The 71,366-nt window shown below is 43.4% G+C and overlaps 4 protein-coding genes across 9 annotated transcripts; 1 reads left to right on the forward strand and 3 right to left on the reverse strand.

Moving 5' to 3' along the window:
* Positions 1-1,608: 1,608 nt before the first annotated feature.
* cbsa (cystathionine beta-synthase a) lies at positions 1,609-12,709 on the reverse strand. 2 transcript variants are annotated; one of them, XM_041884347.2, is made up of 15 exons: positions 12,607-12,709; positions 8,994-9,299; positions 8,190-8,296; positions 7,192-7,326; positions 7,022-7,101; positions 6,654-6,858; positions 5,948-6,039; positions 5,505-5,630; positions 5,333-5,417; positions 4,924-5,029; positions 4,595-4,672; positions 3,732-3,866; positions 3,100-3,208; positions 2,773-2,857; positions 1,609-2,456 (listed from the first exon to the last, which is right to left on the reverse strand). In XM_041884347.2, exons 2-15 carry the CDS (start codon positions 9,290-9,292, stop codon positions 2,329-2,331), a joined length of 1,770 nt encoding a protein of 589 aa, XP_041740281.2. In that variant the 5' UTR covers positions 9,293-9,299; positions 12,607-12,709; the 3' UTR covers positions 1,609-2,328. The 2 variants fall into 2 exon arrangements, with proteins under 2 accessions (XP_041740281.2, XP_041740282.2); XM_041884348.2 differs by lacking the exons at positions 8,994-9,299; positions 12,607-12,709 and adding an exon at positions 8,665-8,668.
* A 1,885-nt stretch (positions 12,710-14,594) lies between these two features.
* Positions 14,595-25,677, reverse strand: LOC121572305 (splicing factor U2AF 35 kDa subunit). 2 transcript variants are annotated; one of them, XM_041884349.2, is made up of 8 exons: positions 25,571-25,677; positions 24,859-24,946; positions 20,046-20,112; positions 18,822-18,871; positions 16,869-16,967; positions 16,543-16,676; positions 15,751-15,843; positions 14,595-14,950 (listed from the first exon to the last, which is right to left on the reverse strand). In XM_041884349.2, the coding sequence occupies exons 1-8, from the start codon at positions 25,612-25,614 to the stop codon at positions 14,785-14,787; spliced, it is 741 nt and encodes a 246-aa protein (XP_041740283.1). In that variant the 5' UTR covers positions 25,615-25,677; the 3' UTR covers positions 14,595-14,784. The 2 variants fall into 2 exon arrangements, with proteins under 2 accessions (XP_041740283.1, XP_041740285.1); XM_041884351.2 differs by lacking the exons at positions 24,859-24,946; positions 25,571-25,677 and adding an exon at positions 21,262-21,285.
* A 1,606-nt stretch (positions 25,678-27,283) lies between these two features.
* On the forward strand, positions 27,284-34,895 carry LOC121573038. Its single transcript, XM_041885075.2, has 6 exons — positions 27,284-27,511; positions 30,756-31,076; positions 31,174-31,221; positions 32,101-32,217; positions 34,054-34,103; positions 34,319-34,895. The coding sequence occupies exons 1-6, from the start codon at positions 27,430-27,432 to the stop codon at positions 34,736-34,738; spliced, it is 1,038 nt and encodes a 345-aa protein (XP_041741009.2). The 5' UTR covers positions 27,284-27,429; the 3' UTR covers positions 34,739-34,895.
* A 19,924-nt stretch (positions 34,896-54,819) lies between these two features.
* On the reverse strand, positions 54,820-71,293 carry LOC121572303 (OX-2 membrane glycoprotein). Of its 4 annotated transcripts, none has more exons than XM_041884346.2 (8): positions 71,102-71,293; positions 68,381-68,462; positions 68,148-68,276; positions 67,612-67,938; positions 65,470-65,739; positions 62,916-63,191; positions 61,956-62,057; positions 54,820-56,029 (listed from the first exon to the last, which is right to left on the reverse strand). In XM_041884346.2, the coding sequence occupies exons 3-8, from the start codon at positions 68,221-68,223 to the stop codon at positions 56,025-56,027; spliced, it is 1,056 nt and encodes a 351-aa protein (XP_041740280.1). In that variant the 5' UTR covers positions 68,224-68,276; positions 68,381-68,462; positions 71,102-71,293; the 3' UTR covers positions 54,820-56,024. The 4 variants fall into 4 exon arrangements, with proteins under 4 accessions (XP_041740280.1, XP_041740279.1, XP_041740277.1 ...); XM_041884345.2 differs by having other exon boundaries at positions 65,410-65,739; positions 68,381-68,456; positions 71,102-71,291; XM_041884343.2 differs by having other exon boundaries at positions 65,410-65,739; positions 71,102-71,291.
* Between the last annotated feature and the right edge of the window lie 73 nt (positions 71,294-71,366).

Genomic DNA, 71,366 nt, shown 5'->3' on the forward strand with positions numbered 1-71,366 from the left:
TCGCTGCCAAAGGTGCTTCAACAAAGTACTGAGTAAAGGGTCTGAATTCTTATGTAACTGTGATATTTCAGTTGTAAAAAATGTAAATTTGCATACATTTCTAAAAACCTGTTTTTGCTTTGCCATTATGGGGTATTGTGTAGATTGATGAGGAAAAATACAATTGAATACATTTTAGAATAAGGCTGTAACATAACAAAATGTGGAAAAAGTCAAGGGGTCTGAATACTTTCCGAATGCATATCAATCATACTATTTCATTTCATATGATCTTGTCAAAAAGGCTATTTTGGTAGCTATTAGCTAAACATATTTGACCATTCCAGAACAAAACCTCAAATTTTTCATTTAAGTATGACGTTGAAGAGTACGGTACAATGAATATGTGTATACGTAGTTTTAAATGGCCAACTCAGCGATTTAAAAAGCAGTTTGACATCAGCATTGCAGACATAGGAAGGTTGCACAGGGATAAAGCAACAAGATAACGTTTTAAGGCCCAATGCAGCTGTTTTTATATACATTTCAAATCATTTCTGGGTAACAATTAAGTACCATACCGTAATAGATTTCCATTAAAATTGACAAAAATAGCTTTTTAGCAAAAAACTTTCTCCGAAGAATTTTGCTAGGAGAGGGGAGGGGAAAACTGAAAACTAGCTGTTATTGGCAGAGAGGTTTGGAACTCTTTGCTATTGGTCTATTAACACATTTATCGCATGATGATGTCACCATGGAACGTCGAAACTCCCGCCCACGCAAACCTGCTGATTAGAAGGTCCTGTGTAGATTGCATTTTCAACCAGCAACTATCAGTAAATAACACTGATCAAATTTCTTCACACTTTTACAGTGTTAGTTTCATCAGCTGTTGTACAATATGATACAAAACACAGGAAATACTGAATTTGCAGAAAGTGTTTTTCATTTCATTTATATATATATATATATATATATATATACACACAATTTGTTTTTCACACTATAAGGTTGGAATAATACTGTGAAATTGCAGTCCCGTGTGGCTCAGTTGGTAGAGCATGGCGCCTGAAATGCCAGGGTTGTTGGTTTGATTCCCAAGGGGGACCAGTACAATAGCCTTAATGGCCATGTACTCTTATAATCTCCATCAGGCACAGCCAGAAGAGGCCTGGTACCTTCATAGATTCCAGCCTTTCTAGGGAATCTTTCCTAGACACCGTGCTTCTGCATTGCTTGCTCTTTGGGGTTTTTGTATAAGGACTTTGTGACATCTGCAAATGTAAAAAGGGCTTTATAAATACATTTGATTGATTGAAAAAGTATGCACTCTACTGTAAATTGCTCTGGATAAGAGCGTCTGCTAAATGACTAAAATGTAAATTGTGGAAATTATAATGCCCTTTTAGTTTAAGAGATGTTTGAAAAGAGCGCCTGAAATTCCAGCCTGTTTTGGTGGGATGTAGTTTTGGCCTGCCTGGTGACATCGTCAGGCGGTAAATTAGTTAACAGACCAAACCTCTCTTCCAATAACAGCTAGTTTGCAGTTTTCCCCTCCACACCCAGACCACTCCCAGTCAGTCCTAGCAACAGTCTTGTTTGAGAAACTGCTCTTTGCCAAGAAGCTACTTGTTTCTTATTGATCATGTTTTAATTGAAAACAAATCACAGTAAGATACTTAGTTGTTACCCAGAACATGAAATCATAAAAACAGCTGCATTGGACATTTAAATAAACATCTACACACACACAGGTCTGTTTCCCAAACCTTTGTAATTGTGCAGTGTTGCGTCATTATGCAATAATGTTGATTATGCATAGTGTTGAAATACGTTGATCGATGTTTTCACAATTACAACAGTTTTTTTTCAGTAAAGATTGGTTTCACAATTATTGTTTCAGTACATGGAAGGGGGTACAGTCTGATCATTTAAATTAACATTACAGAGCAACATGGCCATTTCCTCTGTAGGCAGTGTCAACATTTTACATTCTATGATCAAGCTAGCAAAAATGTAACTTTTATATGAATGCATGGAGCTTTCAACACTAGGGTTGTGGGTTCGATTCCCACGGGGGACCAGTACCGGGGGGGGGACTATGAAAATGTATGCACTCTCTACTGTAAGTGGCTCTGGATAAGAGAGTCTGCTAAATGACGTAAATGTAATGAGAAAGCAGCAACAACAGTTTGTCCACCAAACATGTTCATAAGACCTCATATTCTTTTGTATTGTCATTCATATCACCAAGTATGTTTGTGAGCTGTATGTGTAAATTAATGTGTTCTAATGTGTGTGTACACGAGGTGTGTGTGCGCGCATGACCCAGCCGTCACAGGGACACGGTCACAGGTCACTGCACTCAGAGAAGGACCTCTCCCTCTTCTCCCTGGCCGTGACGAAGTTGAGCAGGTCGATGGCTGTCACCACACCAAACACCATCTGCTTCATGCTGGGGGAGCCGTCCGTCAAGTCTGAGAGCAGAAGACAGGGAAGGGTAGAGTGTGGCATTAGCTCCCTCCTATAGCTATCATTGGACCAGGGGAGGGTGGGACTATGGTTGGTTGCAGGCCCAAATCAATGTTGGGACCTAATAACTGAGGACTTTGAGACTGGCACATATACCAGTCACATGCACAGAGCAGACATTAAACCAGGTTGGTTTAAAAATGGGTTCAGACCAGCCACCTTACCACCTTGTTACTGCCCTCAGAAAAGGACATGTCAATGAACCTTCACTCCTCTTATCGCAACATGTTCTCTACCATTATAGCAGGCAGAAAGACTTACATTGGATCTGTTCGTGTACCACCAGGGCAAAATGGTCCGTCTCCAGGATGCGAGAGAGCTTCCCCAGGTTATCAGTCAGACGGATCTGAGAATAGAATGAGACGTGACGGTTATCAGTCAGACGGATCTGAGAATAGGATGAGATGTGAAGGTTATCAGTCAGACGGATCTGAGAATAGGATGAGACGTGAGATAGAGAGGACTGTTTCATCATATAAACAAACATTGGTGGTTACAGTGTGTGTGTGTGTGTGTGTGTGCGCGAGAGCCCTATTTGCACTACTTACAGAAAAAGTGTATGCTTGCGAACACGTGTGTGTGACTGACCTGTTTGAACTGGTTGTAGATCACCTTGTTGACCGGGTCTGAGGGTTTGACCTTCCCAGCCAGCACTGAGGCCAGCATGTTCCCCAGAGTAACCATTCCTAGGATCAGCCTACACACACAGTTATTTTAGCAGCAGAACAACACTACCCATGGATTATGTCACCAGAACAGTTGACTTGAATCAGATGGTCATCAGTCTGCTTTCCAACAGACACCGCAAGACAAATATCACCTTTCAGCAGGTCAATAACCTAAAACACAAGGCCAGATCTACACTGGAGTTGCTTACCAAGACAACATTGAAAGTTCCTGAGTGGCCTAGTTACAGTTTTGAGTGTCCAGAAGTGAAACATGGGTTTACAACATTTAGAAATCAATAATAGTAAATGAATTGAATTCCAGGGTTATGTCAAAAGGAAGTTATCTTCAAATTCTCTACAATAATTGAATTTCTTCACCATGAACTGGTAAGCAGCACAAAGATAATGGACGCATCCCAAATGGAACCCTATTCCCTACACGGTCAACATTAGTGCACTATGAAGGGAATAGGGCTCCATTTTGGGATGCGACCACTGTGAATGAAAGAGGCAGGGAGATGAGACAGTGAAGGAGTGCAGGAGGACACCCACCCAGCCTCGTCCACTACAGGGGCCTGGTCAAAGCCTTTCTCCTTCAGGATCTTGATGGTCTTCTGACAGCTGACCGTGGGCAGGACGGTCAGAGGGGCAGAGAGGTTCAACCCCTGCAGCTTGAGGTTCCACCACCTGGGGGTGGGGGGCAGAGAGAGAGAGAGACAACCAATTATAGAAATAAAAACAAAATACAGGCACAATATGCAGAAATCGCCCCGCCATCGCCTGGTTGCTAAAACTCTACAATTTACGCCTGATATCAGTTTGTGACAAAACAAGCAATGTTGAAAATCATTGTACCATCTAAACCTCTGTGAAATCTATTTTCAATTAACAAAATATATTGTATTTTCAGCTGTAGTACAAAACCGAAAGTAAAAAAAACGCAAAACTGCACAGAAGGAAGCACAGAAATGGAGCACTTAGAACAGATCTACTGCTTCTTAGACTTGCTTCCAATTAGAATGACAGATCTATAACTCCCATTTCTATGTGAGTTTGGTCAGGTCGCCCACAGAGCTACATATTGCACCTTTAAGAGAAAACTACAAACAAATAGACAATGGATCACTAGATGAAGACATGTTCAGAGACACAGACCCACCAGGGGTTATTCAGACCCACAGACCCACCAGGGTTTATTCAGACCCACCAGGGTTTATTCAGACCCACCAGGGGTTATTCAGAGACCCAGACCCACCAGGGGTTATTCAGAGACCCAGACCCCCCAGGGTTTATTCAGACCCACAGACCAACCAGGGGTTATTCAGAGACCCAGACCCACCAGGGTTTGTTCAGAGACACAGACCCACCAGGGTTTATTCAGACCCACCAGGGTTTATTCAGACCCACAGACCCACCAGGGTTTGTTCACCATGATGTCTGACTCCTTCAGGAAGCCTTTCTGGAACATCCACTTGTCACTCAGGAACTTGGTCCTGAAAAAAAGAGAAGAGTTGTTGTTGGTTACTTCATCCACTGGGAACAGCTCTGTTAATGGTTCAGATTAAAGAGGGGATCATGAATCAGTGACGCCTGCATGAGGCAACAGCTGCAATATTCAGACATGGCCACAAGGGGTCAGGCTAAGCTAAACGCTGACAGATCATTAGATTCACTATAGAACTACAGTATATTATAGTCAAGTATAACAGTATATTTAATGATGGTCTAGACCCTGGTTCCTCACATGTAGTTGCGGATGGAGTCTGGCAGGATGACCACACACCGCTGGCCCTCCTTCAGGTCCTTGGCCACCCTCACCGCCGCTGCCATGGCCGTGCCCGAGCTGCCACCTGGCACAGGGGTCAAGAGACGGGCACACTGGTGAACACTGGGCACACGTTGGCATGATGACTCGTGGCCAGGTCAACCCACAAATCAAAACTATGACATAGGCAGCGTTCCAGGTGGTTTTATTGAAGTGGGAATGTGCAGATGATCAGATATCCCAGTGTCTGGATAAGTATTGAATGCCTCTTTAACCACATTCCTTTGATGTGGGTATGTGCAATAAGGATGACCTGCAACATGTCCATAGAGTCGACACTGGTGACAGTGAGATGAATGACAGAGAGACTAAAAGGTGACGAACGTACCACACAGCAAGCCCTCATCTCTGACCAGCATACGGGACATGTTGAAGGACTCCTCATCGTTAGACTTGTACCAGCTATCCACCACCTACAGGTTAACACACACTGGTGAGGTAGTGTATGTGAGTGTGTGTGTATGTATGTATACGAGTGTGTGTGTGTCCATCTGACTCACTGATCTGTCCAGTACAGTGGGGATGAAGTCGTATCCGATGCCCTCCACCTCGTACTGGGTCTTGTCGGTCTTGTTCAGCTCCTCTGGTTCAGCCAGGATGGAGCCTTCAGGGTCCACACCGATGATCTGACCACACAAACCAGACAGAACCACACCACACCAGACAGAACCACACCAGACCGAACCACACAGAACCACACCACACACACACAAGTTAACACGTTAACACCCAGTAAGGACTGCCATAGCCTCTGATCAGAACCAGAACCATTTCTATTCAGTCGTGTTGAAGTAGTGAATTTGAAGATCCAAGTTGAGACTGATTCTATTTGTATGGATCTTTCCATACTTGAATAGGAATTTCAATTGAAATGCTCCCAACCCTAGTCAGATGACACCTGGGGAGGGAAATGCTCCCAGGTGGACACCCAGAGCTCACTCACCTTGATGTCGGGGCACCTCTCCTTCAGTTTGCGGGCAATGCCAGTGATGGTGCCGCCTGTGCCCGCGCCTGCCACCAGCATGTCCACTTTACCTGCCAGGTCACAGATGAGGAGGGTGTCAGGTTAGCTCATAAAGATGGAGACAAATCATGTAAATTAACAGTGTATCAATGAGGGCTACAAGCCAACACAACTGCTCAGACAACGCGTTGCTATTGACCAAAACCATGAGTTAAACCTTATTCAGACAACGCATTGCTATTGACCAAAACCATGAGTTAAACCTTATTCAGACAACGCTTTGCTACTGACCAAAACCATGAGTTAAACCTTATTCAGACAACGCTTTGCTACTGACCAAAACCATGAGTTAAACCTTATTCAGACACACACACTTGTATGACAACGATTCTCAACTAGTGGGTGGCGACAAGGTTTTGAATGGGTCGTAGGTGTCGGAGTCAAATAAAAATGTGTCTAATATATTATTTATTTATTTTTTTGGAGAAAAAAACTACTCCATTCTGAACCTAAACCAGGTAGAAAGTGTGTAGAAATAATTTACTTACATTTCTAAATAGCTTAATCTCTGCACTATTTTTCTTCAATCACAGTATTTTTTAAGAGCGAGAGCGAGAGAGCCAGTAAGACTAGAGAGAAGGAAAGACAGAACAGAGGGAGGGATCTGACAGGAAGTCTGTCTCACCGTCACACTGCTCCAGTATCTCCTCTGCTGTGGTGTCATAGTGGGCCAGGGGGTTACTAGGGTTACGGTACTGGTCCAGGATGTGAGAGTTGGGGATCTCATTCTTCAGACGCCAGGCCACGCCCACGTGAGACTCTGGGGAATCGAAGCGAGCGCTGGTGGGCGTACGGACGATCTCTGCGCCCAGGGCTCTCAAAATGTCCACCTGGACGCACGCAAACACACAGACAGGCAGCGTTTTCATTATCATATGTGCAAACTTCACAATCAAATAGGTCCTGTGAAATTCCCAGAGAGGAGATTGATGAGGCAGGCATACAGAAGTCCTAAATGATCTTCAGTTCCATAATGTAAATGGAGGGGCTTACCTTCTCCATGCTCATCTTCTCAGGCATGACAATGATACAGCGGTAACCCTTCACAGCTGCAGCCAGGGCCAGACCGATACCTGTCTCACACACACATTATTCAGTGAATCTACTACTAGAGAGACACATCCCTAATCATTTACTGAGATGTAGCACACCCACACAGTTACCTGTATTCCCTGAGGTGGGCTCTATGATGGTGTCTCCTGGTTTCAGATGTCCTGCTCTCTCTGCATCCTCCACCATACGCAGACTGATCCTATCTTTCACACTGCCGCCCGCGTTGAAGTACTCACACTTGGCCACTGCACAGAGGCAAAACAGAATGATACACACTGGATTATCACACACAGATTCAAATGTTTTTAAATTCTGAATTAAAACGCCACCTTGTCTGAAAATATCTGATAATGTAACCAGACCTGGGTCAAACATGTTCATTTCATTTAGTTTAGAGTTTGCACTTTTGGAGCTACTCCATTGGTTCCATTGTACCAGGCAAACTAAATCAAACTCAGCTCACAGTATCTGGAAGAATTTTACTTTTACGTATGCATCTGACCCATTGTGTAATATACAGTATGCTCAGACATTTATTATAAGCTTACACTATAAAATGTATGAAGCACAAGTGGGGTCATTCATTGCTGTGCTAAAGTCCTAAGCCAACAATAGAATTAAACTGTTACATTGGATACAATATAACTGGCAACAAATCCCAAATGGGATTATGGAGTCAAGCATGAAGGATTCTACAAAGTAGTCAGCTGAAACCCCCCCCCCCAAAAAAGGTCCAGACGCCCCAAAGTAAATCCAATTCACATGACTTCTTAAGCCGACCAATCAAAAAGGGTTTGACTGCCTGTGTTATATGTATGTCTGAACAGAAAGAGACGTTGAGGGGGAAGAGCGCCGTGAAGGCCCCCTCTCCTGTTTCAACAGTATTCTCTGGACTATGTCTAATTGGCAGATAATGCAAAGTTCAAGGATAAATGGGTGAAGGATAGGTTTTATCATGGTGGCACGGATAAATGGGTAACTCTCCGTGAGAAAAGTGCCCACACGAGGCTGAAACATTGCGTGGGAAACATTTCCACCCATGTAGCAAGTTAAGGTTTCTCCATTCATCCCAAAAGGGTTCTGAGAAAAGACACCCTGATCAACTCACAGATTTCACACTTGAGGCCGAAGGTCTTGGGGATCTTGTTCATGCGCACCAGCGGGGTGTCACCGATCCTCTGGAGGATGTTGGTAAGGATTTTAGGGGCTTTGGTCCTGGAGGGAGGAGGGAGGGAGTTTAGCTGACTAACTCATTGAAGTTGATGAATGCTCAATGCTCATACAACATTGATGGAATCTGACTAAAAGATGGACAGGTGAACAAAGTGGAAATCAGTAGAGAAGGAGGAGGCAGGTGGAAGGAATAACAAAGGATTACCAGTCTTACTGTTGAGGGTTAGGGTTACCAGTCTTACTGTTGAGGGTTAGGGTTACCAGTCTTACTGTTGAGGGTTAGGATTACCAGTCTTACTGTTGAGGGTTAGGATTACCAGTCTTACTGTTGAGGGTTAGGGTTACCAGTCTTACTGTTGAGGGTTAGGGTTACCAGTCTTACTGTTGAGGGTTAGGATTACCAGTCTTACTGTTGAGGGTTAGGGTTACCAGTCTTACTGTTGAGGGTTAGGGTTACCAGTCTTACTGTTGAGGGTTAGGATTACCAGTCTTACTGTTGAGGGTTAGGGTTACCAGTCTTACTGTTGAGGTTAGGTTACCAGTCTTACTGTTGAGGTTTTACCAGTCTTACTGTTGAGGGTTAGGGTTACCAGTCTTACTGTTGAGGGTTAGGGTTACCAGTCTTACTGTTGAGGGTTAGGGTTACCAGTCTTACTGTTGAGGGTTAGGATTACCAGTCTTACTGTTGAGGGTTAGGATTACCAGTCTTACTGTTGAGGGTTAGGGTTACCAGTCTTACTGTTGAGGGTGGGTGTGAGGGGAGTCGGCATGGTTGCCCCCCAGTCTCCAGGTGCACCGGCTGGGCAGGTCGGGACGGATCCACTTCCTCTCCCCCACCGCCTGGATGGTTCCAGCCATGTCCTCCACCTCTAGCTTGTCTCTGACGCCCCCCTTGGTTGGGAGTTGTAAAGGCCCTTCCTGGATCTTGGCGGATCCGTTGGCATCCCCGTTGCTGAAGCGTAGCCTGGCAGCGTGTGGGCACACAGTGCCGATAGGGCCCAGGACGCTGCTGTCTTTAAGGGAGGGGACCGCAGGCATGTCTCACCTGGGAAGGTAAATGGCACATGGGCTAGTAAATGGCACATGGGCTCCGTCCTGCTCTTAAGCACAGATCTAGGATCAGATTCCCCTTACCCCAGTCCTAATTGTAACCGGTTAGTGGGAGGATAACTGATCTGACCCTGTATCTGTGGTTAGAGGGGAAGGAGCAGCAAAAGGCCAGTCTTCAGAATGTTTGTGGGATTCGAGGAGGTGCTGTCTGTCTGTCCGTCTCCTATTACACACTGCTGGACAGACTGACGACTTCTGACAAATTACAGTCAGGAAGACATTAAAGAATATTCCTGAAAAGAAATGTACACCAAAACAATTTTAAAAACGTTTGACCCCCAAGAGAGGTGCACACACACCTGACACCACCATGCATGGCATGCTGCATGTCCCTCTTAAGAGTGGTACTGCGAGCCCCACAGTTCAGTTACAAATTACTCAGGCAGACGCAGTACCTCAACACGTTTGACGTTTAAGTTAGTGAACTTCCTCAGGTCAATTAAAAAAAAACATTCACTTTGAATATGCGAAAGGCCAATTGCTAAATTGGCTCCTACACCTGAGTGGCTAGGCGTGAAGCGCTACAATGATTGAAAGAAATGTCCCTTGTCAAGAAAGGCTCATCATTAACGAGGTAATCGTGTGTGCCCAGCTAATTTGTATAACCTAAAGACCCAAGGTTATAGAAGACAACGTACTGTCCCTAACGTATTAACAAGACAACGTACTGTCCCTAACCTATTAACAAGACAACGTACTGTCCCTAAAGTATTAACAAGACAACGTACTGTCCCTAACGTATTAACAAGACAACGTACTGTTCCTAACCTATTAACAAGACAACGTACTGTCCCTAACGTATTAACAAGACAACGTACTGTCCCTAACGTATTAACAAGACAACGTACTGTCCCTAACGTATTAACAAGACAACGTACTGTCCCTAACGTATTAACAAGACAACGTACTGTCCCTAACGTATTAACAAGACAACGTACTGTCCCTAAAGTATTAACAAGACAACGTACTGTCCCTAAAGTATTAACAAGACAACGTACTGTCCCTAACGTATTAACAAGACAACGTACTGTCCCTAAAGTATTAACAAGACAACGTACTGTCCCTAAAGTATTAACAAGACAACATACTGTCCCTAACGTATTAACAAGACAACGTACTGTCCCTAACGTATTAACAAGACAACGTACTACCCTTAACGTATTAACAAGACAACGTACTGTCCCTAAAGTATTAACAAGACAACGTACTGTCCCTAACGTATTAACAAGACAACGTACTGTCCCTAACGTATTAACAAGACAACGTACTGTCCCTAACGTATTAACAAGACAACGTACTACCCTTAACGTATTAACAAGACAACATACTGTCCCTAACGTATTAACAAGACAACGTACTGTCCCTAACCTATTAAAATGGGACTAATTATTTGGATTCCCAGACAGAGAGTTCAGTCCATTTGGTTACCCCAGTCTAATACTAATATGCAGTGTACACTTCCAAGCAGCTGTTCAAATGGACCTCTTTCTGAACCGCGCTGAAGACACAAACCTCGCCTGAGTGGCTTGACACCAAATGACCAGCACACAATAAACCCACAGGAGAGCATTGTGTCCTTAGGAAAACAAGGTACGGTGGGAGACGGAGAGAGACCAAAGGAAACGTTCCTTTCTGAGCCAGTGCATTTCTTAATGGGACTACTACTACAGGTCTAGCTACTTCTGTTAAAGCGTAGGTCTACTACTGCTATGGCAGATATGGGAGCAGAGGGTTGAGTGTTCCTTGGGTGGGTTCATTTGCAATCTGATCCCCCTTGCAGACAGGTTCACTGAGTGGCAGTGAGGCTGAAATGGTCAGAGGTGTTGTGTTGCGTCACAGCTTGCCTAGGGTGTGTAACCAAACAAGTGGAGCAGACACCCTTCAGACCCAACAAACCGGTGGTAACAGTGTTATTACTACATGAGACAAACTGCCTTTGGAGATTTCTCTCAACAGATACTCTCAATACTTTTTAGCATCAGTTCGACAACAAACAGTGGTGCAACGCAAGAAGTATGATTAAAAAATTAAAAATTCTCCTTTCAGAACTCCCAAAAGTAGTGGAATTAAAAGATAGTGTGCAATGATGTATAATCAAACAGGACAGTATTTACAACCCTATAATAATAAATAAAACTGCCCTAAAAAGACAGTGCCCAATAATGCCTTTCATAACTATTCAGAGGCAAAGCCATCAAGCCCATAGCGGACTAAACTCCATGGCAAAGGACGTTTCTGATGACTCCACCAACGGAGCGGAGCAGAGACCAGACTTTGTGGAATCTAGCATCGACTACATTATTCACTGAAGGTCAGTACTTTAAAACATGGTAAACGCCTACCTTGTACCTATGTTTGTCCTTTGTAATTGCGTGCCTTTGTTTGTTTGCTTTAATCCATACTTTTTCAATAAAACTTTCATCAAATACAACCACAGACTTCACCTTAGGCGAATCAATGTAGTCGGAGCTAAATTCCACAAAGACTGGTCTTTGCTCCACTCTGGTGGAGACGTCAGAAACGTCCTTCCCATGGAGTTTAGCCTGCTATGGGCTTGATGGCTTTGCCTCTGAATAGTTCTGACAGGCATTATTGAGCACTGTCTTTTTAGGGCCATACTAGAAACATATGCTTGGTTTAGTCCACTATCAGGGCCATGGCACAAGAGTGCACTCAATCATGGCAAATTGTGGGGGGGGCAAAATGAACTGTATAGGTGCAGCTCAAATTCATTACCTGCAGCCCTCAGTCACCAGAACAGAAAGAGACAACAATAAATGTGCCATGTGATGAATGATTCACAGGTCAATTCATTCAATACTGTTTTTTCTACCGATAACATTTATTTCTCAACACAGAGCAATCATGTACTCAGTTCACATATAGTCCCATATGGTGGGTCAAAATAAGATTTTTGAAATGTACTCTACTTCTCCTACGAAAACTGAAATCTGACGTTAATTTGACAAACGTTGGATCCCTTCTAGCCATGTTCGGAGGTTTCTGGGCCCCGGAAATAAACCACGTGCTTGTTAAAAATACGAACTGTCATTGTAGTACCCACCTCATACTATTATTTTGATTGCCATGACTCAGTAGGTAGGAACACCATAATTATAAAAAAAATATATACAAGGAGACAGGACTATATTTCGATGAATGAAACAGGGCATCATAAAAGAAACGTGCTTCCAAAATAGCACTAACATCATCTTGCACGTGGTCGACCAGTTTCAACTTACCTATGTATCTGATGATCTGGGAATCTGGAGAGGTAAAGAATCGTCCACCGGCACCGGCGATAGAAAGAGACTTTTAGAACAGTGCGATATTAAAGAGCACTTCCAAGGCGAGGAGCTTGGCCAATCGTTGGGGAAGAATGCATGTTTAGGGCGCACTTTGATTGGCTGCAGCGAGGGAGTCTATTTCTGCCCCTCCTCCAATCAGAGATGCCGATTTGGGGAAACGTTGGGGAAAACAAGTTATTAGTACATTGGGAAACGGTTGGAAGTCTATCAGGGATCTATTCATATTAATTTCCAAAAAGTGGAGAACCTTTTCAAATGTTATTTTCAGAAACATCGGAGCCTATACGCAACTCGCGCATCACATGTGACATTCAATGCATTAATGTGCCTTTCACGTATGGTTTATGGTCGTAAATATGTTTTTTTGTAAATGTTACTATTCATTGTGAGGACTTTGTATTTTTCCAACTGGTGATCTGGGCATGTCATAGTTGCCCATGGTAATTTAAATGGAGTGTTCACCTGCGTAACCATTAGACATAATCCGGTTGGGTTCCTTTGGGGACATGGTCAGAACGCTTCCGTACTCGGAAAAATACTAGGTCAAATCATGACGTCGGTGATCGTCAGCTCAGAGATCTAGAAAGAGGCTCAAGTTCCCAGTCCGAGCTCGTTTTTTCCCCGAGTTCCCAGTTGTTTTGAACGCCTCTATACCAGGCGGTGTCAGAGGAAGGCCCTCAAAATTGTGAAAGCCTACAGCCACCCTAGTCATAGACTGTTCTCTCTGCTACTGCACGGCAAGCAGTACCGGAGCGCCAAGTCTAGGTCCAAAAGGCTTCTTAACAGTTTCTACCCCCAAGCCATAAGACTCCTGAACAGCTAATCATGGCTACCCGGACTATTTGCACTGCCCTCCCACCCCATCTTTTTACGCTGCTGCTACTCTTAATTATTTATGCATAGTCACTTTAACTCTACCCACATGTACATATTACTACAACCACCTCAACTAGCCGGTGCCCCCGCACATTGACTCTGCACCGGTACCCCTCTGTATATATAGCCTCCCTACTGTTATTTTATTTTACTTCTGCTCTTTTTTTTCTCAACACTTTTTTGCTGTCGTTTTATTTTACTTTTTTATTAAAAAATAAATGCACTGTTGGTTAAGGGCTGTAAGTACCGTAAGCATTTCACTGTAATGTCTGCACCTGTTGTGTTCGGCGCATGTGGCCAATACAATTTGATTTGAACTATACAACTCATGACGCACTGGTAACTATTGGTGCGTTCAAAATAACTGGGAACTTGGACATCTCCGACTTCAGTGCATTCAAAACAACTGGGAACTCAGAAAAAAACGATCATCCAACTCTGGAGATCGGCCCTTTTCTAGAGGTCCGAATGACGTTATGATTTGACTTCGTATTTTTCAGAGTTCAAATGCTGCGATCAAAACAACAGGGAACTCTGCAAAACTCTGTTGCACATTTTGGTTTTTGCCCTAGCTACACAGCTGATTCAAATAATCAAAGCTTGATGAGATGGTTATTTGAATCAGCTGTGTAGTGCTAGGGTAAAAACCAAAACATGCACCCAGAGGGGGCCCCAGGACCGACCTTCGGAAACCCTGCATACATTACATTCAAACGTGTTGTAAATACAGAGGGATTTCTTAAACTCATTGCCTATGCCAGGGCTCTCCAATCCAATCCAACCATGTTCCTGGAGACCTACTGTCTTGTAGGTTTTCACTCCAACCCTAATCTAGCACACCTGATTCTAATAATTAGCTGGTTGATAAGCTGTTAGTTACAACTGGAGTTGGAGCAAAAAACCTACAGGAGGGTATCGCTCCAGGAACAGGGTTGGAGAGCCCTGGCCTCCGCTGTAGTGTAAACCCTTTCACCCAGTCTTCTCCCTGCTAGATTGTAACTCCCAACACCGACAACTGCAGCAATGATAGAGGACACAGCAGAGAATCACTACAAAGTCTGTTTTATTGAGAAAGCAACGCAAGCTTGTATTTGTGTCTTTAAAAAAAGGGATAAAAGAAAAAAGAAATTAACGACGATTCCAACATGTCACATTTTTCATCACGGGGGGGGGGAGGTAGGATGAGGGGGGGGGGACAAGGGGTGGAAGAGGGGGATAATTAGGTCTTGGCTCATCTTAAAATCTTCCAGAACGTTCCCGGTCCCTGGACCTCCGTTTCTCGCGGTCCCGTCCGCCCCCTCTGCCGCCATCGCCACCACGGCCACGGTCCCGGGAGCGAGAACGCCTTTCCCGGGATCGCGAGCGAGAGCGGTGTCCTCCTCCTCCTCCTCCTCCCCCTTTGCTAGAAAGGGAGAAATAAAAAATGCTTGAACCACATAACGCCAGCACATGACTTAACCAGCCTAGAGAATATAAAAACAAAGGAGGCTTTTACATTAGTCAACTACCCAAATACCAGCGGTGGAAAAGTACCCAATCATCATACTTGAGTAAAAGTAAAGATACCGTAATAGAAAATGATTGAAGGTAGTCACCCAGTAAAATCCTACTTGAGTAAAAGTCAAAAAGTATTTGGTTTTAAATAAACGTAAGTATCAAAAGTAAATGTAATTGCTAAAATATAATTAAGTATCAAAAGTAAAAATCATTTAAAATTCCTTATATTAAGCAAACCAGACGGCACGATTTTCTTGTTTTTTTAAATTTACGAATAGCACACTGCAATACTCACACATAATTTACAAACAAAGCATGTATTTAGTTAGTCTGCCAGATCAGATGCAGTAGGGATGACCAGGGATTCTCTTTAAGTGCGTGAATTAGGCCATTTTCCTGTCCTGCTAAGCGTTTAAAATGTAACGAGTACTTTTGGGTGTCAGGGAAAATGTATGGAGTAAAAAGTACATACTTTTTTTTAGGAATGTAGTGAAGTAAAATTAGTCAAAAATATAAAAAGTAAAGTACAGATACCCCCCAAAAACTACTTAAGTAGTACTTTCAAGTATTTTTACTTAAGTACTTTACACCACTGCCAAGTATGGTCTTGGATGCTTCACCATTCAATCTCAAACAGTCAAAAGTTGACAGTGACACAGAACAAGGTCTTCCTGGAATACAAACATTCCCTAGAATGTGTCATACCCTTTTCTACGGCGTCCATACAGGTCCCGGCGGAGTTCCCTGGAGATGGGTTTCAGGTGCATGAAGTTACAGAAGCCTCCTCTGGTGCACTCTCTGTGGATGGAAGGCAATCAGGGGGTTAAAACTGTTTCTGTGTGTGTGTGTGTGAAAAGCTTTACCAATCACCACCTGTATCCACTGAGTAGCACGTTTACCACCCTGCACTCCAAAAGCAGAGGCCTAGCTAGCTACATGCATCTCTCCTGCTGGAGTTAGCCAAACAGTTCAACTGTAGCCTAAGCAAACGATGGGTAGTTCCAATGGAAAAACACTTGAGGTTACGTCCCAAATGGCACCCTATTCCCTACATAGTGCACTACTTTTGACCAGGGCCCATAGGGAATAGGGTGCCATTTCAGACAGCCTGAGTTATATGCTGCAGGGAAACGGGCCTACATTCTTCCTGTTGGATAAGAGGTGGAAACTTAAGCTTTGCCCAGGTGTGTATTCACTAGGAACCAGACGGAACTAAATGGAAGCAAACTGAAAGAAACAGGGAGGGATCTATCTGAATTTGTCCAATAGAAACTCTCGTTTTCGGTGTAAAACATTTTCCGTTTGGTGTAAATGGTTTACGTTGAAAAAAGTTTTAGGACTACTGATTACACCCCTGGTTTATAGTCTGGAGTAAGAATATGGTGGAATGCAGTGCTGAAACAAGGCAAACAGATCACTATGTTCCTGGTTATTGTTGTTGGTCGCAGACACAGTGGTGTATAGATATATCAATCAGAAAGAGAGATTGACACTGACCCCATCTCATACTGCCGACAGCAGGCTTCCCTAAAGTCAGTGACCGGGGAGAGCTCTGAGTGGACAGGCTGACCGTTGAACCAGCGGTTGTTCAGGTCCATCACCGCTTTCTCTGCATCCTCTTCCCGCCGGAACTACACACACACAGAGGGAGAGAAAGAGGCCATTTAGACAGATTCATGCTCTGATGAAGGTCGACTGACCATAAAGATCAGCTACTATAAAAAGGGGACGTTTTCCTGTTTCTCCAGACAGATTAACACAACACACTGAGGACGGATGCAGGGAGAATTTAACACGGCTGACATGGGATCTCTGACCCTCACCTTCACATAGACGTTGCCGACCAGATGGTCTCCGAGGTTGTCACACACGTTCATCTCCTCCACCTCTCCGTACTTCTCCTCCATCTCTGTGAAGACCTCCTGTAGGACCAGAAGATGGGGAAGGATCATAGGTGACAAAACTTTCACTGATTGATGAGTAAAGCAGCACCATGGAGACCCACTAGTCCAGACTTTATTTAAAGATCCACTAAAATCACTAGATCCACTAATAACTATACTGAACAAAAATATAAACGCAACATGCAACAATTTCAAAGACTTTACTGAGCTACAGTTCACATAAGGAAACCAGTCATTGAAATTAATTAGGCCCTAATCTATGGACTTCACAACTGGGAATACAGATATGTATCAGTTGGTAACAGATACCTTAAATAAAAAGGTAGGGGCGTGGATCAGAAAACCAGTCAGTATCTGGTGTGACCACCATTTGCCTCATGCAGCGCCACATCTCCTTCGCATAGGGTTGATCAGGTTGTTGATTGTGGCCTGAGGAATGTTGTTCCACTCCTCTTCAATGGCTGTGCGAAGTTGCTGGATATTGGCGGGAACTGGAACTTGCTGTCGTACACGTCGATCCAGAGCATCCCAAACATGCTCAAATGGGTGACATGTCTGGTGAGTTTGCAGGCCATGGAACAACTGGGACATTTTCAGCTTCCAGGAATTGTGTACAGATCCTTGCGACATGGGGCCGTGCATTATCATGTGGCGGATGAATGGCACGACAATGGATCTCGTCACGGTATCGCTGTGCATTCAAATTGCCATTGATAAAATGCAATTGTGTTTGTTGGCCGTAGCTTATGCCTGCCCACACCATGGGGCACTCTGTTGACATCAGCAAACCTCTCGCCCACACAACGCTATACACGTGGTCTGCGGTTGTGAGGCCGGTTGGATGTACTGCCAAATTCTCTAAAACGACATTGGAGGTGGCTTATGAGAGAAATTAACATTCAATTCTCTGGCAACAGTTCTGGTGGACATTCCTGCAGTCAGCATGCCAATTGCACGCTCCCTCAAAACTTGAGATATCTGTGGAATTGTGTTGTGTGACAAAACTGCACATTTTAAAAGTGGCCTTTTATTGTCCCTAGCACAAGGTGCACCTGTGTAATGATCATGCTGTTTAATCAGCTTCTTGATATCCCACACCTGTCAGGTGGATGGAATATATTGGCAAAGGAGAAATGCTCACTAACAGGGATATAAACAAATTTGACCACAAAATGAGATAAATAATATTTTTGTGCGCATGTAAAATTTCTGGGATCTATTATTTCAGCTCATGAAACATGGGACCAACACTACATGTTGCGTTTCTATTTTTGGTCAGTGTAGATCCACTAATCACTAGACTGTATCTAGAGACCCAGTAGTCTAGAACCTTCTTTAAAGGCATTCTAAGCAGCAGCAGTAAACAACCACCTGCCCCTGGAAACGACCCCAACATGATTCTATTAATACTATAGGAGGACAGGTCATCACCGCAGGTCAAACCAATGACATAATGCACTGACAAGAGGCCCTGTTCGAGAGCATCAAAACCATGATGTATCATGGGTAAATTGTGACCGACTAATCTACAAATAATATTGAGTAGTTATTTATGATACGAGGTGATTTGTAGATCAGTTAGTCTCGACTCGCCTTCAAAGTCAGCTGCAATGTCGAACATGCCCATGGTTTCTACACGGCTGACTTAGTCTCACTGAGGGTCTTTTCTATTACCCAACTACATATCCTCCGCTGTACAAACACTGCCCCTTTTACATCAGTGAACACTGAACAGGGCCAATATTGGCACAGCAAAATTGACCCTGTTTTGAAAGTAAATGGGAGAGAGGAGAAGTTGATACCGTGCAAAACAGGCAGGTTTAGCAGAGATAAGGTGAAACATCACAAGTCTCCCATGCCGAGGTCACTCACCTCAAAGAACTCGTCATAGTGCTCTTGCATCTCCACGTCGCTGACGGCACCTAAAACCATGAACAAATAACCAGTGAGAAAACAGCTATGTGGAGGCAGTGGCAGAGTCACTAAGCATTTGCATCAGTGCAATTTCAAATCCAACGATTTACGAGAATATAAAGACAAAACGTACAGGTTAACTTTGTTTCATATTTGTCCTATAGCCATCATTTTAACTTTATGTTCAATTACTTTATCCCCTTTGGAAATCACCAGATAAACATTACAATGGTGCAACAGCTGAGTAAATCTGGCCAGTAATCTATTAGAATTGTAATTTTTATTTTATCAATTAGTTATTATAAACATTAAGATGACGTTTTGGAACAACAACCTTAATGACATTGTCTCAGCACAAGCCAGCTCCAATGACGCCGTTTGAGAACACTGACAGTGAAGCTGGCTGGTGCTGAAACTGAGTGCCAACGAAGCTAGTATGAGCAAGAAATACATGCAAAACCAGAGTCTATTTAGGAAGTTGAAAGTCTAGCAAAATATAGAAACATTCAATGCATTTCAGAAGTCGTTTTTCCATAACATACAACCTGAAAGAAAGGACCGCTTCCCATCTCTACCTGCCTGTGGTCTTGGTATTAAACTGAACGCAAGCATGATACATTTACTCATACTAATCGACATAAGAACCCAGGCTAGGTAAATATATACCTGACATCTTGCCAGTCAGAGGGGGTCTATGGGAAAGGTATGCTTTTCAGAGCTATTGATCAAGGGACGTCTGACCTTCTCCATCACAAAAATACTACTTCATAATTTATATTTCGCATGAGCAATAGTTATTGTCATGGGGAAGGCTATACACACACAACTACACTGAGCCCATCACATCAGGTTCACAGTGAGGCCTCCAGGGAAAACGGTGTACATTTATGGGTTCAGCTAATAGGAATATAACAGCATATGGGTGTTGGGTGGGCAAATTCAATTCAGGTCTAGGCTACTAAAAACAAAACTAAATGTTTTCCAGGAAAAATATCTAAGCTGTAGCTGTTTCCTGGCGAATGGAGGTGTTGTTGCAGCGTAGGTAGGAAGGTGTACACCAGAAATCTGTATAATATAATGGAGGTGTTGTTGCAGCGTAGGTAGGAAGGTGTCCACCAGATAACTGTATAGTATAATGAGCGGTCCATGCCGCAGGGCCCTGCAAACGTAGGGGGAACTTACAGCGTATACCATCGGCAGACTGGGCAGTGTTTTGAGGGTTACGGTAAATGTTCAAGAGGGCAATGGTCTGAAATACAAAACGGACATTTTTGTGATACAGGTCAAGCAGAAATTGGGGTTTTGGGGGGAAGAAAGTTAAATTAGATAAGGTATCATGCTCCTTACAACAGGCCCTGAAGAGAACACACTAGGGTCAGCTAAGACGTTCTCAATTTACACATTTGAAGCCATGACTAGCTTCATTAGTCCCCTCTATGGAACTCTGCTCTGAACCATAGAGTGCATGGTGTGATCTGAAATGCTGAAAGAGAAGGTAACTGTGTGTCTCCTGACCACAGACGTCTCTGCCAGGGTGTCACAGGAGGCTGCAATCACAAGGAACTCAGAACTAGTCATTGTAATGCCAGTTAAAGAGAGAGAGACATTACTGACAAGGGTTACTGGAGAGGTAGCAAGGACTTGTGTGTTAATGTGTTGATAATTCAATTCAATACATTTTCCCAAAGGAAATAGCTGTTTGTGAACAGGTTACAGTACAAAAGCCATCTAAGTAAAGCACATGTGAAGCCATCTCTGGAATAAGGAAGGAGGGAGGTGTTTGGCTAGTTCTGGGATCCTTGTTTGGAAAGTCAGTCATCAGAAGAGAACAGAACAGTGGCAGACAGACAGGACAGTGGGACAGACAGGATCCTGTGAGAGTCCACAGCCATACCTACCTACCTGTGTGAGAGGACAGGCATCAGCTCTGGTAAGACAGGGCTCAACACTGGGTACTGCTCACACAGTGGAGGGTTACAACTAGGTCTACACTCACCAAATGCTTAGAAGATGCATTACCCAATTATAGGACTTGTGCTCAAGGTAGTTTGGGATTTAAATTGGTCAACATAGCCTATAGAAGAATGGAATGTGGTTTTTTTGAGTGGCTGAGAGATTGCGTATGAGAGGGCAGAGACTGAGGCAACAGAAATATTTGACAATACAAAACAGATTGAGGAGCATCCTGTTTATTTATCTGGTAGTAATGGTTTGCTATTTAGGGTGGGGACTGGGAGGAGCAGTTACAGTAGCCGAAGTGTGAGAGAGGTACTGTAATGTTGGGTTCCCTGCTAACAGTGCTGAGGCAGTCCCTCACAGCTCGGCTGCTACGTGACCTACATATGGGGGGGAAGAGGAGGGATTTCTGAACCCGAGGCTAACAGATCTTTGGACTTACAGCGAGAGGCGTCGGCCGTCTGTGCACTGTTTTGGGGGTTACGGTAGATGTTTTGAATCAAGATGGTCTGCCGGGGATGACAAGAATAAAAGAGATAAATCATTAAATTGAATTCTTGTAGATTCCAAATGAGTCTAGTTCCCTGATTGACGTAAATACGCTATTGGGTTTACTGACGTAGGAGTCGAATCTCTCCTTAGAATCTATGGGCTGTATTTCAGAGAAGTTGGGGTAGAGGACATTATTATTATTAGGACAGAATATGTGAGCGGAGCGAACCCAATTTGACTGGAGCGTGCAGCGAGTTTCCCAAAGGCTGGAGCGTCGGCCTTCTGGCCCGCTCCAGTAGCACTCACTTCCCGAGCTCAGGGCATGCCCGTCCCAGCATGCATTTATAGTTTACCTGTGTGCCGTTATAGCCCCTTGCTTTAGCTACTGTCATCAAGTACGCTACATATTTCCATAAAGAAACTGATTTTTAAAAAAATCAAGGTGACTTACAAAGATGAAGAGGAACAAGAACAAGAGAGGGAGTGTGGTGATGTAGTGTCCACAACTAAAGAATCATTGTGGGGGGCCTCCCAGGTCTAAGGCACTGCATCGCAGTGTTGCGGCGTCACTACAGCCTGGGGTTTGATCCGTGACCGGGAGTCCCAAATGGCGGCGCACAATTGGCCCAGAGTCGTCCGGGTTAGGGGAGGGTTTGGCCGGAGGGGCTTTACTTGGCTCACCGCGCTCTTGCGACTCCTTGTGGCGGGCCGGGCGCCTGCAGGCTGACTTCGGTCATCAGTTGAACTGGGTTTCCTCCGACACATTTGGTGCGGCTGGCTTCCGGGTTAAGCGAGCGGGTGTTTGCGAAGTGTGGCGGGTCATGTTTCGGAGGACGCATGACTCGACCTTCGCCTTTACCGAGCCCGTTGGGGAGTTGCAGCGATGAGACAATATCGCCATCACGAAATCAGGGAGAGAAAAAAAGGGGGTGGGGTGGGGAAATAAAAATGAATGTGAAAAAATAGAATCATTGTGGAATCTGAAAAGACATATCCCGAAAGCATGATGGTGTACTTACTACGTGCACATGCTAACAGAAAGGAATGAGGTGGGTATCTAGCTAAACGTGTCATTGTAGCAAACTATTTATAAACAAAAAATCAGATCTCTTAAAAGTTAGGCCATAATTGATTTTGGTCCAATAGGCCTGGCATATTACCTCTTTCAAGTAGTTTTCCATTTTGATAGGGTTATTTGACCTAAAATCCTTTGGGCCTAACCCCCCCCCCCCAAAAAAAATGCATCCTGACAAGCCTGGCCTGAAGGGTGTTTAGCATCCCCATTGGCTCTGCAAGCGCGGAGAGAGTATTCTTCGCCATTGGCCTGCTCTCCGAGCACCATCACATGAGCCTAAAGCCACAGACTGGCCAAACTCCTGTTTCTAAAAATGTATTCAAAAGGCACTGAGCATTTTTCATTTAATTTGTGTTTAATTTGAAGTAAATCAGAGCCTATATGCGCAATTTATAGACTATACTGATTTAATACAACAAAATGTGTGTGTGTCGCACTCGCAAATGCCTCACAATGTATTTATTTGTACGCTATAGCCTTGAAATAATTGAAATTTAGCTTAAATTATTAATTTCCTTCTTAGGCTCCCTGTCTGGCTCCTGACCTATTTAGAGTGTTTATATGTTGTTTAATATGACATGTAGCCTATTTGAAATGATGAGCGCTTCTTACAGTTTTTTTCTCTCCTGTGCGCGTAGAGCGGTTTTTAGCGGAGCGGTTGGAAAGGACATGGAGCGCGGGAGTGCTGAGCAAGCACCAGTCCATGAACAGGATTTACAGAACGGCTCAACTCCGCCCACATGCTCTGGTAGAGGACGATCATCCAATCAGTCTTCTGATAGAAAGCTTTGTTTTGTTTCTCATGGTTCAGCATGGGGCCAAGCGCAACTATCCTGAGTTTGGAGACCTAGGGTTGAGTCAGATTAAGTCTTTTGATATGAACTGGCTGAGCTGTTCAATGAAGCACAATGACAGGGGAATTGAGCTGCCATCGTGTCTATTGAATGTCTACCAAAGAGCCAGAGCCAGGCAAGCAGTCACTATAAATGAGGGGGGCAGGTTGGCTGCATGTTCATGTGAATGTGTGTATAGTCAAAAGTACCAGGTTGGAGTAAAATATTTAACATTCAGGCTAACACTACTTCATTCCATTGAGGTTGTGCCGTCTGCCATTGCATCATGCATATCATAATCAGCATTAGCCCACCAGTGGCTAGGGTGACCACATGTCCCGGATTGTGCAGGACACTCACGCATTTTAACAAAATAAAAACACCACTAATTTACAAAAAAGGGTAGATTTGTCTATATTTAAGTCAGATTTCCTATTCATTTGATGAGAATTTACATTCCAATCTGTCTCTTTTGCAGTCCCGTTGCGCTTATGACAAGATATATATTATAAGGACGTGGTACTGGTGATGTTGAACACAATCGTTGAGGATCTCTGATATTCTGCACAGCACAATACGAGACAGGCCAATGTCATATAGTCAACCAATCACATGTCAAATCCTTTTGGGATTTGCAGCGGACAGTGAGTAAACTACTTACAAAAAGTGTGCTTCTGATGAAAAGCTACAAAAGTAAGTAAATAGCTGTTTTAGACTGACAGATAAGGTAATTTGTAAGGCTCTCCATACTCAGTTGCTCATTCAACGTAATTGCTGTTACTTCACTCAATCCCATTTTTAAAAAAAAGTCTTCCTTCCTAACCGTTTTAAATTCTCAGAACCAGAAATGGTTCCTTGGCCAAATATTCCCTGACTTTCATAAAAACAGCCACACATGCGGTCTCTCCTTTCTGCATCACCAAATTTTGTGCGAGCTCGGCAAAAGAGTAGGCTTGATGTGCTTCAATTAGCTCAGTGCAGCTGCAAAAAACATGTATTCATGTAGGTTACACTGTCCCACGAATGTCTCGCAAAATCATCCTGTTTTCCCGCATTTGGATATTTTCAATGTGGTCACCCAACCAACAGCAGTTGCTTCTCTTCTGATTATAAATATTGACTGAGAGGCATTGACATGCTGCCAACCCTATCCTCATAAATCATAATGCAGGTTCTCTGAAAGGCAACAGAACAATGTTATATACACACTTCTGTAGCTAAGCCCATCGTGGAATCTGAAATGTAAATGTACACAGGGTTAGTGGAAACAGCATCAAACATTTAGGCCTACTTTACATACATCTGCCCACATTATGTTATTGCAGTATGTGCGTAGGCCCATTGGAACATGGAAGCAACATTGCAAACATGAATGGAATTAGGGCTAATTGACAACACTGCAAAGTTTCAGTACTTCATTAATTATTATTTGATCCTACACAAGGTGAAGTCCATACGTATATCTCCACACAAACAAGTAAACAATCAAATGTGAGTATAATCAGTCATGCTAGCTAGCTAACAAAGAAACCTAAGAAAGTCCTGAAATTCTAGTGGGCTTATAACACAAACATTGGGCAATTGCTTACCATAAACCCCTAGCTAACTAATCATATTCAAGACATAGAAGCACGCTTACCTGGCTGAAAGTTGGCTTGTTGTGCAACCTAGAGCAGCGGTCCCCATGTCGGCATGCTCCAATTTTAAAGTAGAATGAACAATTGACCCTTGAATATGGACAAGAACATAAACAAATTAGATGTTGATAGCTGGCTATGTTAGTGTTTGCTTTGTATAGTTTTGTTGCTGCATCTAGCTAGCTACAATGGAAAACAAAAACATGATTCGTTGTGCTTGTGCAGTAGGCTACCAAGCCACTGGAGTCGTCTCTCGGGGCAATGCTAAAGAGGTGGAGTTAGTTAGCTACAGTAGCACGCTAGTTAGCTGCAGATTAGCTTAGCAAGCTAAACCGAGGTTATACAAACTAGCTAGCTAACTATTTAGCTACTAACTTGTAAAACATGTGATACTAGATTCACCAATAAAACAAAGACTGGTTTAGCTTAGTCTGGCCGATTTGGAGGGATACTGACGCGACGCAGCACATGCCACATTTTCAAACCAAGCCGCCTCCTCCATTCAAGCAAGTTAGCTAGCCTCCTACAGTATAGTCAGGAAGCTACGCTAGCTAGCTAGCCACACAAGTCTGAATGAAAAGCCACGGGTGCAGCAGCAGTCGTATTTGTAAGTAAACTGATAGCTTGTTGGGTTAAAACGTGCACGTTTTACCGAATATGCGTTTTATTAGCGTTATTATTTCAGCAGTTTCACAAAAAGACGAAATAACCTACTTGTCTTTCTCTGTTCCGAAAATGGAGGCCAGGTACTCCGCCATCTTCGGTTTGTCAACTAAACTGTGCTCTACGTCATGTATTCAACGCTTGCCGCTTTTTCGATAGAGACGAAAGTTGTGCTCTTCGTTTTTGTCGTTTGCATACGCTCTTGTCTTGTCTGTTTTTTTCTTCACAATATTCTCATGGGGGCGCAATTGCATCCATTTTAGTGTCATGATTAGGGCCAAAGATTATGATAACTAACCCTTTCATCTGTTTAGGGGTCTGTAGAAAATATATATTTATAGACTGGGTGGTTCGAGCCCTGAATGCCGATTGGCTGAAAGCCGTGGTATATCAGACCGTATACCATTGGTATGACTAAATATTTATTTTTACTGCTCTATTTATGTTGGTAACCAGTTTATAATAGCAATAAGGCACCTCATGGGTTTGTGATATATGGCCAATATACAACAGCTAAGGGCTGTGTCCTAGCACATAAGAGCAGCCCTTAGCCGTTGTATATTGGTCATATACCACACCCCCTTGGGGCTTATTGCTTAAGTATGCTATGCTGAATGAAGAAGAAGAAGAAGTTTCAAGTTTTAAGAAGAAGTAGAAGATTACTTTATTATCTAATGTCCATTCATAATGCAAATTAGTGGCAAGGGGTTTCAGACTTCCTAGTATCATTCAATGAGAGGACAGTAGAGGTGACAAAACAACTCCACCACACAATGTTGGCATGTGACTCAATATTACCCTCCAACCACACAGAAAAGCCACAGCAGGGTTATATTAGAGAATCTGTGTATGTTCACACAGAGAGATCTGACATATATTCTATGACTTAAGCTTACTGTAATGTGCATAATTTTAGCCTACTGTAATGTGTATAACTTTAGCCTACTGTAATGTGTATAACTAAAGCCTACTGTAATGTACATTTGTACTCTGTTCTTGCCCCAGCTGGAACATGAAAGTGACAACTTCTCCATTTTGTGACGCAGATAGAATATATCTGACCATCTCTGAACAACCAAGGTCATGTTTAATTTACAGCCAGTCTCGAATCCTGCATCTATCTATTTATGATCATAGCTGATTTATAGCAACAGGGCCACTGTTGAGACAGTCAAAAACGTCAAGTTCGTCGGCGTACACATCTCCAAGGTACTGAAAATGGTCAAACCACACTGACACCGTGGTGAAGGCGGCACGACAGCGACTCTTCAACCTCAGGAGGCTGAAGAAATCCTGCCTGTTCCCAAGGACCACTAGTCAACTACCTGCTACCCCTGTGTCCCCCCCAACTGATGTTAACCCTGCCCCCACCCCCAATGGATATTTAGAATAGTTACAGTTGTAAATATGTATATATTATTTATTATTTGTATTATTGTTTTATCTACTTCTCTTTGACCAGCCCTGTTGGAGCTCGGAGCTGAAGAATTTCACTGTACCCTGCTATTACATCTGTGACCCTGTGCATGTGACTCATACATCTAATCTCATCTAATCTATAGTGATCACCACAGTCAATTTTCGTAGATGAGAGCGGATGAAGCACATGGGGAGAGAGCAAAAGAGAGAGTAGGTAAAGGAAGTAAAACGGAAGAAATGTTACCACAAACACTTATGCAGTGACGGAGACACTATGATGCTGAGGTGTGTTAAGACTAATGTGAGAGACATTTAAAATTGAGAGAGAGTGCGGGAGAGAGAGAGAGGACAGACAGTGTATTTCACTCTCTCTCTCAGACACACACACAAACACACAGAGAGATGATCATCTACCGTTGCTGTGGCTGTCTTCCTAAACCACCTCTGCTGTAACCTGTTGATTATAGAAGGCCTGTGTGCTACAAGTCACCATGGGGCCCCATGACTGCTGGTCCTGGACCAGCCTACCTCTCACTATCCTGGTTGTGCTTCTCTTCACATGGGATGCCCATGGTAAGTTACCCAGGAAAAAACAACACTTTGTATGAGGTTAAACTACAGCGTATTGTGGTTGGTTCAGTCTCAACACACAGTAAGAGAAGTGTTGCTGGTAAATAGAAGAGCAGTTGTGGTTATCTTTGAGTGAACATTGAGGTAAATATTTGAAATGTCATCCTCACATTCAAGACTTTCAGTTTTTGTCATCCTCGCAAAAAACACTTTTTTATTTGTGTGAGAGAGCTCGATGACAGAAAATAGATATATCTTGTTGTAGTAAAGTAAAAAAGTAAAAATAAGAGATTAGCATGGTAGGAATATTTGTTCAAAGTCATCTTAATTTCCACCCCATTTTCCTCCCTAAAGATGAATAATTTATGTTGTTAATGTTCTCCTCTCTGTTTTCCAGTTGTTGTTGTTGTTCAAACAAATGGCTCTAACTTTTAGCTTCCATTTTGTTTCCACTGAAGAGCAAATACTCCACATTCCACACTGGCATTTTGAATCCATCAACAACATCAATATTTTTCAATTGACATTACAGAGATATTGTAACTTACTGATACCCAGCTGAAACATCTCAGTTATACTAATAGTAGTGTCATGTATTTTCATTTACATGATTTCAACAACAACAATCATGAGTTAATTTAAATTATACTTTTTTTGTCATCGGTTACTGGCCCAACTCTCTTAGCTGCTGTCCACTATTATATAAACTTAGTATAACTTGATCATTATGAAAATACAGGCCCTAATTTTCCTCAGTAGCTTATTTTTAACCACAATGAGTCATACTATATCTGTCTCGCTTGTTTTGTCACAAACTGAAATTAGGCAAACAATTAGAATTTTAGCAACCAGGAAATGGCGGAGCGATTTCTGCTTAGTGCATCTTTAATATACAGTGGGGAAGAAAATTATTTAGTCAGCCACCAATTGTGCAAGTTCTCCCACTTAAAAAGATGAGAGAGGCCTGTAATTTTCATCATAGGTACACGTCAACTATGACAGACAAATTGAGAAAATAAAATCCAGAAAATCACATTGTAGGATTTCTAATGAATTTATTTGCAAATTATGGTGGAAAATAAGTATTTGGTCACCTACAAACAAGCAAGATTTCTGGCTCTCACAGACCTGTAACTTCTTCTTTAAGAGGCTCCTCTGTCCTCCACACGTTACCTGTATTAATGGCACCTGTTTGAACTTGTTATCAGTATAAAAGACACCTGTCCACAACCTCAAACAGTCACACTCCAAACTCCACTATGGCCAAGACCAAAGAGCTGTCAAAGGACACCAGAAACAAAATTGTAGACCTGCACCAGGCTGGGAAGACTGAATCTGCAATAGGTAAGCATCTTGGTTGGAAGAAATCAACTGTGGGAGCAATTATTAGGAAATGGAAGACATACAAGGCCACTGATAATCTCCCTTGATCTGGGGCTCCACGCAAGATCTCACCTCGTGGGGGTCAAAATGATCACAAGAACGGTGAGCAAAAATCCCAGAACCACATGGGGGACCTAGTGAATGACCTGCAGAGAGCTGGGACCAAAGTAACAAAGCCTACCATCAGTAACACACTACGCCGCCAGGGACTCAAATCCTGCAGTGCCAGACGTGTCCCCCTGCTTAAGCCAGTACATGTCCAGGCCCGTCTGAAGTTTGCTAGAGTGCATTTGGATGATCCAGAAGAGGATTGGGAGAATGTCATATGGTCAGATGAAACCAAAATATAACTTTTTGGTAAAAACTCAACTCGTTGTGTTTGGAGGACAAAGAATGCTGAGTTGCATCCAAAGAACACCATACCTACTGTGAAGCATGGGGGTGGAAACATCATGCTTTGGGGCTGTTTTTCTGCAAAGGGACCAGGACGACTGATCCGTGTAAAGGAAAGAATGAATGGGGCCATGTATCGTGAGATTTTGAGTGAAAACCTCCTTCCATCAGCAAGGGCATTGAAGATGAAACGTGGCTGGGTCTTTCAGCATGACAATGATCCCAAACACACCGCCCGTGCAACGAAGGAGTGGCTTCGTAGAAGCATTTCAAGGTCCTGGAGTGGCCTAGCCAGTCTCCAGATCTCAACCCCATAGAAAATCTTTGGAGGGAGTTGAAAGTCTGTGTTGCCCAGCGACAGCCCCAAAACATCACTGCTCTAGAGGAGATCTGCATGGAGGAATGGGCCAAAATACCAGCAACAGTGTGTGAAAAGCTTGTGGACTTACAGAAAACGTTTGACCTGTGTCATTGCCAACAAAGGGTATATAACAAAGTATTGAGAAACTTTTGTTATTGACCAAATACTTATTTTCCACCATAATTTGCAAATACATTTATAAAAAAATCCTACAATGTGATTTTCTGGAGAAAAAAAAACCTCATTTTGTCTGTCATAGTTGACGTGTACCTATGATGAAAATTACAGGCCTCTCTCATCTTTTTAAGTGGGAGAACTTGCACAATTGGTGGCTGACTAAATACTTTTTTTTCCCCACTGTAACCCTACTGTGGCTTTCCTGTGTGGTCAGAGGGTATAATCGAGTTGTGTGCCATTGTGTGGTAGGCCTACAGCCAAGCTGTATATGATGTTATCGTTTTGTCTACTGTCCTTTCATTGATACTGGGAAGTCTGACACTCCTTGCCACTAATTGACATAACGAATGTCATTGATGGTCAGTTATACTGAGTTAAACTGATACCTTTTTGGATGTACTCAGCTCCTCAGCGACGATTATGAAGTCTGAAAGTCTTTAGGTTTGTAATAAGTTCCCCCATGGTATGATGAGGTGGTCCTATTTAGTCTGAGACAGGATGCAGCACTGAATAAGCGCAGGTGGGGTTGAATCTCAGTTCCCTAGAACCTGTAGTCCCACTGTCTTTTAACTCTTCAGGATGAGGAATGTCACTAAAATCTGTGTTTTTGTCCTTTAAAAGAAAAGATCTCTGTGTATTCCCCTTCTATTAGTCATGAACATGTCACTTTCACTGATACCAAGGGGAAATTCTGATGAAGGGGAAAATCTCCTTCACCTGTCTGCAATCTTTAATCACCTCTCATCTTAGTAAACAAAATATATATTTTCCACCACCTAGGATCCAGCTAAAGAAAGTTTAAGGCCTATCGTTGTAGCCATTATTACAATGTTCGTTTTTTTGTGTGTGGATGATTTGATATAGAGAGGATGGTTGATCTTATGGGGGACCTATTGGTCAGTTAGTGACATACTTCATTGAAATTCTTTGCAGGTCAAGATTCTGCTTGTTACTCAGAGATTAGAGTGGCACGGAACACCGTACGGAAGTCTTCACCTGGGAAACAACTGAAGATTAACTGTCCTGTTACTTTCTGTTCCAACTCACCACCATCATGGTGTAAGTTTGATGAATCAAACAAATGCAATACTGTAAATACAACAGCTCTCATTCAAACACAGTGGACCAATTTGACAAACAATACAGGGATCTCACTTCTGGTCTTCACCAGGATATCCATAGATGATACAGGTCTATACAGGTGTGAATTTAATGCAGCCTCTCTGAGTCATTCTATCAATGTTACTGTCTCAGGTAAGCAATTTCTTTAGTTTGAAATACACGTCAAACAATAACGATATAACATTAGCAATTGCCTCCCTGACCGGGTCCCAATTTGTATGTATTTCAGAGAGTGTTGAGGACACCACAGTTGTGTATCAGAAGAACGAAACAAGCAGTAAGCAAATATTTTTACTCTTCATAGCTTAGCATGCATTGCACACAGGACATAAAGGTGCTGCAGTATGAATGTACATCAAGGCACACCACAACACAATGCTATGTCACACCAAGCTCTGAAACACTGTGGTAACCAGTAACACCCTAACAGCCAGTTAAAACTAGCAACCTAGTATCCATGTTGAGTCAAACCTCCTCTTCAGGGGCGTAATTCTGATTTTGAAATGTGTGTGTGTGTAATTAGGCAGAATTATTTTGCCATTTTAAACTCATTTCCTGCATTTTTATATTTTTGGGCCTATAGCTTTTATGAATTCAAATGTGTGGTTGGGGGGGCATTTCCTCCCTGTTTCGTAGTGGAAATTAGGCCTCTTTCTCTTATAGACAGTACACTGCGTCTCTTTCTCTTATAGACAGTACACTGCGTCTCTTTCTCTTATAGACAGGACACTGCGTCTCTTTCTCCTATAGACAGTACACTGCGTCTCTTTCTCTTATAGACAGTACACTGCGTCTCTTTCTCTTATAGACAGTACACTGCGTCTCTTTCTCTTATAGACAGTACACTGCATCTCTTTCTCCTATAGACAGTACACTGCGTCTCTTTCTCTTATAGACAGTACACTGCGTCTCTTTCTCTTATAGACAGTACACTGCGTCTCTTTCTCTTATAGACAGTACACTGCGTCTCTTTCTCTTATAGACAGTACACTGCGTCTCTTTCTCTTATAGACAGTACACTGCGTCTCTTTCTCTTATAGACAGTACACTGCGTCTCTTTCTCTTATAGACAGTACACTGCGTCTCTTTCTCTTATAGACAGTACACTGCGTCTCTTTCTCTTATAGACAGTACACTGCGTCTCTTTCTCTTATAGACAGTACCTATAGTAGCCTGGAGTGGCTGTGGCCTTATGTTTACTCCTCGGCTGGGATTGTGGTGTTTGTCACCGTGGTGATAACCGTATCCACGCTCTCAATGCGTGGTTGTAAAGGTAAGATGCTCACGATTACCATAACACATTCATATGGACGAATGATGACCATGGTAACACATTAATACAGACTAATGATGACCATAGCACATTAATACAGACATTTACAGTGCCTTCGGAAAGTATTCAGACCCCTTGACTTTATCCACTTTTTGTTAGTTTACAGCATTATTCTAAAATTGATTAAATGTTGTTGTTTTTTCATCAATCTGCACATAATACCCCATAATTTATTAATTTATTAAAAAATAAAACTGATTTTACATTTACATAAGTATTCAGACCCTTTACTCAGTACTTTGTTGAAGCACCATTGGCAGCGATTACAGCCTTGAGTCTTCTTGGGTATGACGCTACAAGCTTGGCACACCTGTATTTAGGGGGTTTCTCCCATTCTTCTCTGCAGATCCTCTCAAGCTCTGTCAGGTTGGATGGGGAGTGTTGCTGCACAGCTATTTTCAGGTTTCTCCAGAGATGTTCGATCGGGTTCAAGTCCGGGCTCTGGCTGGGCCACTCAAGGACATTCAGAGACTTGTCCCGAAGCCACTCCTGCGTTGTCTCGGCTGTGTGCTTAGGGTCGTTGTAATAATATAATAATAATAATAATAAACTTTTATCCAAAGCGACTTACAGTGATGCGTGCATACATTTTTGTGAATGGGTGGTCCCGGGGATCGAACCCACTAACCTGGCGTTACAAGCGCTGTGCTCTACCAGGTGAGCTACATAGGACCACCTTCCTGTTGGAAGGTAAACCTTAGCCCCAGTCTGAGGTCCTGAGCGCTCTGGAGCAGGTTTTCATCAAGGATCTCTCTGTACTTTGCTCCGTTCATCTTTCCCTCGATCCTGACTAGTCTCCCAGTCCCTGCTGCTGAAAAACATCCCCACAGCATGATGCTGCCACCACCATGCTTCACCGTAGGGATGCTGCCAGGTTTCCTCCAGAATTGACGCTTGGCATTCAGGCCAAAGAGTTCAATCTTGGTTTCATCAGACCAGAGAATCTTGTTTCTCATGGTCTGAGAGTCTTTAGGTGCCTTTTGGCAAACTCCAAGCGGGCTGTCATGTGCCTTTTACTGAGGAGTGGCTTCCGCCACCATAAAGGCCTGATTGGGGGAGTGCTGCAGAGATGGTTGTCCTTCTGGAAGGTTCTCCCAACTCCACAGAGGAACTCTGGAACTCTGTCAGGGTCACCTCCCTGACCAATGCCCTTCTCCCCCGATTGCTCAGTTTGGCCGGGCGGCCAGTTTTAGGAAGAGTCTTGGTGGTTCCAAACTTCTTCCATTTAAGAATGATGGAGGCCACTGTGTTCTTGGGGACCTTCAATGCTGCAGACATTTTTTGGTACCCTTCCCCAGATCTGTGCCTCGACACAATCCTGTCTCGGAGCTCTACGGACAATTCCTTCGACCTCATGGCTTGGTTTTTGCTCTGATATGCACTGTCAACTGTGGGACCTTATATAGACAGGTGTGTGCCTTTCCAAATCATGTCCAATGAATTGAATTTACCACAGGTGGACTCCAATCAAGTTGTAGAAACATCTCAAGGATGATCAATGGAAGCAGGATGCACCTGAGCTCAATTTTGAGTCTCATAGCAAAGGGTCTGAATTCTGAATTCTTATGTAAATAAGGTATTTCTGTTTTTTATTTTTAATACATTTGCAAACATTCTAAAAACCTGATTTCACTTTGTCATTATTGGGTATTGTGGGTAGATTGCTGAGGATGTTCTATTTATTTAATCCATTTTAGAATAAGGCTGTAATGTAACAAAATGTGGAAAAAGTCAAGGGGTCTGAATGTTTTGTTCATGATTTCCTTGAAATTGCAGGTGCCTGTCCGGCCAGGCAGTCAAGGAAAGAGGAACAAACAGAGAACCAGGTCAAACAGATATACACTTTGCACATCTCCTTTTCATTTAGTCCTTTATTAGTACTCTACAGATTCTGAATGGTCTTTAATGTGTTTACAGTATGTAACATGGTGGAGTCTTTTGGTGCACTCCTTGTCTGTAAGGTCCCAGGTGTGGCCCATTATAATCAAGGTTGGGGTTTGCAAATACACAGAGTATAAAAGTTGCTTACTTGTTGTTACAGTACATGGCTATACCAATGACCCAGCTAGCATCCCCACGACCCAACCCCCAACCCCACCACAGAGGAAGCATCCGATCCCACCAAGCCCAGGACCGGCCCCAAGCCCAGGACCGGCCCCAAGCCAAGCCCCGGCCCCAAGCCCAGGCACAAGCCCAGCCCACCCCACTGCCGGACTGTATCTATGACAACGCACCTACCAGGGGCCCACGTCGCACTCATCCGGCACCAGTCCAAGCTGCAACCAATCAGGTAACTGTCCCGGTGGACAGGGACGATACCTATAGCAACGGGAAGGAGAAAGAGGAAGACAGCGATATCATGTACGCAGCGCTCAACCATCAGGTAAAGCCTCGAGCCGCGCCGTGCCCTGCACAGCCTCAGGAGGAGTGCTCAGAGTACGCAGCCATACGAGTGTCCTGAGCCCTGGAACCAGGAAGAAAACTCCTCTTCCCAGAGGGTCACAGTCCTACTGGTTTTTGTTTCTCCCTGATTACGAGAAGGGGGTCGCTGCATCCCAATATGGCGACTGGAGTATGGGTGAGTGGGTGTGTGGAAAGGGAAGTAGTGGGCGTGTGGAAAGGAGTGGGTGTGTCTAAAGGAAAGTAGTGGGCGTGTGGAAAGGAGTGGGTGTGTCTAAAGGGAAGTAGTGGGCGTGTGGAAAGGAGTGGGTGTGTCGAAAGGGAAGTAGTGGGCGTGTGGAAAGGAGTGGGTGTGTCAAAGCGCTCTGCTATAGGTTAGACGGTTTTGATTGAGCTGTAATTTTTCTCTTCCATTTCTTGCCACTCAATCAGACTGTGACACAACTACACTCTTAGAAAAAAAGGTGCTATCTAGAACCAAAAATGGTTACTTGGCTGTCCCCATAGGAGAACCCTTTGAAGAACCCCTTTTGGTTCCAGGTCGAACCCTTTTGGGTTCCATGAAGAACCCTTTCCACAGAGGGTTCTACATGGAATCCAAAAGGGTTCTACCTGGAACCAAAAAGGGTTCTCCTATGGGGACAGCCATAGAACCCTTTTGGAACCCTTTTTTCTACGAGTGTGCCTTACATTGAACTACCATACTGCGAGAGTTTGGACTTCTGTTTTTAAGCCAGAGGATGAGTCTGAGTGTTAGTTTTACATAAATAATTGTACATTTTCCAGTTTAAAACTGAAGATTGTTTATTTTTGATTAGAAGTATTGATGATGGGTGTACTGTTGCTTCATGGGTTGTATGCAGGTCCTTACTGTGGCTGTCACCCTGATATTGGCTACTAGGTAGCTACTTCCCACACCGTTGCCGGACAGTAGTGCCTGTCAAGCGGGAGCGAACGGTACTGTGTCCCGGTGTTGTTGTTTTTCATGTGTGCCCTCCCCATTGAGTAGTAGACTGTATGTACTGTATGTATCAAGGTGACATCTAGATGGTTATCAATATTAACGTAGTTACTTCTTGTGTAGGCTGCTATCCTCCTTGATATAAAATAATTTAAGAGAAAACATTGCCACGTTAGCTACCGCCTGCGACATGACCATGACACCAGTGGCGATTGGTGCCATTGAAGATGAGGGAGGACGATTCTTTTCCCCATGATCATGGCCTTATTTCTATTACAGCTTATTGGATGACTGTCATTCATATTCCATTCACCCAGTTCAATGTAACATCGATAGGTTTAGGCTACTACATGATACTCTACTTTTCCCTATACCCATCATGAGGTTGCTACAACCTAGCCTATGAATGAAAGTTTGCAGCGTAGGTGCAGACAGGTTGAGAGAAAAATTTGAGGTGACAGACAGTGACACATGGACAGACAGTGACACATTCTATACCGCCTTGCATGCTCTTGCCTGCAACTAGCTGATCTAGGGTGTAATCATTAGTCCAACAGTTGCAAACGAGAGTTTCTATTGGACAAATTCAGGTATGTTTATCCCCGTTTCATCCGCTTGCTTCCGTTTAAGAAACGTTTAAGAAACGTTTTTCAACAGAATTGGCAGAATGAATACACCCCTGATCACACATAAACACAGTTCACTTTCATAGCAGCCACGTTGTATTCCTTCTCGCGTCTATGCGATCTCCTCCTCTTACCTTTTCCCTTCACTTGTGGACTTTAATGCACAACACATCAGCTGTTTGTGACCAGGCGAAAAAACCTTTCCAAGCCAAACCATATCATAACTGCTACACACAGCCTACCTCATTGTCACCATATTAGCTAAAGTAATGTCATAGCTAATAGAACCAATGCATTAGTAAACATGCTACAACCATGCAGTAACATTACAGTGTAAGCAGTTTAGCAGTTACACCGGCAGGCCCCAGTGGCAAAAAATTAGTAAAACCAAAAGCTTATCATGACTTGGAAGAGTTCCAGTGTTGTGTTGGATCGTCGTAGCCAGCTAGCTAACATATCATGCCTCTGAGCCGGGTGTTCGAGTAGGCTAAACTAGCTAGCTGCATTTGCTAGCTAAGTAAGTGAAAGTGAAAGTGATTTTTTTGGGGGAAATATAGCTCTCTCTCCCTCTCTTGCTTCTTAATTTTTAAAGAAATTATTTTGTTCAAAACAAGTTCAACTATTTTCTTTCTCTCTCTTTGAGTCAACTACTCACCACATTTGATGCACTGTAGTGCTAGCTAGCTGTAGCTTATGCTTTCAGTAATACATTAAATCTCTGATCCTTTGATTGAGTGGACAACATGTCAGTTCATGCTGCAAGAGCTCTGATAGGTTGGAGGACGTCCTCTGGAAGTTGTCATAATTACTGTGTAAGTCTATGGAAGGGGGTGAGAACCATGAGCCTCCTAGGTTTTGTATTGAAGTCAATGTATCCAGAGGAGGACGGAAGCTAGCTGTCCTCCAGCTACACCATGGTGCTATATTTAGTATAGTTTTATGTATCTAAATTCACTGAGGAAGATTGTCCTCCCCTTCCTCCTCTGAGGAGCCTCCACTGCATGATACCCAGTAGGAAGTACTTCAAGTCGGCAGGCATGTCGATACAACCCCGGTGCACTGGTCCGGCTTATTGACTCGTCTTGCAGCCCAATCAGCCACGTAAAACGGTATTCAGTGGCAACAAATCTGCCCAATTAGCTGATTTGCTTTCCATACAGCCAGTCCTTTCAACACACCCCCTCTCCCATACTCCGGTTGCCATATTGGGCTGCAGATATCCATACTTGGTATTATAGAAATTGATCAGTTGGCTGCCTCTGAACTTTGAACTTCCACCAATGATAATGTCAGTTTTAACTATGGTCTTTTGGGTAAAACTTTCATACAGAGGTTAATTCTTGAGACCTTCATAAAATATTCCACAGCACTGTAATCAAGTGAAAATCAGTTGGCTGTTAACGTAACTGTGATTGATTGTTTTTTTTGTAAATAATATTTTCTGTGATTGCGTGTTACCTATTTAAACAAAGAATCAGATTTGTTTTACTATAATATAATTTTCACTGCAATATTACTATTCTCCAGTCCTTACTGTAATCAACCAGTTTAGGTGAAATCACTGTGAGTGATGATAATCCCCTGGCCTTGGGTTTAGTTGTGGTGTTACTGTCGTTATGCAGGGTGTTTTGCAGTTTACCTCTTGTGCTGGGATGTGATTAGGAGGGTTTCCTGTGCTACACAAACCAAAAACCCCACATGCTGCAGCACACTGTCACATATCCTGTGTGAAGCTGAGAGAAGCTTTCAGTGTGTGTTTGTATGTGTGTGTGTGTGTGTGTGCGTTCAAGCGTGCTCTACTGTTTCTGCATGCGTGTGTGCATGTGTTATCCCAGCTAGCACACAACGTTCTGAGAACAATATATTTCTTAGGCTTGGTGAGAGCGTGGTTGTCCTATGGTTATTTTGCACACGATCTTCCCACATTGTTCTGGGAATGGTGCAGGATACCCAGCTAGCGCATAACGTTCTGAGAACCATGTGTTTTTTTTTGCATAAAGTTTTCTGCAGGTTTCCTCATGGTTCTATTTAAAGAAAAAATTCACCCAAAACCACTCAATCCTATAATTTACAGTGTTACATAACACTAATATGTGAGATAATAATGTTGGTAGCAACGTTATAATAATGTTGGTAGCAACGTTATAGTAATGTTGGTAGCAATGTAAATCGTTGTGGAAATCTGTTGCAGCTCAAGTCGACTAGAAAGCCGACAATGCAATGCTCTCTCTGCTGGCTGGCTAGTAGCTAGCTAGCAAATGTAGCTACACACAATAATACCAAAGTCAATATCAGCATGTGAAGTAGCTAGTTAGCTGTAAAATCGCCTAAACAAACTGCACTGTCAATTTAGGAGTCTACAATCTCACCATGTTCAACCTGCAGATCGATGTGCCTCACAGAGTGGAGTCTGACATTCGCAACGACACTACGCAATGCACCCTGGACTGACGAGGCAGACAAATAGGAGAAATGTGTTAGACCCTCTGTTAAATTAAACATTTCTCGAGGTTGGAATATCGCAATAATATGATCAATGGCTCATTCGAGAGAAGACAACCTCCCGAGTTATGACATCGGCCAGTATTGAAATCTGACATGTATGATAGACGTTTTTGCGATTTAAAAGTCATATTTCTATTAACTTCCAGTGTAGTGAGAGCGACTTTATCACAATGCTACGTCATACCGGCCGAATTTCTACCTGCTTGAACGGCAATAGCTCAGATACACATGAAAACATGACATGACCCAGGGAATCGATAGAACAGAGATGCACAAAAACAATATAACATAAAAAATGAGTGAATCTTTACTTTAAAGTCATGTTCTCAGAACATTAAGAAAACTTTCCATAAAAAGCACAAGCAAATATTAGTAACGTTCTAAGAATGATATTTAAAAACATATACATTCCGTTCTCAGCATCAACAAAACTCTCTCTATCCTCTATCTTGTTAAGTGTGTTCCGGTGTATTGATCTTAATCAGTTCTTGTTTCCTTTGAAATGGGGTCTGTTTGAATAGACTAAAACGAACAACTTTGTATGAGTAAAAATACATGGCATGCTAGCTCCAACTTGGTGGCGCAGTGGACTAATTCCATGGATAGAGCACAAAATATCATAGGTTCAAATCTCACTGATGAAAAAAATATGATTAATGCCTAAGCAAAACAATTTCCATGTGTCCTATCTGTGCTTGGAGTTCAAAACAGTGAATCCAAACTAAGCTAGCAGTGTTATTAAAAGTCTTATTGAAACATGTTCTCAGAATGTTATTTAATTACCTTCAAATAACCTATAATTTCCGTTCTCCGAACGATAATAAAACATCCCAGGAAAACATTCAGGGAACCATAGTAAACGTTCTCAGAACTTCCCTGCAACCTAAAAATGAACATTTCCAGAACAAGGGACATTTTCAGGAAACTTATGGCTTCCTTCGAAGTACCAATGGGAAACCAAAAACGTAAGTTCCCACGACTTCCAAGTAACCACATTTAGAGCTGGGATGTGAGTGTTTATGTGCATGCATGAGTGTGTGCTTTACAAATATGTGATTGTGATCTCCCAACCATCACAAAGACACAGGGCCTTGAACAGAAACACAGGGCTGACCACAGTGTTGTGAAGTACACCTGACATGGTGGAACTGAGACTGTATGGTTTTACAGTACAGCACAGGTGTCAAACTCAATCCACGGAGGGCCGAGTGTCCGCGGGTTTTCGCTCCTTCCGTCTACTTCACTGTTAAAATAGAAAGTCTCAGAACACCATGATTGTGTAATGAAACCATGAAAAGTAGTGCACCTAAACTGAGACCTGGTGTTTGGAGGGGGTTTAAATGTAAACCCAATGTAAGCGTTTTAATACACAGAATGTGATTGTAAACAGACATTAAGTACTCAAACACCCAAAGCGGTTCTTCAACCTGAATATTGAGAGTGTTGTGAAAACACTTTGTGGGGTTTCAGTGCATGTAAAAGGCAGCTTCAAAAAACAAAAACAGAGTTTCACATACAATCAATGGTTTATAAATGCAAATAGTTTATATCCTAAATATCGATTGATGATAAGGACCTATGGAGAATAAAAAACATATACTTAATAAAAATGAATGCAAATTGTGCAGAGCCCGAAGACCGGGGTTAAATTCCCCGCTCCAACCCTTCAATCTGTTTCCCCCACCTATCTGTATCCCCTCTGTCATTTCAGAACTGTCTCAATAAAATGTTAAAATACTCAAAAAATATATTTAAAAAAATGTATGCAGTCATATGAATTATTTCTTAATTTCATTTTACCAAAATAATATAAGAATAAATCCAACTTAATATGTTGCTCAAAATGTCAGTGTCTTTCATGACGATAACCAAACAGAAAGAAAATGAGTGAGTGAACTCTGGTTTTAATCACCTTGCATTTTTCAGAGGATTGTGGGTAAAACAATTAAAATACTTTATGATTCTTTCACACAATGGTGTATGCATGTTTGAAGAAATCCAAGTATATTTCTGTATTAGTATTAAGCTTGTGCCATGAAGTGTAATGGATGATGATGAATGAACAGCTAAACCATCAGGCAAATTGACCTTCAATGGAGGACAGCACCCATTCCCACATTTAACATTATTAATGGCAAAGGCAAGTGTAGAATCCTGGATTTCTGCAGTTCAACCTCCAGGTACTGCTGGTGGTTGGAACACTTGACAATGCCTGTCCAAAACGGTATATAATGGCAAATGATCAAATACATAACAATGTTAAAGGGTAAGCCACTTCAGAAAAAGGGATCTAATTCTGCAGTAGACAGGATTCAGAACATCAACATGGTGTTTAGAAGCTTTAGAGAGAGGAAATGGCACCAAAAGAGAAGGTATCTAATTCTGCACTAAACAGGACTCGAAACAGCAAAATAGTGTTTTCAACCTTTTCAGTGAGTGCAGTCTCTGGCAAGGTGTTGGACAACACTTGATTAAGTGGCATTATAACCCACCATGTCATGTTTCAAAACATCTCAGGATGATGTGTTTCAATACTCCAGCAAAGTTAAGGTTTCGTCTTCGTCAAGTTGGTGGCAGCTCAGTTGCCATTAGTTTTGGCATTACAAAGCACTTAATTTTAACAGTGTTGATTGATTAATTAAGGTCCGTAATTAGTAAGGAACTCCCCTCACCTGGTTGTCTAGGTCTTAATTGAAATGAAAAACAAAAAACCTGCAGACACTAGGCCCTCCATGGAATGAGTTTGACATCCCTTCAGTACAGTATTGTAGATGAGGTGAACCCCAGGTGCACTGGTCTATTGGCCATCTGACGCCATGATTGTAAAACCAAAAGGGAACCACTTAGCTGACTGGCGTGTATAGGCCAGTAATGGGACTTTACCTCTCAATACCATCATGCACATCACAGGAGGTTGGTGGTACTTTAATTGGGGAGGACGGGCTTGTGGTAATGACTGGAGCGGAATTAGTGGAATGGTATCAAATACACCATTCCATTTACTCCGTTCCAGCCATTATTATGAGCCATCCTCCACTCAGCAGTCTCCACTGCAAGCACATACAGTACCAGACAAAAGTTTGGACACACTTACTCATTCCAGGATTTTTCTTTATTTGTACTATTTTTTACATTGTAGAATAATAGTGAAGACATCGAAACTATGAAATAACACATATGGAATCATGTAGTAACCAAAAAAGTGTTAAACAAATCAAAATATATTTTATATTTGAGATTGTTCAAAGTAGCCACCCTTTGCCTTGATGACAGCTTTGCACACTATTGGCATTAATAATATTATTGTTATTTCATAGTTTTGATGTCTTCACTATTATTCTACAATGTAGAAAATTGTTAAAATAAAGAAAAACTCTTGAATGAGTAGGTGTGTCCAAACTTTTGACTGGTGCTGTATATGGTAATGTTGTGTGTGATCACTTGCACCATAAAGGCTGTTTTGTGAACACAATCAACCCACAAGGCCTCATACTCTGACAAGACCCGTTTCATTTCTGTACTTTTATATCAATTCTAACCTGCGACTCTGCACTGTCTCCGGGTGTCTCTTGAAAAATAGATGTTTTCTATCTCAACGAGAGACTAACCAGGTTAAATAAAGGTTAAATACTTTTTAAATAAGTGTTAACCCTTCCATGGTGCTGTTTGTATAAGATACTGCTTTCCTGTTCTCTCACTGAATGTACTGTAACATAACTGAAATGATGATTGCCATTGAATGGCTATTTAAAATTATTTGACCTTTTATCAAATATGTGTTGTTGCTTTTTTAAAATTATTATTCAATAAATATATTATATTTTCTGAACTGCGAACTGTCCTAAATGATGAACTGTACATGAATTAGGATGAAACTATGTATTTTGTTTTATTTAACTGCATCTCAACTGCATATACAGTAAACCTGATTATTAGGCCTATGTGTTCTTTCCCAACCAAGACGTCAACAACATTTAAGACCCTCAGATAGGGAAGCATCAATTCCTCTAAAAGACCATGCTCCCCCATGCTGAACGTCTCAACATCCCACCGAATACGGGAAATGAGCCATTTATGTTCAGAACAGTAATCCAAAACTTAGACCACGTAGTGATTCTCTGGTCTCAACTACTTCAGTCACGTGGCTTGAGGTGGACGTAGGTTGTTCCCGCCACCTCTCTGTGGTCTGTGAGTGGAACAAACTGTTGAAGCCTGACTCTGTGATAGCACCCTCCCTGATGTAAAAAAAAAGAAGGGCTTTATAAATACATGTGATTGATACGTGCGCCCACCAAGTGCTACACCTAAAGCAGCACCCTGACTGTGTGGCTGACACCTGACACTGAGGAGGGGGAGGATGTGTAGAAGTGAGAAGAACAACAACACGTGAAAAGCTTCCTACCGTTGTTCTCATGTCTTACTTCCCTGTTCTGCTATCAGGAGGAAGTTGTATACTTCACATACTTTTACAGGTAAACCAGTATGTGTCTGAAAAATGTGCTTAATTGACATCAGCGGACCGAGATTAGAGATCTGAAAACTACACTGAGTGTACAAAACATTAAAGACACCTGCTCTTTCCATGACATAGACTAACCAGGTGAATCCAGGTGAAAGTTACGATCCCTTATTGATGTCACTTGTTAAATCCACTTCAATTAGTGTAGATGAAGGGGAGGAGACAGGTTAAAGAAGGATGTTTAAGCCTTGAGACAATTGAGACATGGATTGTGTATGTGTGCCATTCAGAGGGTGAATGGGCAAGGCAAAATATTTAAGTGCCTTTGAACAGGGTATGGTAGTAGGTGCCAGGCGCACCTGTTTGTGTCAAAAACTGCAACGCTGCTGGCTTTTTCACGCTCAACAGTTTCCTGTGTGTATCAAGAATGGTTCACCACCCAAAGGACATCCAGCCAACTTGACACAACTGTGGGAAGCATTGGAGCCAACATGGCCCAGCATCCCTGTGGAATATTTTAGACACCTTGTTGAGTCAATGCCCCAACAAATTTAACCTGTTCAACTCAATATTAGGAAGGCGTCCTTTTATGCACAACGCTCTTAACCACTAAGCTACCTGCCGCCCGTTTAAACACTGATCTATTAGGGTTCAAAAACAAACATTGACAAGACCAAGAACAACCAAGACAGGACAAGACAAGACAAGACAGGACAAGATCGGACAAGACAAGACAGACCAAAACAGGACAAGACAAGACAGACCAAGACAGACCAAAACAGGACAAGACAAGACAGACCAAGACAGGACAAGACAAGACAGACCAGGACAGGACAAGACAAGACAGACCAAGACAGGACAAGACAGACCAAGACCAGACAAGACAGACCAAAACAAGACAAGACAGACCAAAACAGGAGAAGACAAGACAAGACAGACCAAGACAGACCAAAACAGACCAAGACAAGACAGACCAAGACAAGACAGACCAAGACAGACCTAGACAGGACAAGATAAGACAAGACAGACACATGCTGAGGAGAAGCCTCTAGTCATAGATAAGTGGAAGTGTGTGTTTGTGTGTTGACCCAGTTTCCCTGACTCATATGACTACCTGAAACTGGAGTGTGAGACTGGGTGTGTGTTTGTTTTTAGGCTATTTCAGAACTTTCACTGTGGCACAATAGTCTGGAAAGTAAGTTAGTCATAGAACATTTAAGAGTAGATATGTTTAAAAAGCAGTGCCATTCAGACGGTCCAAGAGAAACAGCACTGAGTCCAAACTGGGCACAAGAGGGGTAGACTGAATGGGCTTTCTGTTAGCTTACCTCCCACAATCTATCCTGACCATCTGTTTCCAAAGGGACTCTTGTGGTGAAACCCTGGTGAATAATCTTCAAGCACAACACACACACTAATTCATAAACGTGCACACACATATAAACACACACATATAAACACACACACTCAAAAAGTATGGAATGGCTCACAAAGCACTTCAAAGTAGAACCATTTTCAAAAAGCATAGGTCTGATAAATCAGGCACCTAATGAAATAAGCCTGGCTGGGGCCACGTTTGCATCATCTGTAGGATGCAAGGCAACACAAACGCCTCTGAAGTCCAGCAAGACTTTCAGATCATGGTACAAGTATGAGAGGTTTGAATGGTGAGGTCCACTAATTATCATAAACACATAATACATACTTTAAAAAGCATAGAACAGTTGGCATTGTTTCAAAAGGCAACGAGTAATCTGCAACAATTAATTTGATAATGAAGAATCAACAGTGTGAAATAAAGAGCGTCTCTGGATGGTTTTAATTGTGTAAGTAGCTCCTGTAATAGTACATTACATACTGTACAAACAGCGCCTTCACAAAGTATTCACACCCCTTGACTTATTCCACATGTTGTTGTGTTACAGCCTGAATTCAAAATGGATGAAATATAAAACATTTTATCTCACCATCTACACACAAAACCCCATAATGACAAAGTGAAAATATGTTTTAGAAATGTTTGCAAATGAAATACAGAAATATCTCATTCAAATAAGTATTCACACTCCTGAGTCAATGCATGTTAGAATCACCTCTGGCAGTGATTAAAGCAGCGAGTCTTTCTGGGTAAGTCTCTAAGAGCTTTGCACACCTGGATTATACAATATTTACGCATTATTCTTCAAAAAATTCTTCAAGCTTTGTCAAGTTGGTTGTTGATCATTGCTGGACAGCCAAGTCTTGCCATAGAGTTTCATTTACATTACATTTACGTCATTTAGCAGACGCTCTTATCCAGAGAGCAAAATCTCCTGAATGGTGCATTCACCTTATAGCTGTCACGAACTCTGATGCGGATGTGGTGCGAATCAATTGCAGGACACAGGAGCTAAGTCAATCCAGACTTTACTAGTAATACCAAAATAACAACACGGGTCAAAAAACCCGGGGCCTGTTGCACAAAAGTAGAATTAAGACATCCGGGATAAATGACTCAGCTGAGCTCAATGAAGCCAAAACATGTGCGTCCAGGCTTAATTGGTTGCACAAAGACCAAGCCAGGATGAGCAGACACGGATTCATTAAGCCAGGTGAAACCAATCCTGGATAGGTGCGCGCTCACGGCTCACTCAAATAGACCCCGCCACAGATCACAGATTAACTGATTTACCATGGCAACTAGAGCCGCGTACTTTTCCCCGTCGGAAGCACAAATCCTCATGGAGGCATACGAGGAGGTAAAAGATATAATTAAGAAGAAAGGCAACACCGCCACAGTGATAAAGCAAAGAGAAAAAGCGTGGCAAAGTATTGCAGACCGCCTGAATGCGTAAGTAGTGCACAATTACACACTCACCGCTCCGCTGAAACATCACAATTACAATTCAAATATTTAATTCACATCTCCAAAAATGCAGTTGTACTGTAATTATGAAACGGTTAAATTTTTTAATTGAAATGCACTGCAGATATGAGTGAAATTGTGTAAAGTAACTCCATCACACTGTATAAAGCTATGATAAATTTTTTTGATATTTTTACTGAAAACAAGACAAAAATTCCAAGTAATTTTTTGCAGTGTGACTCCATTAAATGTGTGTGTGTGTGTGTGTGTGTAGATTAAACATGAACGGGCCAAAACGGACATGGCAGCAGGTCAAAATCAAATACAAGAACATTCTGCAGAATGGTATGGTCCCTGACTAATATTTAACAAAGCACAAGCATATATTGTACCCAGAAGGTGCCTGCTCACACATTGTCTGTACTGTTTTAGCAGTGAAAAAGAATACCCACAGACAAGGCACGGGTGGTGGGTCACCAAAGGCTGACCTTACCCCAGCAGAGGACATGGCCTTGGAGCTAAATAAAGGCAGGCCGTCTTGTAGGGGATCCCTGGGGGGAAAGAGACGAGCATAGGTTCCTCCCAAGATGCCACCCGCTTCATTCAAGGTATGTCCTTCCATCTCTACATGGGATACAAAAAAAAGATGGAAAATCTTGCACTGGAGTCCGAAATAAAAAAGAGGACAATTAGGAAACTGGACCTTGAAATAAAAAAACTTGAGAGGGAGGTGAGATATGCCTTCAATGTACACTGTATGCTAACTGTAACACAAATGTATTAATCATTATTTTTCTTTCCTCCCCCAGCTCCAAGAAGATGACACAGCTCAAAATAAAAATTAGGTATATTCTCGTAAAGTCAAGTGAGCCATGACATATGAGCTCTTATTGTGAGCACACAGGACGGTGGCATCTTTCTAAGGTTTTTTTTATTTTCCCAGCAATCAGTACAACCAAGTCATCGTTATAAGGCATCGCCCTCTTTGCCCACCCCCAGCACCAGGTGTGGCCACTAGCCTATATGAAGGCCCAAAATTGTGTGTTCCTTTCTGCTCTGACAATGGCATGCCCATTCGTGCGAGATGTGGTGGATGAAGAAGCACTTGTGCTGAGGAGAGCCTTCAGGCGAGAAAGGGTCTTCAGGGACCGGTTGGACCCACTGGCCTTCCCTGATGACCATCTATATGAAAGATACAGGTTTTCTGCAGATGGCATCAGGTATCTATGCAGACTACTGGGTCCCAGGATTAAGCACCGCACTGCACGGAGCCATGCACTGAGTGTGGAGCAAATGGTTTGTGTGGCCTTGCGCTTTTTGCTAGTGGAGCCTTCCTGTACTCAGTGGGGGATGCAGATCAGCTGAACAAGGCCACAATTTGCCGCACAATAAGGAGTGTGTGTCTGGCTATCAAAGCATTAGCAGATGTCTTCATCTCCTTCCCTGGCCACAGAAGACTCTGTGACATCAAAGAGGAGTTCTATAGGATTGCAGGTAAGAGGATCTACAAATTACAGGACAACTGTTAACACATAGTAGGATACTCATTACTTTGTGTGACAGGTTTCCCCAATGTCATTGGTGCAGTGGACTGCACACACATAAGGATAAAAGCCCCCTCAGGTGCCCATGAGGCCGATTTTGTGAATAGGAAATCCTTTCACAGCATTAATGTTCAGGTGAACATAACTTTTTGATATTGTCCATTGACGAACACTCTGCATTGCCAGTGATGTGCATTGATTGGTGTAATATTCCTCATCTTATGATTTCTGATGGTCTGCAATGCTGACTGTGTGATCAGCAATGTTGTGGCAAAATGGCCTGGCTCAGTCCATGACTCCAGAATCTTTCGGGCCTCTGAAATCTATCAGTGCCTATCACAAGGTAAGCCACACAACCCCTATTTATAACCATCATGGCTGTGTCAAGAATATCACTGTGTTTATGAGGTAGTAATGATGAGATTTTGTGTTGACAGGTGAATTCTCTGGTGTGTTGCTGGGAGACAGGGGGTATGGCTGCCAGCCTTTTCTCCTGACACCTTTCACAGACCCCCAGGAAGCACAGCAGGCCTACAACCATGCCCATGCCAGGACCAGGGCCAGAGTTGAAATGACCTTTGGCCTCCTGAAGGCACGCTTTCACTGCCTTCACAAATTAAGGGTCAGCCCTGTTAGGGCATGTGATATTACTGTGGCTTGTGCTGTCCTCCACAATGTGGCCTGCCTGAGGAAGGAGAGGGCCCCCAGAGTGCCACCAGCCATGGACTGGGACAATCCGGCAATCTTCCCTGATGACGACAGTGGTCGGCTGCTGAGGGACCAATATGTGTTGAATTATTTTAGTTAGTATGTGTGCTTTCAATTTTGGTTAAATATGTCCTGGCGGTGGCAGAGGAATTTGGGTTTTTTTGGGTTAGTTTTTTTACGAATTTGGCCTCTTATGATGTTTGTGCGGTATACTGTGTGTAATACAAGGCTGCAGGGAGGCTACTGCATCCATTCATTTGTCTGTTCAGTTGATGTGTATGGATTTGTCCTGCATTTATTTTAGTGTGCAGACATGCAGGGTGTGTTATATACAGACCTTTGAATGTGTATGTATCATTTTGTATAATATGCTTGGATTCTGTGCTTTCCATCTTGTAGAGTCACTGTGACTTCAGTTTCGAAAGGAGCTGATGGTTTACCTGCTTTGTTTTGTCCTTATTCAATAAAGGAACATAATGTTACACATTGTGTTTTTATATTCATATGGAATGTGTATTTGTTTATATGACAGAGTACTAGGGCCACACTGAAGAAAAAGGATAAAGTCATAAATTTATGAGGCTGGTTCTTTCTGCAGAACAGCTACATATTGTTTTTACAGTTTTGATACTTATGACAATGTGATACTTAATATTCTGGCACATCAGCATGTCTTTGTTTATGAAACCATACTGAAGTACAATTTCACGAAATGCCCCACATCTGTCATTTTAACAACTGTCCTCCTTTAAAACAACTGGTTACAATATTATGACTTGTGTTTTTTCCCTCTGTGGCCCTAATATTCTATCATTTTATATATAGCCTTATAGTCTATGGGAAACTGTAAATTATCTAATGATAGCAACATCATCTAAAAATCATTTTTTATCCAAAATCATTGAAATTAATGATCACAAACGTTTAAATAATGACAGTGGGTCTAGTTATATGTGATAACAATGTATAGTGAGCAGTGAAATAACTATTGGTTTCCATTTGTGGTGACTGCTGACTGACATTAGGGATGAGATTAAATAGATCCTGGAATTTAGCCTGGTCTGGAGCAGGCTAGCTCCACAGAATAAATCTCCATGGTAATTTATACCATAACATATCCTCCTGCCCCCTATCCATCTTTAGTGCAACCGGATTACGGATCAATTGAGCCAGGATCACCAAGATATCCTGGCTTAATCCCTTATCCTAGTTTTGTGCAACAGGCCCCCGGAGGCGAAATATAAGCCACAGTGCGTAAAACACTCCCAAACCGAAACTGCGCACAAACAATAGTGCGACGGTACACAAAGAGCGACTGGCAAACAGCACTGCACCAAACGACAGGAAAACAATTACACACAACACATGACACACAAATGGAACAATATAAAGGGTACATAATCACACTAACAGGGAACAGGTGCACAACAACTAGACAAAACCAAACGAACATCGAAAACATACAACGGTGGCAGCTAGTACTCCGGGGACGACGACCGCCAAAGCCTGCCCGAGCAAGGAGGAGGAGCAGCCTCGGCCGAAACCGTGACAATAGCCAGTCGGATAACCACTTTACAATATGTTTATTTTTTGGTGGGGTAAGGGGGGGGTAGAAGGATTACTTTATCCTATCCCAGGTATTCCTTAAAGAGGTGGGGTTTCAGGCCGATTTAAGTCAAAACTGTAACTAGGCCACTTAGGAAGATTCAATGTTGTCTTGGTGAGCAATTCCAGTGTATATTTGGCCTTGTGTTTTAGGTTATTGTCCTGCTGAAAGGTGAATTCATCTCCCAGTGTCTGGTGGAAAGCAGACTGAAGAAAGTTTAAATGTTTTATCCTGAAAAACTCCCCAGTCCTTAATGATTACAAGCATACCCATAGTATGATGCAGCCACCACTATTTGCCCTAAACATAACACTTTGTATTCAGGACAAAAAGTTAATTGATTTGCCAATTTTTTTTGCAGTATTACTTCAGTGCTTTGTTGCCTTGTTGAAAACATGATGTTTTGGAATATTTGTTTATTTTGTACAGGCTTCCTTCTTTTCACTCTGTCAATTAGGTTAGTATTGTTGAGTGACTACAATGTTGTCGTCCATCCTTAGCAGTGGTGTGTATTCATGGATGCAAAGGGAAGCCAGGCTTCTCCCAAAATGGACCCCCAAAAAATAATATATATAACATGTATATTTAGTCTCTCTGTGTTTAATACATTTCCTTCAATTCGCAAAAGAGGCTGAATATATTCCACGGGAGAAAGCATCCGAGCGAACGAAACAGCTCCCCTCTGTCTCAGAATGTGTAGCCCAACTATTGAATGTAAGGGAAGCCAGCAAGCATTTGGGCTCCCTTGATAAAAAATAAATATAAAATAATAGCCAATCAGCCTTGAGTTAAACAGGGTGAGCTCAGCTGTGAATGGTCCTGGCGCACCAAAAGAAAGTGTCAAGGGAAGCCCGTTTGGATTTAGCTTCACACCAATCACATCACATCAAGCCAAACGTCATTGACAGAAACATTTTTAATTGTTGCATCTCATTGTGTTGTTGTCCTCCGGTGGCTTGCTAGCTAGCTAAAATCGGCTCATTCCTAAATTAGCCATGGATGGAGTGTCACACCCTGGCTCTGGGACTCTATATGTTGAGCCAGGGTGTGTTCATTCTATGTTTTTATTTCTATGTTGGTAATTCTGTTGTGTTTATTTCTATGTTGGCTAGAGTGACTCCCAATCAGAGGCAACGAGTGTCAGCTGTCGTTGGTTGTCTCTGATTGGGAGCCATATTTATACTGTCTATTTTCCCTTTGTGTTTGTGGGTTCTTGTTCCGTGTTCGGTCATTGTTACCGTGGACTTCACGAGTCGTTTCTTGTTTTGTTGATTGTGTCTATTATCACTAAAGATAATAAAGTTAAACATGTTCGTTCATCATGCTGCGCCTTGGTCTGTTCAATACGACGATCGTGACAGAAGAACCCACCATGCAACGACCAAGCAGCGTGTCCAGGGGCAGCTCTTGGGCTGGACATGGGAGGAAGCGCCGGGAGAAGAGACGGTGGAGGCGCGCCGTAGAGAGGAGCAGGCAGCCTGGACATGGGAGGAGATATTGGACGGTAAAGGGTCCTGGACTTGGGAGGAAATCCTGGCCGGGATGGATCGCCGGCCATGGAGTGAGACAGTGGAGAGGCGCCGTAGAGAGGAGCAACGGCGTGATCAGGGTCGTCGTCGGACGGTCGAGAGGCAACCCCAGAACATTTTTAGGGGGGGGCACACGGCATGGACGACGGGGCTGACGGAGGCAGAAAAGCGGATTCAGAAGGCCACCAGGTTACGGATACACCGCCCTGTACGTCCTGTGCGGATGCCTCACACAGAGTGTGTGAGGGTAGGCATTCAGCCAGGACGGGTTGTGGCCGCTCTTCACTCCAGGTCTCCTATCCGTCTCCACAGCCCGGTTCGGCCTGTCCCTGCTCCACGCACCAAGCCTACGGTGTGCGTCGCCAGCCCGGTCCGGCCTGTCCCTGCTCCACGCACCAAGCCTACGGTGTGCGTCGCCAGCCCAGCCCGGCCTGTCCCTGCTCTACGCACCAAGCCTACGGTGTGCGTCGCCAGCCCAGTCCGGCCTGTCCCTGCTCCACACACCAAGCCAACGGTGTGCGTCGCCAGCCCGGTCCGGCCTGTCCCTGCTCCACGCACCAAGCCTACGGTGTGCGTCGCCAGCCCAGCCCGGCCTGTCCCTGCTCTACGCACCAAGCCTACGGTGTGCGTCGCCAGCCCAGTCCGGCCTGTCCCTGCTCTACGCACCAAGCCTACGGTGTGCGTCGCCAGCCCAGCCCGGCCTGTCCCTGCTCTACGCACCAAGCCTACGGTGTGCGTCGCCAGCCCAGTCCGGCCTGTCCCTGCTCTACGCACCAAGCCTACGGTGTGCGTCGCCAGCCCAGTCCGGCCTGTCACTGCTCCACGCACCAAGCCTACGGTGTGCGTCGCCAGCCCGGCCCGGCCTGTTCCTGCCACTCGCACCAAGTCTACGGTGCGCGTCGCCAGCCCGACCCGGCCTGTTCCTGCCACTCGCACCAAGTCTACGGTGCGCGTCGCCAGCCCGGCCCGGCCTGTTCCTGCCACTCGCACCAAGTCTACGATGCGCGTCGCCAGCCCGGCCCGGCCTGTTCCTGTCACTCGCACCAAGTCTACGGTGCGCGTCGCCAGCCCGGCCCGGCCTGTTCCTGCTACTCGCACTAAGCCAGGGGTGCGAGACGTCAGCCTGGTAAGGCCTGTTCCTGCTACTCGCACTAAGCCAGGGGTGCGAGACGTCAGCCTGGTAAGGCCCGTCCCTCCTCCATGCACCAAGCCAGGGGTGCGAGTCGTCAGCCTGGTAAGGCCCGTTCCTCCTCCACGCACTAAGCCAGGGGTGCGAGTCGTCAGCCTGGTAAGGCCCGTTCCTCCTCCACGCACTAAGCCAGGGGTGCGAGTCGTCAGCCTGGTAAGGCCCGTTCCTCCTCCACGCACCAAGCCAGGGGTGCGCGTCGTCAGTCCAGCACAACCCGTGCCTGGGTCACCGGTGCCTGGTAAGGTACCGGTCAACTGCTCCACTATGGAGCTGAAGCTAACCGCTCCTGCTAAGTCCAGTTCAGCTCCAGCCGGCGGGGCTAGACTGGACCAGGGGCGCTATGGGGGGTTTATTGGAGGGTGGTGGTCAAGGCCGGAGCCAGAACCGCCGCCGAGGAGGTATGCCCGCCCAGCCCTCCCCTGTTTTGTTCAGGTTGAGGCGCGGTCGCAGTCCGCGCCTTTAGGGGGGGGTACTGTCACACCCTGGCTCTGGGACTCTATATGTTGAGCCAGGGTGTGTTCATTCTATGTGTTTATTTCTATGTTGGTAATTCTGTTGTGTTTATTTCTATGTTGGCTAGAGTGACTCCCAATCAGAGGCAACGAGTGTCAGCTGTCGTTGGTTGTCTCTGATTGGGAGCCATATTTATACAGTCTATTTTCCCTTTGTGTTTGTGGGTTCTTGTTCCGTGTTTGGTCATTGTTACCGTGGACTTCACGAGTCGTTTCTTGTTTTGTTGATTGTGTCTATTATCACTAAAGATAATAAAGTTAAACATGTTCGTTCATCACGCTGCGCCTTGGTCTGTTCAATACGACGATCGTGACATGGAGATAGGAGTTAGGACTAATTCTCAGTACTGGCCAATGATTCTAACGGTGATTCTGATCCAACCATTCATTAATGCATTGTTGTGCCCCTGGCCTGAGAGGATGGAAGTTCAACATGTAGCTAGATGTAGTAGGCTAATGTTAACTAGTTGGCTTGACGTATCGTTGCCCATGAAAGAAACTTAGGCTAGTGAGCAAGCATTTTAGGTTGCCTAGGACAACAAACACTAAAAGCGTGTACTGTATGACAGAGTCATAGACCGTTTAGGCAACATGAAAGAGGATGGCATTGCTGGCGTTTCTCTACAAGTAGGGTGAGTCAACATGTTTTTCTACTTGCAAGCACGCACACACACGAATCAGTACCATTGGACAGCCACATCAAATTTAGCTTACGTTGATTGGACTAAAACTTTTTTTGGGTATCTTTTAATTGTCACTATTCGACTAAGCATAGGTGATTAGATGATGTTGAAATTATTACATTGAAAGGGTCCTGGATCAGTGGAGGCAGAGCCTGTTTTCTTTGCGACTTGTGGTAACGCTCCGTGGTTCTAAATCAATAGTTTAGTAGTTCAAAATTGTTGGAAACATTAACTAGCTCTACCATGCTGTAGGTCACGTAACTGTTTGTTACATGCAATATGTTTTGTGGACTTCACCGGACAGAGGTTTTCTCCGGTTTTGTGATGAAACAAAGGTGTGGTTCAATTTATTCTGCCACTGTCTTCTTATTGTCTCGGCCTTTAGGCCTATACATCACTGTGGCAAGGCATATGAACTAACAGGTTATAGAGCAAACAACGCAATTATCATAACACATAGGTTGTAATGTGTTTTTTATTCCCTGGCTTGGCTTCCCGCGTGATTTTACCCACCGCTACTGATCCTCAGTTCTCTTATTTATATTTTTATCTACCAAAAGGTGCCCTTCTTTGCGAGACATTGGAAAACCTCCCTGGTCTTTGTGGTTGAATCTGGGTTTGAAATTCACTGCTCGACTGAGGGACCTTACAGATAATTGTATGTGTGGGGAACAGAGATGAGGTAGTCATTCAAAACTCATGTTAAACACTATTATTGAGCACAGAGTGAGTCCATGCAACTTATTATGCGACTTGCTAAGCACATGTTTACTCCTGAACTTATTTAGGCTTGCCATAACAAAGGGGTTGAATACTTATTGACTCAAGACAGCTTTTCATTTATAATTACTTTGTACACATTTCTAAAAACATAATTCCACTTTGACATTATGGGGTATTGTGTGTAGGTCAATTTCATCCATTTTAAATTCAGACTGTAACACAACAATGTGGAAAAAGTCAAAGGGTGAATACTTTCTGAAGCCACTGTAGATCTATTCACCAGTAATCCTCAGGCATCATTTAGAAATACACAGCTAAGTTTGCTACTAGTGCTATTTCTGACACTCTAACAGGAATACACTGTGTCGTAAGGGACTGTAGCCTAAAAAGCTATTCAGATATACAGAACCTGACATCCAAAGTCATAAGCATATTTCATTGACACAATCCTGTCCCCTTCCATCGTTGTCTAGACCATTTTGAGTATGCTGATTTAGTGTGATGTTAAACTATAGCGTTTGTAATACTGACGTTATGAAAGTGAATTGCTAATAAACAGTAGTAATTAATTTGTATACATTTGTTGTGAGGTTTAAACAGGTTGAAAAGTATGGAAGCCATTTTCAAGTCAAATGGGCAGATGGTAGGAATATGCTTCAATAGGAAAGGCACACACCGAGACAGACATTTTGTAAAACGCTGTTGTAAATATGTAAGTTAAATATTGAGCATGAGAAATATATATGATATTGTTTGTATTCTAAATTATCTCATATAGCTAGCTGTAAAATACATGGCAAATTGCAATTGCATTTTAATACTGGAACTCCAGTATTAAAAAACTAAAGATATCTGTAACACACACACACACACACACACCACATACAGCAGCAAAAAAACAAATAACAGGAGAACTCCTACACAAAAAAGCAGCCTGGTCCTTAAACATACTGTAACTGTTGAAATACATTACATAGTGTGTACTTAGAACGTTTTTGTGAATGTATCATTTAAAAACCTCCTACTTTTACAGCACTTTGTTATAAGGGCCTTTGTCCTAGACTTTTTTCTTAATCGAGTGGACCGATTTGTAGCCTGATCCCAGATCTGTTGAGCCATTGGCGTGACAATGACTATAGGACTTACAAACAGATCCGGGACCAGCCTCGACAGACTAAACTTCAAAGCCACATTTTGATAAGTGTCTTTATCTAATGTTAATAGAAACATGGCTTTAGTCTTGTTTATGTTTTCGTCACTGGTGGGATGAAGGTTTAATCCAGTTCAGCCATTGAGGCCTGGAGAAACAGTTGTTGATGATGTGTAATACTGTAGTGAGCTGTTCCTTCTAACAGACATGGAGCGTATGGTGCTGAGGAGCCTATAGGTCTAGCTGGATGATCAGAACTCTGGCTTCTCATCAAAACACTCCGTCTTCCACCATTCCAGGTCAAATCTCAATCTGCAGAGAGAGAGAGAGAGAGAGAGAGAGAGAGAGAGAGAGAGAGAGAGAGAGAGAGAGAGAGAGATTTAATTCATTGTCACATCCAAAAATGAGGTATTATTGTGCTAGTTCTACTATCATCTACTCAACACTTTCAACTCAAAACAACAGTCCCCAGTCCCCTGCCAGTCAGTCACACCATTTTCCTGACCCCCTAAAACAGGGATCATCAACTAGATTCAGCTGCGTGCCGCCAGTTGTGGAACCCTGCCCTAAAATGTCCTCATCACAGAAACAGGCAGTCAGCATCATGTGGAGACAGATCACAGTCTGCTGCAGGGTGGGATATTGACACCTTTGTCTTTGAAAGAATAATCGGAATTGCTTTACAATCACACAGACTTCCTCTGGTTTGCTTAAGGAGCAGGACCAAACCTTGTCTTATTATTCTTCCTGGAAGTGATTAAATCATGCAATGTTCCCTGCCAAAAGTATCATAACATTCTGGTCAAGTGTGACACTCGTCCAGACACATTATAGGGGAGAACGGCTCCTAATAATGTCCGGAACGGCGCAAATGGAATGGCATCAAACACCTAGAAACCATGTGTTTGATACCATTCCACTGATTCCACTCCAGCCATTACCATGAGCCCATCCTCCCCAATTAAGGTGCCACCAACCTCCTGTGTTATAGAGGGTGTCTACAGTACACGCATTCCACCCGTTTCCAGGAACACAGAGAAAACCACCAAACACACAGCCAGCTCTGAAAGACCATATGCACACTTAGAAGTAAAGCATGGCTGAAATTCCATAGTAGTGTACGTTTGTGAGTGTGGGGGATAGTCACTGGTGGGTTTCCAGCAAAATAGGCATCAACTGTTTTTGTTTTTTACTTTCTTTGCCTTGAAAAGTAAATCAACATATACTGGCAACCACCAGCAGGTGTCTCCTAACCATCCAATCAGAGGATCTCTAACCAGGTTGCCAGATTGGTGATAGATGACCATGCTTAACGGTCAAGATAATGTGAAGGTGATAAAACTAAAACTATTATTTCCCTTCTTCTCGTAGGCTGTTCCTGTAGCTCTCTTCCCTATTTCACAACCAATCAGAGTTTTGCCGACAGTGCTGCACTCATGGCCAGGTAAGGTCGGTTGAGTGTGTTTGTGTGCCGGGACAGGATATGGTTACTCCCTGGTGTTGCAGATTAAAAGTGCCCTGTGTAAACCTCCCTTTCATCAAATAACAGAAGTTCTTATCTGGACTTTCTGCATGACTGGCTGAAGCTCATTTTCCCAAAAGATACACACAAAGCTTTTTAACAGTATGTCTGACAACCAACCGGGTCTCCTGCGTGCCACAAGACTATGTTAGCATACAAACGCTAACTCTGTGTGGACATAAATAGAACTGGAGAATTTTACTGGAATACCTTCAGTTCTGGGTTGGGTTCTATTTCCCAGCTGTCATTGAGGCAGACAGAAACAACTTTGGCCCATTGATATAGTAGAACCACAGTAGAACCACAGAAACCCACTTGTGGTTCCGCACTGGTCCCAGTCTCTCCCCAAGCATGTCAATAATCTACTCCACCATCCAGAATAGCTACATCTCTATCAAGTGAGGCCCATCTCACAAACATATAATGCCTAAGAGGTTAAAGTGCAGACTGTCAGCTTTCATTTTACTGTGTTTTTTATCTATATCGTTTGAACCATTTAGAAATTACAGCACTTTTTGTACATAGTCCCCCCCCCCATTTTAGGGGACCAAAAGTATTGGGACGAATTCACTTGTATGTGTCTTAAAGTAGTCAAAAGTTTAGTATTTGGTCCCATATGCCTAGCACGCAATCATTACATCAAATTTGTGATTCCCCCGCTCCGGTGCTCGACGTCACCAGTCTACTAACCACCGGTCCTGACAATCATCGTTACGCACACCTGCTCCCCATCATTACACACACCTGGACCTCATCATCGCCTTGATTACGCTCCCTTTATTTAGCCCTCAGTAGCCTCAGTCTTCAGGCGGTATTATTTAGTCCTCAGTAGCCTCAGTCTTCAGGCAGTATTATTTAGCCCTCAGTAGCCTCAGTCTTCAGGCAGTATTATTTAGCCCTCAGTAGCCTCAGTCTTCAGGCAGTATTATTTAGCCCTCAGTAGCCTCAGTCTTCAGGCAGTATTATTTAGCCCTCAGTAGCCTCAGTCTTCAGGCAGTATTATTTAGCCCTCAGTAGCCTCAGTCTTCAGGCAGTATTATTTAGCCCTCAGTCTTCAGGCATGCGTAACGATGATTGTCAGGACCGGTGGTTAGTAGACTGGTGACGTCGAGCGCCGGAGCCGGAGCAGGAGTAGGCGTGACATGGATGCATTTGCTGTTTGTTTTGGTTGTGTTTCAGATAATTTTGTGCCCAATAGAAATGAATGGTAAATAATGTATTGTGTAATTTTGGAATCACTTTTATTGTAAATAAGAATAGAATCTGTTTCTAAACACTTCTACATTAATGTGGATGCTACCATGATTACGGATAATCCTGAATGAATCGTGAATGATGAGTCAGAAAGTTTGACGCAAAAATATCATATTTTCAAAAGGGACAAAGGTTATCGTCAATTATGAAATGATATGAAATCAATTAGAGAAGCCATCTCTCATTCCATCGCACGTGTTGCTGTCACTTCAGCTGCTGACACATACAGTTGTTTGACCTGTAATACAACACAGTGGGAGATACATCTGATATCAAATTAGAGACGCAGGTGCCTCTCTTGATACAACAACCTCACAGCAACGTCATAATCAAAACCGTCTTTCGACCCAACAAAGTGATTAGTAACGGCACTCTGCACAATGTCATTGAGGGCACTGCAATGCGTGAGGGCCGGGCTAGCATGCGGCAGGAACAGTTTGAGAAAGAGAGAGGCGTTGTTATCCACTGGGCAGTTTGTCAGAGTTTGGGTCCTTTCTCCTCCCTACTCCTGGCCTCTCGTGTGAATCTGGCTCCAAGTACCGGATTAGAGAAGGTTCTTTCTACTGAGAAACTAGCACTGGACAGCATAGCACAATCACTTGTTATTCTGGGGGGGAGGAGAGGAGCACGAACCATAGACAACACTTCAAGCAAACTAAATGAGTAAAAATAACCAAATTACCTCAATGATGTTTATTTGGCAGGGATGCCATAAGGACAGTATGTCATCCCTAAGTTCTGTATACGTTACGTCATAGTGAGTTACCGAGTTACATTCCTCACACATATTCTATTTACCAATCTGAATATTTCTTATAATGACTTTATGAGAAACAGCTGTGCAAAGTAAATGATTACCTCACAGGGAATTGCGGCGGTAGCTCTCGCTTGACCAGAGGACGATCCTGGCACAATATATATCAATTCCCCTAAGTGGTGCTTTAATATCCTGAATGCACTTCAAGCTGAGTTTATCATTCAATTTATAGGATGTGAGAAGCACCCAGACACACACTTATACTGCGTCCCAAATGGCACCCCTTTCCCTATGTAGTGCACTACTTTTGACCAGAGCCCATAGGGAATAGGGTGCCATTTGGGACACATCCGTGGTCTTGTATCCACATCATGATTCAGGGGATGAACCAACAAGGACATGTCTGTATCTGCCCTCCCGGATGTTGCTTTTGGACCCTTTGCTGCCCGTCTGAGAAAAGTAACTCTACAGGAAAGAGTGTTTACCAGTTTGGAGGAGATGAGTGCCAGTGAATCTGTGTCCTCAACACATCTACCGACATGGCAGAGGTCTTCCTCATCTGTTCCAGCAACGAGGAAAAGCAACATTGTGATGAAAGCTCTGACCGACCAGTGGGTCAGGACCTATGAATCAAGTCGGACACTTTCATCAGCTAAGGAAACAAAAAAATGACTAAACCTACGCAGTACGCAAACAAACCATGGACGGTTCGTTCAATGTCTCTTTAACTTTACAAGAGTGCAAAATCCGATCAAATTTAAAAATGTCTTGCCCTATCTGTAAGAATTGAGAAATCAATCAAACTGTCCATATTGCAAAATACTACACCACTTCTAAGGTTTAGCCATGAGCCAACAGAGCCAACACCCATGGACTGTCATTCTAATTCCTCCACAACCCTACCTGGCTTATCTTGACACCTCAGTGCCAGACTCAGCAGCAGTGTTTTGCAGACCACACCTCTCTCAGAATAAGTTGACACACCTCTCACCCCTCCCACCGCTGCTTATCATAGACAACAGTAACCACAGTAACCATAGAACCATTTCCCTCCCATTGGTTAAATTACTATCATTAGTGATCTTGAACATGTTGAGACGTAAACAAGCTAAAATGGCACAAGGATTTCTCAATAGGAAACGGAGTAATACTGTTGCGTTGAATTCCTTGAAGGAACTACCAGAAAGTACTCATACAATTTCCTCTTTAATGCCAGGTAAATACCAATGGAAACTAGTGCTACCAGAAACTGCCCACCCAGGATTTCACAATTGAAAATAACAGAACAAAAAACGGACAATTCCTGAAATCTCTCTCCTTTGGCAGACCAAAAAGCGAACTTTGATGGCAACTGTTGTCGGTATCGTGATTGATTTTATTTCCTGTATCTACCAGGGGACTGGGAAGTCCTATTATTATTGCCATTGGCACTGCTGGCACCAGACCACCCCACCCTGAAGAGGTCATGGGAAAAAGTGTTAGAGGTCAAGGGTCAATGGAGCGACGATGACACAGGACTGGCGTGTCCCCTTTCACTTTCCTGTGGACCTCCCACCTCCATGTTAAAATATGTCATCACTCTCAAAGAGTTATCCTTTTGAGTCATGTTTCCTTACCTTTGTGACATTGGTTTTGTGATTTAGGGGAATGGTAACTTGGGTAACTTTCCATTAGTGTAAAGTTTGAAGGTCATACTGTTGTGTTTTTGTATCAAGCTTTGTGCCAACTGTTACTGAGTGTTCTTTAACAACACTGATAGTGGCAGTTTTAGATACTTGTTACCATAGAGATAAAACAGTTTTATCAACTGTCATTACTGCTCTCTACTAAGTCCTAGAGGGGATCCTGAGAGTCCACTAAAATCACCTAGGGATATGATGACGAGGCCTTGACCCCATAGAACTCATAGTTGAGATAAAATATAATACTTTATTAATCCCAGAGGGGAAATTTGTTAAATTAAGTTTCCCATACAGTTCCGTATTTTCCCCATACAGTTCAAGTGATTGACCCATAACCTCCCCTCCCATTCTCACCAGTGGATGTTGCAATCAAGATGGAGTCACAATAAATGAAACGTTAGAGCTGCCTTCTACATTGTGTTTATACGACATGCTCCAACCATGCAAACTCCTGGAGCAAGACGCTAACTTTTCACTCTGAGATTGACAGTTGGCTTTTAGAGACCGTAGATCTCAGGGAATGTGACATCACATTCCGATGCTAACAAAAAGCCTCCCCTTCATCAAGAATGCATGAAACAACCACAGTAGGAGACAGATGACTAGGGTTATGAGAAGCACTCATAACTTGGCTAACATAACCCGGTCACATTGAGTCTGCTGTGTCAGCTCTGAAGAAGCTTGTTCCCAGGACTCTGAAGGACACTGGTATTATTAGCATCACCATGGCAACAACACATCCATGGTGTTGGAGACTACACAAAAGTAGCAGCAATGTCCTTTTTGTGACTGTTTACAAAACACTTGGGGAATGTATTGAGTAGGACACAACATTTGAAACATTGCAGATAGAACTACAATGTACTGTATATTGAATGGACAGGGTCCTCTATTCTGAACGAGAGAATCGAGTCCACTCTATTGGTTACATGTTCAGGTGAGAATGTTGCACCCCACTAAATAACCCCATGGAGTGTCACTTCTTCGACCAGGAAATGGATCAGAAGCTGATTGGCTACTCACCGTTTCGGCACAGGAAGCACTTGCAGAGGCACACACACAGGCAGCACAGGAGCAGGGCTGCCACACAGGATACTGAGATGAGAGTAGCGAGGTCAGGCCCAACTGCAACACACACACACACGTTTACCAACAGACATATGACAAGCCATCAGATGTTATAACGATAACACACCATTTAGCAAGCGCTTTTATCCAGAATGGCTTACAGTACAGTGAGTGTATATATTTTGGTAAACAAATCTGACCTCCCGGGAATCGAAGCCACGACCCTGGCGTTGCTAGCGCCATGACCAACTGAGCCACACAGCACCACATTATTGTCTTCAAGAACATTAAGCTACGCCTTATTTCGACCATAACTCATGATATGAGCTTCAAAACAAGAGAGATAGACATACTGTGGAAAAGGCCTGATGCTTTTTTGGTTTTCCACTTCCTGAAAACTGTAGCACTTCATGGTACATCAAATGAGCCAAAATTACATGTCACTAGAATATCAACTGAAGCTTTCCTAACAATCACTCCCCCTCTGGGAGCAACTGGAAACAATCAAAAAACTAAAATCAGGACAGTGTTACAATACAGGATTTCAACACACAACTCTACACATGTTGAACCACAATGCAGACCTGGGTTCAAATAGTGGACCCAGGTCCTGGGCTTGATTGACCGTGCCTGGTGGAATGGACCCAATACAATAGTCCTAAAAGTGCAAACCCTGCCCATCGCACTCCATGTATGGTATTTGAAATAAAACAAATACTATTTGAACCAAGCACTGTCACATTGCAAGGGCTGTTAAGCAGACTTGTATTCATAAGCACAACAAATCTGTGTAACACTTTATTTAAAAAGCATCATTAATATACCATTATTAAATCATTTATAAGACATGTGTTAATGATTTGCTGATAATATGTAAATCTTTATTAACCCAATGTGATTCTCTGAGCTGCTCACCATTGAGGTTGACGGACATGGGCGAGTCCAGGCCTCGGTGGTGCACCATGCATTTGACGGATAGGTCGTGGAGCAGGCCTTCCTGGAGGAGGAGGGTGCTGGTGACCAGTGTGGTGCCGTCCCCCTGGTCGTAGGAGGAGGACACGGATGGCCCCAGCGTCCGGTTGTCCCCCTCCACATTCCATACCATCTGGGCTGCAGGACGGGCTGCGGCCGTGCAGTTGGCTTCGATGACACCGTTGGAGGTCATGGAGGTGATCTCCGGGTTGGGCAGCACTGAGGGAGACATCACACACAATGGATGAGAGATCATGTTTATGGTGAATGACAGCATATACAGTGTAAGGCAGTGGTTCTCAACTCTAGTCCTCCAGTACCCCCAACAGTGGTTCTCAACTCTAGTCCTCCAGTACCCCCAACAGTGGTTCTCAACTCTAGTCCTCCAGTACCCCCAACAGTGGTTCTCAACTCTAGTCCTCCAGTACCCCCAACAGTGGTTCTCAACTCTAGTCCTCCAGTACCCCCAACAGTGGTTCTCAACTCTAGTCCTCCAGTACCCCCAACAGTGGTTCTCAACTCTAGTCCTCCAGTACCCCCAACAGTGGTTCTCAACTCTAGTCCTCCAGTACCCCCAACAGTGTTTCCCAACTTTCCATCTGACACAATGACACCTCGCTATATCAGACGGCACAACATGGAAACAGGGCATGGCCTCCAACCCTCCAGTCTCCATCTGACACAATGACACATCACTATATCAGACTGCACAACATGGAAACAGGACGGAACGACAGACAACAAGGCAGAGGATTGGAGGAAGAATCACTTCTATGTAGTGTGATGGGTATCGGTGCCTGGGTTTACTGCTGCTGGTCTGGAGCATAGGGGCTCACACAGAGACATACTGATCAGAACACACACACTGAGAAAGGCACACACCACTCACACACACACACACACACACACACAGAGGGCCTGTGTCCAGGGAAAACAATGGCCCAGTCATCCCAGGGGCCTCAGCCCAAATTAATCACCTCTTTCCTGTCTCCAGAATCATCACCCTTCCCTCAGTCCATAGGCAGCCACACAGCATCTAAGAGGCATTCTGTCAAAGTCAAATTCCATAACTTCCATTCCATAACTTTGAAAACCTACAGGAGGGTAGCTCTCCAGGAACAGGGTTGGAGTGAAAACCTGCAGGATGGTATCTCTCCAGGGACAGGGTTTGAGTGAAAACCTGCAGGATGGTATCTCTCCAGGGACAGGGTTTGAGTGAAAACCTGCAGGATGGTATCTCTCCAGGGACAGGGTTGGAGTATAAACCTGCAGGATGGTATCTCTCCAGGGACAGGGTTTGAGTATAAACCTGCAGGATGGTATCTCTCCAGGGACAGGGTTGTGCAGTAGCCTTCCGCCCCTAAAGGGCCCTGGGTTTAATAACTGTACAGTAGAGCGTCTCCACAGAGCATTGTGACCCACTCTGGCTCCTCCCACCAGCTACATTAAGCTCTTCCCTTTCCTGTACTATATCTGGGAAACACACACAGACAGACAGAAGTGTATCCTCTTATTATATGAGTTCCTTCCTATCTACTATTCCTGCTCTTACAGTAGTATGTCTACTATGACAACATCATCCGGGAAATCGTCTGATATTTACAGTGTGATTACAGTGTGATTACACGTGGCCCTTTAATGACCTGAAGTGTATAGACATAAACACACATCCTCCCCTCCAGTCTCAGGGGGCGGGGTTGGCCTTCAATGAGCACAACAACTGACTACCCTGGGGCACACGGCTACGTTATCCAACTAACTAAATATAACATACAGTGCATTCGGAAAGTATTCAGACCCCTTGACTTTTTCCACATTTTGTTAATTTACAGCCTTATTCTATGGATCCAAAAAATAATAATCCTCATCAATCTACACACAATACCCCATAATGACAAAGCAAAAACAGGTTTAGATATTTTTGCAAATGTATTCAAAATAAAAAACGGATACTACATTTACATAATAAGGATGATCAATGGAAACAGGATGCACCTGAGCTCAATTTCAAGTCTCACAGCAAAGGGTCTGAATACTTACGTAAATGTGATATTTCCGGTTTTAAATTCTAAAAACCTGTTTTCACTTTGTCATTATGGGGTATTGTGCGTAGATTGATGAGGATTTTTTTTATTCAATCCATTTTAGAACAAGGCTGTAACGTAACAAAATGTGGAAAAAGTCAAGTAGTCTGAATACTTTCCGAATGCACTGTATATTAAAATGGATGGGCAGTAGATCACTGCTACTGGTTTTGAGACGCATCTTTATCAATCTTTATCAGTGAAGATTGGGAGCAGGAAATTCCAGCAAAAACCATAATCAATTAAAACTTTCCTCACAATAATAGCCTCAGCAGATATACTGCCTGAGATATAAGTTAATTTCAACAATATAACCTTCCAAATGACCCCTAATAACCCCCATCCATACACACCATATACAAAGAGGCAGGCCGTGGCGCTCCTGGTGCCTTCTGGGTAGGTGTGGAACTCACAGGTGTAGCAGCCCTCGTCCTCCGTCCTCACCGGCCGGATGGACAGCTGGGTGTCTCCCAGGGAGGGGCTCAGGGTCGTGCGTCCCCGATAAGGTTCCTCAATGCTGGGTTGGCCTCGCTTGGCGAAGGAGGCCACCTTGGTCGTGTCACCCTGCTCTGCAGTCTTCCTCCACAGGACCTGGCGTACCCTGTCTGGGAGGCCATACCAGCAGGACATGGTGGCCAGCTTCCCGCTGACGGCTGTTTTATCACCCTCGTTGCCCACTTTGACTGGGCCAGACACAGGGAGACAGAGGAAGGTATCAATAGGTGAGCATTGGAATGGGAGGATCACATTCATAGTGGTGGGTTGGAGAGATATGACAGAGGTAGTAGGCTTTCTTGGTCCTAGAGAGTCAAAGTGAGGCTTACATTTCAGCAAGGCATTTAAATATGTAAATAATTTGGCTCCATATAAAACCTTACGAACACTACACGACCAAAGGTATGTGGACACCTGCTCGTCGAACATCTCATTCAAAAATCATGGGAATTAATATGGTGTTGGTCCACCCTTTGCTGCTATAACAGCCTCCACTCTTCTGGGAAGGCTTTCCATTAGATGTTGGAACATTGCTGCGGGGACTTGCTTCCAATTCAGCCACAAGAGCATTAGTGAGGTCAGACACTGATGTTGGGCGATTAGGCCTGGCTCGCAGTCGGCGTTCCAATTCATCCCAAAGGTGTTCAATGGGGTTGAGGTCAGGGCTCTGTGCAGGCAAATCAAGTTCTTCCACACCGATCTCGACAAACCATTTCTGTATGGACCTCGCTTTGTGCACGAGGGCATTTGCATGCTGAAACAGGAAGTTGGAAGCACAGAATCATATAGAATGTAATTGTATGCAGTAGCGTTAAGCTATCCCTTCACTGGATGGTCAGAGATATATGGGAGAGGTTGAGGGTAGCTGAAGGATGGGATTAAAAACAAACAAAAGATAACTATTGTAAAATACAGATGGTGAAGCGTGATTCACCACTCCACCACGCGTTTCCACTGCTCCAGAGTCCAATGGCGGCGAGCTTTACACCACTCCAGCCGACGCTTGGCATTGCGCATGGTGATCTTAGGCTTGTGTGCGGCAGCTCGGCCATGGAAACCCATTTCATGAAGCTCCCGACAAAAGTTATTGTGCTGACGTTGCTTCCAGAGGCAGGTTAGAACTCAGTAGTGAGTGTTGCAACCGAGGACAGACGACTTTTGCGCGCTACGCGCTTCAGCACTTGGCGGTCCCGTTCTGTGAGCTTGTGTGGCCTACCACTTCGCGGCTGAGCCGTTGTTGCTCCTAGACGTTTCCACTTCACAATAACAGCACTTACAGTTGACCGGGGCAGCTCTAGCAGGGCAGAAATTTGACGAATTGACTTGTTGGAAAGGTGGCATCCTATGACGGTGCCACGTTGAAAGTCACTGAGCTCTTCAGTAAGGCCATTCTACTGCCAATGTTGGGCTGTGGCTGTGTGCTCAATTTTATATGGGTGTGGCTGAAATAGCCAAATCCACCAATTTGAAGGGGTGTCCACATAGTTTTGTATATATAGTGTATCTGTTGGGGCAGTAATACGACAGAGGGTTAGAAGGGTCCTCTTGTTGTGGTCTTTATAGTTACAGGAAGTATCGGGTCCTGGTCTGTTGAGTGTGGTTGACCTCAACCCAGTTCCTGTTTGTGATTATCCACAACTGATGCATTCTGGGACGGCAGGGCCAAGTGAACATCCTGACTTTTCATGACCTTACACAATCACCAGAGAAAAACATGGGAACTACAAGCCTTGTAAAAATAAACAAATTCACAGGAGGCTTTGTTTTCGAATGTAGAAAAATTAAAACATTGGGAATGTGTCAACCCTGTGAAGAAGGCAACCTGGTGCTGGAGAGAGAGTATTTGAGGAGGAGAAATTAAGGAAGCCTTTGCATGCCATAGTCCTGGAATCTGTAAGTCTTTGCTAGTGTGACTAACCGGGGTTCAAATCTGGGTCCCTAAGACAGTGTTAGCATGCTGTGCTAAAGCTTATGCATTACCTCTGGCCGCTAATGCAAGTCTTCAGGTCTCAGGCAACCACATGACCAAACCAACTTGTTTAGTCTAAGGCCAAACTCACCTTCAATACTGAGGCAGGTCTTTCCCTCCTGCGCTCCGCTGGGGTAGATGTCAAAGATGCATCGGTAGCAGCCCTCGTCGTTAGGCCCCGCCCTCTTGATGGTGATGGCGCTGACGTCGCGGTGCGATGATGAGGTTAGCTCCACGCCGTCGTGGGAGGAGGTGGTTCTGACCGACTCGCCCGGCTCGTACGCCAGGAGAACCTGGTTGTGTTTGTTCAGCCAGCGGACCTGCTTGACCGTGTCGCCAGTTGCTATGGTGACGTTACAGCCCAGCGTGAAGGGGAGGCCTGCCACAGCGGTCATGCTGGAGGGGGTGATGACCTCACCTGACACATGACAGGAAGTCAACCAATGAGAAGCACTGAAATTCAATACAATTCAACAATTTTAAGGTGGTCGACCACATACTAAGTCAAACATGCTTTCTCACTGCAAGGGAAGAATAGCATTTTCTACTGGAAATATCCACTACTTTTGATTCAACATGGCACCTAAACCTACTGTAAAGTAGTGAAGTATGTTGAGTGTTGGCTACCTTGTATCCTGAACACCACCATCCCCAATAACTGCAGACACAGCGTCCGCCACCGAGACAGGGCAGATCCACACATCTTGGTCTGCAGGAGTGGCACCAAGTCTCACTTTGGGTGTTGCATCCAGGTTACTGATAGAAAACATGAATACTGTTCAAAATAGCACCATGGGACAGCCACACCCAACAGTCACGATGAACTTCAGCATATAAAGTTAAATCAGATACTTACTTACCCCACCTGTGATCCAGTGTGTGAGACGTGTTGTCGGTCAGTGATGTAGTAACCTCATCTTACTGGAAGACAGACCCCTGTAGCTGGATCCAGGAGCCAGAGGAGGACACAACTCTCTCAACATTGTAACCCTCTATTCAGCCTTATAACCCATTATAACAGAGCATTATAGCCTATAACGTTGCATTATAAACTTTGATGTACTGTGTAGCATTATAGCACTGCTTAGTGGATGAAAACAAAACTGGATAATGGCACAGTTATCAATTGGAGCTTATTTGCAGTGGCATTGCACTGCACCGCACCAGGTCTATCAAGCTAGGTGACACAAACAGTGTTGTTGGTCTGAGGGGCTATCGCCATGGGGATTGACTCAACAGAACAACAACAGCATATTAATCAGCTCTGTCAGATTATAGGTCTTAATCACCTGGCAAACAGAAGGCTTGCTGTGCTGCTTTGATGTCTACAATGCAGCAGCCCCCAGTCTAAAAAAAAACACGTTTGTGCAATCAAACCAGAAGCAAAACTCTGTGAACGACGCAAGATGAGCCTATGATAAAAGACAGACGAGCCACCATAACAGCCAGTACTAGCCATGAAAGAGCACCGTACAGCAGCCGATAGGATTCAGGGCTACTGTACGCACTGTGTCTGATCATGGGCTTAGAGGTATGCCAGCCAAGCCAAGCGTGGTTCAGTGGCTATAAAAAACACTTGTGGTTAAGCTCCTGTGTCTGCGTTGCTGGGAAATCCACTTGTTTAAGAGAGCCAGTGGGAGGTTGTGACAAAGCAAGGAGAAACAGCCCTCCAGGCAGAGGGTGTCCCTAAGAGCTGATTTGGGATCAGTTTACACAACCACAATGATTATCCCTTCTCTAGTGGAGGTACATAGCAAAACTGACCTCAGATCAGTTTAAGAGGCAACCTCCACTTGAAATAAGCTACACGACCAGACCAGAGCTAACCCACCAGGCTTTTATAGGCAGTTCATTGGGTCTTTTACGATGTAAACCATCTGGAAAAAACATGCCGTCTGCCCCTGTTGGGCAGAGTTTAAAACAGCTGCTCTCTTTTTCCACTATACACATTAAAAAAGTAGTTCTGACATCTTATCGTAAATAAAACATAGTATATGGAGTGAATGTAAACATAGCAACAAGTATTTCAAGAGGACACAGTCCCGTAGCAGAATTCATGCCCCTCATGCATCTCTTTCAAAAACATGACACAGAAACTCCACTCTATCAAACTGACTTGGGTTTCACTGAGGATCATAGCACAGATTATTACTGGGCCATGTTTGACTGATTCCATATCAAAGGGTGTATGGCATAGCCAATAAACTTCAAAGTCAACCTCATTGCCACAGAGTAAAGGAAAACCTGGCCTTTCACAGAAGAAAGGAACATATGAAAAGCAGAGTACACTGGTCCCCAAGGGCCAAACAGTGTGCCGGTGTGTGCAGAGCGGTAACATTTTCAACAGCTGTTTGTTTAGTTCTCAGTAACAAGATGTGTGGACTCCCTAATGTCCAATCAAAGACTGGGGAGTCCAGACATTCTATGTGATGAGACCACCTAGCTTGATTCAGTGTAGGCATTTGAGGAGTACGAAGCCTGTTAAGGCTTGTTCAGTTGATGTACCAACCTATGGGTTTTCTGTAATTGTTCTGTTGACGGATGCACTACCATGCAATACCATGATTAGGCCATTTGATTATGATAGGACATGTTCTTTTTTGTTTTGGAAGGGAAGAAGAAGGGGGGGTATTAATTGACGATATTAATTCTATAAATGGTTGAGATAATCCTACTAGCAATATGTAGGCTAAAAGGTGATCCACATAAGTTGAATGAGGTCCTGGTCAAAAAAAGGCAATTGCACAAAAATACAATTTCAATTTCATACAACGTCTATATGATGCTATATTTGTCATAATCCTTGATTAAAAAAAAAACTGCACTGGGATACAAAAATATATAAACATGATATAAACATTGATTGTTATAACAATATTATAAACGTAATGCCGTGGTGGAAAAAGTACTAAATGATCTTACTTGAGTAAACGTAAAGATACCTTAATAAACAGTTGCCAAGTAAAATACTACTTGAGTAAAAGTATCTGGTTTTAAATGTACTTAAGTACAGTGGTGTCATACTTGAGTAAAAGTAAATGCTATACATCAAATTCCTTATATTCAGCAAACCAGAAGGCACGAATTATTTTTTCATTTTTTTACGGACAGACAGGGTCACACTCCAACACTAAGACATAATTGACAAACGCAGTATTTGTGTTTAGTGAGTCCGCCAGATCCGAGGCAGTAGGAATGATAGGTGCCTGAATTGGACCATTATTCTGTCCTGCCTCAGCAGTACTTTTTGATGTCAGGGTAAATGTATGGGAGTAAAAAGTACATATTTTTAGGAATGTAGTGGAGTAAAAGTAATCAAAAATATAAATAGTAAAGTAAAGATACCCAAAAGAAACGACTTAAGTAGTACTTTAAAGTATTTTTACTTAAGTAGGCTACTTTACACCACTGACATAATGTATAGACTAACCCTATAGGCTTCTTCCACCTTTAGAAGATAATGCAATATAGACAACGTTATTATGAACGCATTTATTTGCATATTAAATATTAAACATAACACAATGTTTTATTTTAACTGGGCCCTATAACAAATTAATACTGGTATAAAAACGACTTACCCGTTGAGCAGTGCATGGAGTTAGTGATAATGAGAATCATTGAATTCCGTCCTCTGCAATAACACAATCTTCTACACTGATTATCAAATCCATGTTTCAAAAGTCTTAAAGATGAACAGACCGGGTGTAATGCGTTCTGCCTCTACATGAGTGGCTGAGTGGCGTCAGAGAACGGAGACTGTCAAGTGTCTGGTGAACCAATATAGCGTACAGTCGTGTGTGATATTCAGGCGAACCCTAGTGGCAATTGTTTGCAACATTGGCT

Source organism: Coregonus clupeaformis, chromosome 30, assembly GCF_020615455.1.
Source record: "Coregonus clupeaformis isolate EN_2021a chromosome 30, ASM2061545v1, whole genome shotgun sequence".
Lineage (NCBI taxonomy): Eukaryota > Metazoa > Chordata > Actinopteri > Salmoniformes > Salmonidae > Coregonus > Coregonus clupeaformis.

Coding starts and splice junctions, on each gene's coding strand:
- cbsa (XM_041884347.2), bottom strand. CDS start 9,292: ATGCCTGCGGTCCCCTCCCTTAAAGACAGCAGCGTCCTGGGCCCTATC. Junction 3,867..4,594: donor ATCATGGTGAACAAACCCTG/GTGGGTCTGTGG, acceptor CCCCACCCCCAG/GTGGTGGAACCTCAAGCTGC. Junction 3,209..3,731: donor CCTGTAGTGGACGAGGCTGG/GTGGGTGTCCTC, acceptor CTGTGTGTGTAG/GCTGATCCTAGGAATGGTTA.
- LOC121572305 (XM_041884349.2), bottom strand. CDS start 25,614: ATGGCGGAGTACCTGGCCTCCATTTTCGGAACAGAGAAAGACAA. Junction 16,968..18,821: donor ACTATGACGAGTTCTTTGAG/GTGAGTGACCTC, acceptor CTGGTCCTACAG/GAGGTCTTCACAGAGATGGA. Junction 15,844..16,542: donor TGTCGGCAGTATGAGATGGG/GTCAGTGTCAAT, acceptor TTCCATCCACAG/AGAGTGCACCAGAGGAGGCT.
- LOC121573038 (XM_041885075.2), top strand. CDS start 27,430: ATGGGGCCCCATGACTGCTGGTCCTGGACCAGCCTACCTCTCACTATC. Junction 32,218..34,053: donor CTCAATGCGTGGTTGTAAAG/GTAAGATGCTCA, acceptor TTGAAATTGCAG/GTGCCTGTCCGGCCAGGCAG. Junction 34,104..34,318: donor AGGAACAAACAGAGAACCAG/GTCAAACAGATA, acceptor TTGTTGTTACAG/TACATGGCTATACCAATGAC.
- LOC121572303 (XM_041884345.2), bottom strand. CDS start 68,223: ATGTGTGGATCTGCCCTGTCTCGGTGGCGGACGCTGTGTCTGCAGTTA. Junction 67,939..68,147: donor GGTGGTGTTCAGGATACAAG/GTAGCCAACACT, acceptor GTCATGTGTCAG/GTGAGGTCATCACCCCCTCC. Junction 65,740..67,611: donor GACCTGCCTCAGTATTGAAG/GTGAGTTTGGCC, acceptor TGTCTGGCCCAG/TCAAAGTGGGCAACGAGGGT.